At 40.2% G+C, this 72,089-nt stretch overlaps 2 protein-coding genes and 1 non-coding gene across 3 annotated transcripts; 1 reads left to right on the plus strand and 2 right to left on the minus strand.

Moving 5' to 3' along the window:
• Nucleotides 1-43,017: 43,017 nt before the first annotated feature.
• Nucleotides 43,018-43,449, minus strand: LOC110876319. The gene has a single exon (XM_022124494.1). It carries the CDS (start codon nucleotides 43,447-43,449, stop codon nucleotides 43,018-43,020), a length of 432 nt encoding a protein of 143 aa, XP_021980186.1.
• An 18-nt stretch (nucleotides 43,450-43,467) lies between these two features.
• LOC110876320 lies at nucleotides 43,468-45,030 on the minus strand. Its single transcript, XM_022124495.1, has one exon. The coding sequence runs from the start codon at nucleotides 45,028-45,030 to the stop codon at nucleotides 43,468-43,470; it is 1,563 nt and encodes a 520-aa protein (XP_021980187.1).
• Nucleotides 44,531-44,637, plus strand: LOC118480749. Its single transcript, XR_004863726.1, has one exon. It is a non-coding gene; the product is annotated as a small nucleolar RNA R71 (small nucleolar RNA).
• Nucleotides 45,031-72,089: the final 27,059 nt, after the last annotated feature.

Genomic DNA, 72,089 nt, shown 5'->3' on the forward strand with positions numbered 1-72,089 from the left:
TCCCAACAGAGGTTCAAAACTCTGTTGCAAAGGAATCTGAGAAAAGGAAGAAAAGAGAAAAGATTAAAAACCTGTTTTGTGATTTTTGTGAAAAGAAGAATCATCTAACAAAAGACTGTTTTCATCTTAAAGCACATGATCTAAACAAAACAAATGTTATTGTTTCTGCTGAAAGCTGCACCATTTGTGGTAAAAATAACCACACAACTAAGGAATGTGTGTATCTCAAAAAATTTAATGAAAAGAAGAAAGAGTACACTGCAAAAACATTCTTAAGTTCATCAGCATCATCTGTTAAGTTCACCAAGAAACAACCACTGTTCGTCCCAGTCCAAACAGCTGTCACAAAACAGCTGAACCAAACATCTGTTCAAAGAGATGTTCAGGTGACTGATGCAACCCCTGCCAATCAATTCAAAAGAGGTAAGGGACAACCATCATACCATAGGATCCCACATGTTTATGAGACTTACAAAAAGCCCTCTAAACCCAAAGTGAACAGGTATCCTTTTGGTTATCAACAGATGATTGGTCAAGACCCCCAACAGTGGTTAGAGAAAAAAATTCTCAAAAATGTTCAAAACCCTGAGCTAACCACTGTCCATGCATCTGTCATCAACCCAGACACTGTTGAGACCCCATCCAAAGCCTTATTGGCTTTGGAAACCTTAATGAACTAATCCTTTTACTTCATGTGCAGGGAGCTTCTGCATGCTTAGATAGTCTTTGGTATGTAGACAGTGGAGGCTCCAGGCACATGACAGGATGTAAAGCCCTACTCAAAGATTTCAAAATCCATGGAGGGGGTGATATATCCTTTGGGAATAATAGTAAAGGGAAAGTTCTGGGGTCTGGTACAGTTCAGTATGGAAATGTAAAATTTGAAAATATCAATCTGATAGACAATCTGAAATTCAACCTCCTGAGTGTCTCACAAATGAGTGACAAGGGGTATGGGACATTCTTCACAAAGGAGTGTTGTAAGATTGTTGGACCAGAGATGGTTGAAAAGATTGAAGCAATAATAAAATCAAGAAAAACAAAACTTGTTGCTTAGACAAGTGGCAATGTTTATGTTGTTGATATGTCAAGAGTGTAGGACCGTTATTGACAGTCGTGTGAGTCAATCAGAGCTAGATACTACCAAAAATGCAGCGGAAATACAAAATCGGCATGAATCAAAGCAGAAATGGAGTAGAAACAAAAGTAGATCACTTTAAAATAGTTTTCTCATTAATCTTTCACAAAATACACGAGCAGCAGTTCGGCTACACTGGAGACATGAACGTACAAAATGGGAAAACAACTACACTATATATAGGGGGAGATTTCGCTCATAGTGACCACATGTCCTTTGGAGCGAAATCAGGAGCAAGTGATTTCGCTCCAAGTGACATATTGTCACTATAAGCGAAATCAAGACATAACAAACCCAATTTTACATATTAACCTCCTATACATTCATAATTAAAACTTCTAGACCCTATACATTGATCAACTAAGACTAAGACGCAGGCTTTAGACATTCGTGCACCAACAAACTCCCCCTTGGATACAGCCGCAGTCTTCAGTCTTGGTCTTCGGGTCTTCACAAGGACTTGAACTTTTCTTCATGCTGCTTAGGCTTCCTCCTAAGCGCGTTCCTTATCTTGTCATTCTCTTTCTTTCTCACCTTCTCTTCTTCAGCTTGAATATTCATCCACGTTCCTTTCTTTTCTTCAAGCTTTTGACGTTCACGAACAGCTTTCCTTTTCATCTTCTCATCGAGCGACCACCAAGATGACTTCCATATACTTTCAGAGTTGATACCTTTCTGAAAGCTAAGGGTCGCAACTCGCTGAAATTTCATGGCCTGCTCTTTGTCTTCTGGCTGATAGTGAATTTTGTTTATGAAAAGATATTCGATATCCTTCGCAGAGCAGTTCACAAGCCACATAGGATCATATACATGAATCTCTCTTAATTCTCCTCCTGCTCTGTAAGTAATGACAGCCTCAGTCGAAATGCAACTATACACCCAGCCCAAAAATCCTTTGTAGAAATCCTGCTCCATTGGCGGCACTGGGATAGTCTTCATTGTCTTCAGCTTTTTGATGTTAAGGATCGTTTCTACAACTCCTGTTTCAGGATCTACCCTTTGCACTCTTTTAGGGTAATGCGGCTTCCAGTGACGAAACTCTTTCAGCGATTCATACTTGATATACCCCCACATTGGAATATCATTCTGCCGCACAGGATAATCTAAAGATCTGACTTTAGATAGCTCTTCCACGTCCCACCAGGGTAATGACATCACGTCATATAAGTACTCAAAATACCGTACCCCGCATTCTCTCCTGATTGTGTAAGCATTCACTTGAGGTAAGAAACCCCAGCTGATGATGTCACCGAGAGACACACTTCGATCACGTTGATAGTACTTCAAAGGCCGTTTGAACTTCCTCTCGTGACTGTCTTTGAACCATTTCTTTCGTTCGTCCTTTGCCATATCTTTAGGAGTGCCATCAAAGTTTTTATCTTTCAAGATCTCAGAAACTTTTCTTCTCAACTCATCACGATTTTCTTCTGTAAAGAACTCCATCAGTGTAGGCAACTGTGAAGTATCTTCATTAACACTTTCATCATCCGTCCAATCTTCAACTTCGACTCTGTCATACATATCAGCATCTTCAACATACTTATACTCATAATCAGGCTGCTGATTGATGTCGAAAGCATTCAATTCTTCTTCAAAATCAAATTTGAAGTCAGGACCATGACTTCAAATCAAATCATCAAATCATCAACTGTTTTCTCAGTGGAAGCTTCAGATACTTTCAAGCCCGTACCACCCTGAGCATCATCATCATCATCGTTGTCAGAACCATGACTGCTCGCTGAATAGACTTTCTCATCTTCATCATCTTCCTCGTCATCCTCCTCATCATCATCCTCTTTATCACTATCACCAATTAACTCATCAAGAGGAGTATCTTCCTCAAACAAACCAGAAATAGCAGAGATAGGCTCGGGATTTTCAACAACCATAGAAGGAACAATCGATCTTTCTGTCACTGCAGAACTTCCTTCAACGCCTTTACCTTTATTTTTCATTTGGTCGTCAATCTCTGCTTGACGTTGTGCCCTGAGTTCCTCAACTTGCAACTTTTCAAACTTTTGCTCTACAGACGTTCCGAGCATACTTTCAATGACTTTATTCAATATATAGAATTCATGATCTCTGAATGCTTTAGCCGCTTCTAACTCTTTGTTTTTCAACTTGAAGTATTCATTTTGTTCATCTGTTCGAGCTTTTTCTTCTTCAAGCTCAGCAACTCTTACCTTCAAAATATCTATCTCAGATTGATCACTGTCAATCTTCTTCAACAACTCTTTGTTATCACCTTCCAACCTTTTCACACGCATTTCAAGAATTCGTTCACGATCAGAAACTCTCTTGTTTTCAGCGACTAACTTCTTGTTTTCAACTAACACTTCATCCATCTTTTTCTCCAACTTCATCACTTGTTCATTGTTAGCAAAACCGAAATCTCCGATGTCTTCAAGACTATCATGAGGAGTATAAAGACCTTTGCCAGAAGAACCAGGTTGCATTTGAGTGGATGGAGGTGTTTGAAAGATTTCTTGCGAGGTAAGAAGGGTTTGTTGTGGTGGTGGTGAAAGATGTAATGGTGAAAGATGTATAGGTGACGTTTGTCTAGGTGGTGTTGGTTATTTTGGTGGAGATGGTTGTTGTGGTGGTGTAGGTTGTCGTGGAGGTGATTGGATTGGTGATTGAGGTGGTGTTGGTTCATGTGGTGGTGTTGGTGGTTTCTTGGTTTCTTTGGAAGGCTTTTTCTTCAAGACGATCTTTGGCATTTTAATCTTTGGTGTAACTTTACGAATCTTGGAGATACGACTTTCTTTCGAGCTCCAGCTTTCTTTCGACCACCTGCAGGAGATTGTGACTCAGAGACATGTTCTGGAGAAGGAACATAAGCTTCATCGTCATCCTTTTCCTGTCTCTTTCTCTTTCTCAACAATTTCTCTTGTTTTGTAGCTTCCTGAACTCTTCTTAAACGTTCAGTCTCGTCAATCTCATCATCTGAAGAGCTTGATGAACTTGTAGTGCTCTTATCCACATCATCACCCTCAATGTCATCAATAACCTTCTCTTTTCCAGCTTCGACATTAACAACTTGATCAACTTCAGCAGTCACTGTTGGCCCAGTTTCCAAGACATCAACATTAAACATCATATATTCACCAGCATTATACGGATCATCTTCCGTAGCAACAACTGTCTCATCTTCTTCAGGTTCATCAATCAATAACGTTTTCGCAGCTTTCTTTTGCTTTTTCTTCGGATTTGATGACGACCCTTCACCTTCTTGAACTTTAGGAGTAGCTCTTCTGCGTCTTTTCCCTATTTCTTTCACATACCACTCATTCTTGGTGTTTTTGAAATCTTTAAGAATTTTCAGCTCTTCAACATAGCTGCCTCTTTCATTTCAGCTTTGTTTCTCCAGTTCTGATGATCAACTGGATCTGGATCAACGTAATTTGCATCTTTTATAAAACCGAAGAATTCTGCACCAACTTTAGGTTCTGGGTGATTTGGGTGATATCTCGCCAGCTGTTTGAGCGAATCATTGCTCAGGTGTGATTGTATCAACAAGTCATTCTTTATGTTTCTGTCAATCTCAGGATAAGCGTGATCAATCAACATCTGCACGAACCTCGGATACATCCAACTTTTGCTGTCAGTTTTAATATTCTCAGCCATATAGTGAAAAACGATATGTGAGAAATTGTATTTCTTATTCAGCACAAGCGCAGTAACCATATTCATTTGATAGTCACGCATCGTATCGTAACTTCCTTTTGTATGGCTTAATGACATCAACATACAATGAATCAGGAACTTATAGGGTTTCTGAAATTTCGACTTCAAATAATTCCCAGCATTCAAAGCTCCCTGATAACCCATTCTTAGCATGCAACCTTTCACCATACGTTCCGGAAATCTCGTTCGCGTCTCTACTTCGTCCGGAAAATTAACAACTTCACGGATAAGCGCTTCAGTGACTAGAATCTTTTCCTTCTTCCCATGCACCTCAACAATTGACGAAATTACTTTGTTCTCATCGTCGTAGCTTGCATTCTTCCAGAAACGTTCTATGTGAGATCTGTACAGTGGTCGTTGATTAGTAAGTGCTTTCTGGATTGGAATACGACCTATAAACTCCAATATACCACTAAACTTTGCCAACTCTGTGTTTTTCTGAATATCCAAATCATAACAACTGTTGTGAAGAGGATCAAAGACAACACTAGAACCCTGCACATTAAAATCACATACACTTAATCAGAACACTTAGAACAAATTTTATTACAACAGTTTCAATTGAAAAACCCTAAGTGTATAATGAGCGAAATCATAATGATACATTAAGAGCGAAATCATTTAACACTTTAGGGTGGAATCACTTAACATTTTGAGGTGAAATTAAATTTGCATGTATGAGCGGAATCAAGTTATCTGATCTTAACAGCGAAATCACCAAGAACAATAAGGGCGAAACCACTGAAGTGCATAATAAGCGGAATCATAAAGAACCCTAAGAGCGAAATCACCAAGAATATGACAGTTAGGGGTGAAATCATCAATTAACCACTCAAAACTTGTCAAATCACAAAATTGAAACCATTATCTTGTTCGCCTGATGATTCCGAGACTAATGATATGTTTTAATTTCAATTTTGTCCATAAACAAACCCTAGATCTAAGTTTCTAACACCCATACATCGACAAACTTCAATTATCATCAAATCTGGTTCAATCAACACCCAAATACAAGATCTACACTATGAGACGATGACACATGTTTGATTTATTGTACAGATTTAACATTTAATACCCTAAAACTAAGTTTCTATCAATAACGATCGCCGACAGTTCATAAAATGGTTAATACAGATCAAATTAAGCCTCATACTACCTAGCCCATGATTAGGTACTAAGAAAATGATAAGATCTGATGAAAAATGGGCAGCAATTCGGCTGTAAACAGAGGTTTTTAGGGTTTCGCTTATGGTCGCCGGTGAGAGAAAACAGTTGAATGAAATCAGGAAAGTGTAACAATGAGCGGAATCACCCTACTTATATAGTAGGTCTGATTTCGCTCCTGAAGACCAAAGGTCCTTTGAGCGAAATCTCATGGAGCTATAAGCGAAATCAAGCAGTGAAGCATCTAATAAGCGAAATCACTTTTTATGTGTCACATAAGCGAAATCAGGGTGTTGTTTTAAAAAAATTTAACTTTTTAACACTTTTCTGATTAAACACCGACACACTCAGTTAACCAAGTCCAAGTCAATGACCTTGGTCAACTGCTTGGCCTACCAAGTCCAAGTTAATGACCTTGGTTGACCGAATTATGAAGTACACAGTCATTTCATACTGAAAATAGTTCAAATTAATGAACTTTTTGAACGTTTTGAACTTTCAAACACTTCTCAATTGTCAAACACTGTACCAATCACTGTTTAGCATCTCCTGCTTACCCAACCCTCATCAAACACAGACATGATCTGCATGTAGGATCGATTGCTGACCCGAACGAGTCGTTCAGAGATTGTCTCTTGCAATTCAGATGCGGAATAATAAGAAAAGCAAGTAGATATAGCTAGTACTTCTTCCTAACTGCTTGTTTTACTGATTTGAAACGATTTACAGCTCGATCTTCACACCGGCAAAGCTTCGGCGTGGAATACCAGGAATCACTACTGAGGATCGCTCAAGCACACCTATGTATAGTGTCTTGGGTCCGCTCATGTGGACATGTGACACATGAGCGGTCCAGACTTGTACACAAAAGCGGCCCACATATGACACATAAGCGATCCAAACACCTAATAACCCTATGAGCGATCCTAGACTATAAAACCTATACAAACTCTTGTTTTCTCGTATTTCGTGCCCTATGCTATACAATACAATGTAAGATCTGATCCTAGACCCTTAGACGGAATCAACAGATGTAGTGCACCAACAGACTCCCCCTCAGATGTTGATGGAGTCGCCAACACACCTTGACTTCAAAGTTGTGTTTTCACATCTTTAGTCTAGATCAGTCTCTGGGCTTTTTTTTAATCTTCAGACTCCCCCTCTCGACTTACTGGCATTCATTTATTCTTCAGTAATATCTTCAGGATCTTTGTCTGGCTTTAAAACACTCTAATTCACTTGATCAGATCTCTTGATTCCTTAAGTTCATCAGCATCAACAATTGACATGATCTTTAGAATCATACTCTGATCTTCACAAGCTTTCAGAATCTATCAATCTGACTATAACATAAATCTTCAGAATTGATTTCCAGGATCGAAACTTGACTACCTGCACAATCTCAACCCAGAAATAATTTTCTTTCACTAACATTTCAAATCACTATATACTAACACATAACTCTCCTCAAAACAACTTATGATGAACCACTTGAAGAAGATTAGAATTAATGAAAACAATTAGATTTACACAAACACTCCCCCTCAAATTCTGCTCATCATGTTTAGCACTCGGAATTTTGAAAATCAGTTTTCCAACATCAGTTGTCGAAAATCTTTTTGACTTTTTCAAAACTTTATGCTAAAACATACACAAAAAAAAATCTTTTTGGATTTTTGAGGGCAATTATCTGACATCACTAGAAAATACAAACATATAGAAATGTAATATTTACAGACAATATTTTTGTGAGTTCGTGCAAGAGGATCATATCAGTTTATGAAACAAATCACCAACACCGTTAAGCTTGATTTCATTTTAAGTTTTAAACAATTTACCTAGATTGTCAGTATGTTTGTCCTCTTAAATTCTCACACAGATTTCAATCGATTCGAGATACGATATTAATGTTTTAGAGACTTAAACTTAATTGTGTATCACTCCACTTGAATATACTCCCGTATCCAGATCCCAAATATTCAGTCTTACAGGTGAATATACCACAGCTGATATCTGTAAAGGGGTTAAATGCGAAACCGTGAGAGCTCAGGTCAGAACTTTCGTTCAGCAGAGAGATGACGGCTCGACTTTTGGTGGGTCCCCTTTAGAGGATCTTTTGCATTTCAACAGCAGTGACTATCAATTTTATTGTTTCATCAGCATGCTGAGGGCGAAGCTTATGTTTCAAAGCTTTAGCAGAAAGTATTATCCGGGGACTAGGTCAGTACTTCCATACAGCAGAAGTCCCGGGATAATACCCCATATATCACTGAGCATAAAGACCTAGTATCTCAGAATATGGGACCTTTCAAACAAGATTTCGGGGGTTACCCATATATTCAAGAATAGTTACCCACGAATTAAGCAAGTTTGAATTAGGTTTATATCTCGTTTCAATTTACTAAATGTGCGAAAATCTACTGACACATCCGCAGTAAGATTGTTTAACGCTTTTTAACTTTACATTTCTTTAGCGTGCTGTGATAGTCCACTGATGTACTATCATTTCCTCTTTTTCGCAACAAAACTCATTTTCGAATTTTATCATGTTTTTGGCTTTTTACAAATTTTCAAATGTTTTTGGATTTTCTGAAATTTCCCTACTCCCCCTAAAATGCAAACACAATTTAAAGAAAATTTGAAAAATTCTAGACTCTTGACCCACTAGAAACATAAAAAGAAACTGTACAGAAACTTGACAACTGACACTGAATCACATCAAATCGCCATTCACTAGGCATAAACAATCTGAACTCCCCCTATCACAAACCATTTTCTCATTTAGATTTCAAAACACTTAAGTTTGTTTTAATCGAAATGACTTTTTCGGAAAATGAATTTGTGTTGATAACAACCACTTGTAGGTTTATCAATTTTAAGAACGGGGATGTGGTTCATCATCTTGTCTATCTTTTGCCATGAATAGTAAATCAAGTACAATTTAATGTCCCTGATTTACCATTTGCATTTAATAACCTTCTGTACCACTTGAAAATGTAATTACTTCAAAGTATCCAAACATCTCAAAATTTAACCACAAATACCACTTGTGGGATCAAGATTACCACTTGTAGATACCCAAAAACTACCAATTGTAGGAATGTTACGTCTACATCACCATTTTACCAATCAAAATGCCGATTCCTGCTTCGCAATTAACCACCTGGAAGCTCCGGCGTAGTCCTTTCACCTGCAAAACATTCAAACATTAATCACAATCATTCAAACAAATACGTCAAAAACTAGAATGATGCCGATTCCTGATCCACGATATAAACTTGGGATCTCCGGCGTAGTCCTTTGACTATTCTGGGAAACAAACTTCCCTCCAAGTCTTCTCAGACTTGAGGTCTTTCAACTATTCAGCTGTAGGGATGTATGTCGCCTTTTTAGTTGTGTAAAAATCTTTTACCCCTTTAGCTCTCCCACTCAACATTTTCCCAAATATTTTCTTAACATTTCCATTGAATGTTTTCTCGACATCAAATTCTTTTTCATCATCATAAAACTGGTTTGAAATTTCAATTTTACCAATTTTCTTTTTAACCTCTTCAAACTTCAGTGATGGAAGAACATCATCATTTACTGAAATTTTCTCCACAACTTGTGGCTCTTCTGGCTTTGTGGAACCAGATTCATCGCCGACTTTTTCTTCTACCTTTTTTGCAACCCACACTTGGTTGTCTTTTCCTTTCCTTTGATAAAAATGTTTCTTTGAACATTCCCCAACCTCATTTTTCGAATTTTCAAAAATTGTAGATTTTTCAACAACTTTTTCTTTCAACTTCTGAGGAACTCCCTATTTTGCTTTGATATCTTTCGGACAATCCGATGCAATGTGACTGGTTTTATTGCATTTAAAACAGGTTTGAGCATTTCTCGGATGAAATACTCCAGTTCCATTCCTTCTCCTCTCAGCAAGAAACTCTTTGTTAGACTGTCTCCAAAATGGTTTCTGCTGTTCATCTTCCGAGCTTCCACCTGATACAAATTCAGTGTTTGATTTAGAATTTTTCTCATTTTTCTGATTTTCTGGTGGAACAAAACCTAAACCTTTCTTTTTGTAGCTACGATTTTGGTTAAGTTTCTTTGAAAAACCAGAACCAGAATTGTACCCTTTTTTCTTGTTTAGACGTTGTTGAACTCTAGAAGTATATTTTTTAGGTTTATCAAAACTTTTCAAAACTTTTAATTCAGGAATATTAACCTCTATTAGTTTAAAAGTTTTGTTGATTAATTCTGTTTTGATACTCATTATCGGAAACTCTTTGTTGTAATATAATTTGTCAGAACCATTCAAAGTATACACAACTTCGAATGTTTCATCATTCAAATCTGCCTTTGATAACAAAAATTCTTTACTATAAGACCGTTTAACCGACGAATTTTGACTGTTGACTGACGACTTTGGCTTTTCAGACTCAGATTTCGACTCTGTCTCCTCATCAGTATCCAAAACCTGATCGACCACCTTTTTGATTAATTCAGACTCATGATCAGTATCGGATGAGGTAAACGTCACATCAATGTTTTCTGGTAAGACGTCAGTTGTGTCGGTTTTAAGCTTTATATTGACTGCTTTTGCAAGTTGCTCCTCATTTGGTTTCCTAGGTGAATACCCATCCCAAATTGGAGGCGGACACTTGTTATAGCTAACAGTTGTTTTCTTACCACGGTCTTTCTTTTCTTTCGGCTTCTCGTCTTGAAAAGCTTCCATACCTGCAACAGTCGGGTAAACACGATCAATGAGATAATCAGAGGTAGAATAACTCAACAATAACCTCCTAATTCTCTCGTTTTCAATCTTTTCAGTTTCCAACTCTTGCTTCCATTTGGCACTCTCTTCAATGTAAAAAATTATAGCTTTTTGCTTCGACATTAAAGTTGCATTCATCATTGTCAGCGCCTGTTCTCTTTCTGAGTTTGTTGTTTGGAGACCAGTTACTGTTTTGTTCAACACATCGTACGATTCCTTCACATAGTTGAGATTGAACAATAACTGCTCTTTCTTTTTCTCGTACTCAGCTATGATATCATCTTTTGCTGCACACTCTTTGCAGGCTTCCAAACACTTCTCACATGGCTTGACGACTTCAACAATTTTTTCAACTTCGACTGTTTTTACAACTTCAATCACTTTCTCTACTTCAATCACCTTTTCTACTTCTTTCTCTACCTTGATAACCTTCTCATCAACACTTTCAACATTCTGAACATCACCTTCAGATTCAGATTGTTGTTCTATTGCAGCTTGTTTTTCCTTCAGTTTCTTCATTCTTTCTGCAAAATAAAAATGAAAATTTTCAGGAGACAAATGAGATTTTGCAATATTTATGTGTTCCTCTTTCTCATCATCACTGTTGCTGTTATCAGGTGATTTATCAAAGTGTACAGATTTATCAGAATCACCATCTGATATATCAGAATCAGACGGTGTTTTGTCAAAAACAACTTCCTTTTCTAGAACATTTTCATTTTGCTCAAATTCATCTAAACTCTGTATGCTATCATCTGAGCTATCTGAAACATCTCCAGAGTGTTCTGAAATTTTATCAGTACTGTCTGAACTTTCATCAGATGACACAGACTTTTCATCTTCACTTTTCACATTCTCTCCGATAGATTTCATCCAAGTAGCAAACAAATTTGGTTCTCGGACAATTTTGGCAATAAAGGCTTTGAACTCTCCCTTCTTATCCACAAACATATCCCAACTGAAACCTTCAGGTAGTTTCTCATCATCTTGATCGATAATGCGTGCTTCTGTGGCTTCAGATGATATGTAATCACTCCAGCTGAAATCTACCAAACATGCTCTCTTAGGATCTTCAATCTTTCTCCCATGAGCAGTCTGAGGTTCTTGGGATTGTCCAACTTGCTGATAGATAGCTTTGCGATAATAATCATCTTTCCCGAATGGATTCTTTGCTCCGCTAGCTTCTCTTCCTTTGCACTCCCGCTTGAAATGGCCTTTCTCCCTGCATCGAAAACAAGTAACTTTAGATTTACCAAAACCTAAAGTAGATACATGAGCATCTAGAAAGTCATTTCTCCCGGTAATGGTTTTGAATTTCTCAGCTCGACGAAGAACACTTGCAAGACACCATTTGATATCCATAAGTTCCATTTCCTCAGCGTATATTTGATCGTAATCCTCTTTAGTGAGCATAGGATTTCTGATACGACCAGCCACTAGACCTTCATAGGATAACAGAACTGAACCCAGAAGTGCCATATGATCTTTAGCAGTGTCTTCGGAGAAGCATTGACCTTCTGGAAGGTTGAGAGCCATATTGCATTGAATCACATATCCGTTTCCAGTTTTTGTACTTTGAGATTGAAAACTTGTGTTAGTCTCTTTCGGATTCACACTTGGAAACGATGAAACCCGCTGCTACTCTTGTTCGAGCCCTGATCAGCTTTCTCAGATGAATCACCAGCACTGAAAGCGGTTTGAATTTTCGGACTTCTATCAGACTCAGTCGCTGGAATACTACCACGATAATACATCTTCACATCCTGTTGACCACTCGGACTATTCATCCTCGCGATCTTTTGCTGTTCAAGATCTTGACTTTCTATTTTCTCAATGAACTGTGAGATCGTCAACCCATCATACACACCAGTATTCTTTAAGATCATCAAATACGTTCCCCACTCTTTCTGAGGTAACGCATCTGCCAACTTATCCACCCATTCCTCTCGACCTTTTTCAACTCCTAACATCGATAACGATCTCACCAGGTGACAATATCTTTCAATCAATTTCTTAGTATCCTCTCCTGGCAAACTACTAAACAGATCGAACTCTTTCTTTAATAAAGCTTTCTTGCTTTTAATCATGTTTTCGCTTCCCTCAAACTTAACTTTTAATGCATCCCAAATCGACTTAGCAGTTTTATCGTGCTGCAACAAAATGAATATATCTTCTTTAATAGCCTGCTGCAATAAACTGATCATCATTTTCTCGGCTCTATACATTGCTCGTTCTTGTTCAGTAAACTCGGATATCTCTTTAATAACTTGCAACTCTGTTCTAGGCAACGTGTACTTCTTCAATATGCACTCCCATGATCTAAGATGATTTGCTTGAACCCAATTTTCAAACCTATCTTTCCACCCATAATACTCCTCAATGTTCATCAATCTAGGGGGCTTTTGAGTCGTTCCCGTTTCATTTTCTAAGTTCATTGCTTGAGCAATTGCGGCTGGAGTAGTCGATGTTGCAAAGGCGTTGTAAAACTCAGAATTCATGTTGACTTAACACAATTTTCAAGACTATTGACAGAAAAGCGATTCTAATACAGTTCCCTGGAGCGATCCAAGCTTGATCCAAATAAGCGATCCAGTAGTTGTTTTTGGAGCGGTTCACAAATAGTGTCCGTTCGAGCGGACCAAACTGATTAATCAAAAGAGCGATCCAGACAAATGACCAAATGAGCGATCCACACAATGTTCTTTGGAGCGAACCAGAAGATTAACTTTCGAGCGGTCCAAGATTGAACTAAGAGCGATCCAGAAGTAATCACTCGAGCGGTCCAGAAAGTATTCTAAGAGCGGTCCAAACTAACAATTTTGAGCGGTTCAGCATCTATCTTACGAGCGATCCAAAATCTGTCTTTCAAGCGGTCCAAGAATGTTCTAAAGGCGGTCCAGAAATGTGAACTACGAGCGGTTCACGATGACGTCATTTGAGCGATCCACATTCCGAACATGATTTGGTCCATAAAACCTTCGAATTTTGTCTTCAAACTTTCCAGGGTTTGTCTAAGTACTATTGCGCACAGTATGTGAGTTTTTGAACGAATTTCAACCGTGAAATCTCTTGGAAATGAGAAAAGAAGGTGTAGAAGTGAGAAGAAACAATGAAATCTGGCTATAATCTGCAGAAAACCTCCTCCCAAGCTCTGATACCACTTGTAGGATCGATTGCTGACCCGAACGAGTCGTTCAGAGGTTGTCTCTTGCAATTCAGATGCGGAATAATAAGAAAAGCAAGTAGATATAGCTAGTACTTCTTCCTAACTGCTTGTTTTACTGATTTGAAACGATTTACAGCTCGATCTTCACACCGGCAAAGCTTCGGCGTGGAATACCAGGAATCACTACTGAGGATCGCTCAAGCACACCTATATATAGTGTCTTGGGTCCGCTCATGTGGACATGTGACACATGAGCGGTCCAGACTTGTACACAAAAGCGGCCCACATATGACACATAAGCGATCCAAACACCTAATAACCCTATGAGCGATCCTAGACTATAAAACCTATACAAACTCTTGTTTTCTCGTATTTCGTGCCCTATGCTATACAATACAATGTAAGATCTGATCCTAGACCCTTAGACGGAATCAACAGATGTAGTGCACCAACACTGCACTAAGCTTTGATCGTCCGATTCCCAACGTCGGTTGTCTAAAATAAGATAAGATATTAAAATCTTTTTGAATTTTTAACTGAATAAACTGAAAACTGTACACACAATCTTTTTGTGAGCGTGTTAGGGGATCATATCAGCTGCCGACTAGACACAAGCACCGTTAAGCTTTAATTTCATATCAAGCATTAAACAATTCGCGTAGATTGCCGATATACTGATCCTCTTAAATTCTCACAAAACTTTCAATCTGCCAGGGATATAGAATTAGTGTTTTAGGACTTAAACATCTACATGTGTCCCACCTCAGTATATACTCCCGTATCCAGATCCCATTATTCAGTCTTACAGGTGAGTATACCTAGATGATATCTGTAATGGGGTGTAATGCGAGGGCCGTGAGAGCTCAGGTCGATACTTCCGTATACGCAGAGAGATGACGGCTTCGACTTTAAGGTGGGTCCCCTTTAGAGGATCTTTTGATTACAACAGCACATGAGTAACATTTTTCAATGTGTCATCATTTTTTATGCTGAGGGGAGGCTTTACAAGTAAAGCAGTGCGTAAAGCATTATCTTGGGACTAGGTCAGTATTTCCATACAGCAGAAGTCCCGGGATAATACCCTAGATATCACTAAGTATAAAGACCTAGTATCTCAGAATACGGGACCTTTCAAACAGGATTTCAGGGGTTACCTATATATCCTGGAGGTGTTCCCCACGTAGACGCAAGTGAATTTTATGTTTATATCCCAAACTGATCTACTAATTTTGTAAAAACCTACCGGCACATCTTTAGCGAGACTGCTTAATTGCATTTTATACATTTCAATTCTTTAGCGTACTGTGTCCGTCTAGCTGATGTACTATCATTTCCCCTATTCTACACAAACTCTTTTTGAAATTTTTCTAATGTTTTTGGATTTTTGAATTTTATCATGTTTTTATATTTTTCTGCGAATTTCTCCCCCTAAAACTAAAACATATTTTTGTGTTTTTGTTTTTATCAAAAAGCAGAAAATAAACTGTACAAACAAAATTGACAACACGACAAAGTTCACGTCAGATCGCTACCCAACTCGGCTTCACATTCAATAACCCTCCCAGATTGCAGATTTTTCATCCCGTTTAACCTCAAAAGATAATAAAATCTCTTTTTATCAAAAGGTTTTGTGTAAAAATCGGCTTTCTGATCATCGGTGTGCATGTGTTCAATCCGAATCAACTTTTTCTCGTGACAATCATAGATAAAGTGGTGACGGATTTCAATATGCTTTGTTTTCGAATGGTGAACCGGATTTTTAGTAATGTTAATAGCTGCTTCATTGTCCACATAGATAGGAGTATCTAAGAACTGCAAACCGAAGTCTCGCATCTGCTGTTGGATCCAAAGGATCTGTGAGCAACAGTTGGAGGCTGAAACTTATTCAGCATCGCAAGTAGAGAGCGCTACTGTGGTTTGTTTCTTACACTGCCAGGTGACGAGTCGAGTTCCGAAGAACTGACACCCAGCAGTGGTGGACTTTGCGTTTTGCTTGCAGCTCCCAAAGTCAGAATCAGCCAAACCAGATAAAGTAAAGTCACTCGATCGAGGATACCACAGGCCGATGCTTGGGCAGCCTTTCAAATACCGTAAGATACGTTTCACAATGGTGAGGTGTGACTGTTTTGGATTTGACTGACATCTGGCGAAGAGGCATGTAGGGTACATGATGTCTGGACGGGAAGCCGTGAGATACATCAATGATCCAATGATAGATTGGTACAATGTCTCGTCCATCTTCACACCATTCTCGTCGGGACATATCCCATGATTCTGTGCGAGGGGGGTTGATGCAGGACTACAATCTGTCATGTCGAACTTGTCAAGCACGTCCTTCATGTGAAAACTCGTAATTCGAACCTACTTTGTGTAACGTTACGTGATTATGTGAACTTTATTTGATTAACATGTTATACGTGCCTTGTGTAAATTGTGTAATGTACGAATGTTATGTTATGTGTATAAGCTTGTATGAACCGATCGCACAATATGCAACACAATCGCACAAGCCCATGATAGGCCGTATTGCTTATATTCGGACTATAGGGCAGCCCAAGTTTGGGTTCGGCCCACCCCCTTTAGCCGATTAACACATGGGGTGTTTGCACCTATCTCACATTGTTACCAAAACACACAAACCCTAGCTACCTCTTTCTCTCCTCTCAAACTTGACAGCAAGCATACCCTCCTCATCGAAGATTTCTTGTATTCGGATCACTCTCTCTCTGTTTGATTCTAACCGGTTAGTACTTTAATTATTATTTGTATGAATGTTGTAATTCATATGTTTCTTTGTGATGATTTACGGATGAGATATGATCGATTTGTGTTATGAATAGATGATAGGCGGCTCACATGTATGATGTTGTGATTGATTGTAATGAAAGTTAGTGTTTGTTATTCGACTCATATGTGGAGTATGATTAGATCATGATAAGGATTAATAATCGAATAATGTTAAAGATGATTGTTAACCGAATGCTTGCTAATCGGCTGTAATGTGTTCTTGTGCGGATGATTTGTAAAATTGTTATGATAGTAAATGCATGCTAGCAATCAAGGATATGAATCATGATAATATGTTTAAGTGTTATGAGTATTGTTCATTATTTGGTTATGATTAGGGTTCTTATAAATCAGTTGATAATTTTCCTGTTTGATCGATGGTAGGCTAATCGGATGGTTGGAAAATTGTTGATTGATTTATTGTAAATTTGGAAACAATTAAATAGATGTAACTGATTGCATGAATCACGAAAGTTAGTTAACTAGTCGCACAAGACCTCTTGGTCGCACAAGAAGTCTAGTCGCACAAGTCATCTGGTCGCACAAGATGACCTGACCGCACAAGAGGTTCCCAGTCGCACAAGGCTGTTGGATCACACAAGTTGTATGTTGATTTAACTGTTGGGCCATGCATATAATGCTGGACTGGACCAGCTCCAATCGCACAATCCGCAATACACATGAGCCGCACAAGACCCAAGCATTTTAGTGCCGGGCCTCGGAGCCCAAATTGGGTCGCACAAGAATTGTCCAGTCGCACAAGACGAACTGGACCACACAAGATTATTTAAATCGTTTTGTTGTTGGGCCGGGTATATCTGTTTGGGCCGGGCTAGTTCTAATCGCACAAGAGATCCATGTTTAAACCAATTGGGCTGTTATTATGTTGGGCCGACTATCTTCTGGGCTTAGAAATTTAAGTCGCACAAGTTGAATGTATTGCTTGACTGTTAAAATGTTGCCATGATCATTAAGTGCTCGTAACATGTAAAGCTATGTGTAATCATACGTGCAATACTTGAGTCAAAACCTGACTTGTATGGTAACCCTGTTAGGACGTGGTTGACCATTCTTAGTTCAAGAAACCTTTTGTGTATCTGCTGAGCAAACCAAGGTGAGTTCACACAGCCAAGGCATGGGATTCCCGGGTTGGGAATGGGTTGGAAGATTTGAAATGGATAATTACTCGTACTTACGCTATTGCTAGACTATATACCATCGTCCTCAGGTTAGTCAGGACACTTACGTAAAACCTACGTAAATTAGTATCTACCACTGTCTCCCGGGTCGGGAGGACACTTACGTAAAACCTACGTAAACTCATACCTACTACTGTCTTCCGGGTCGGAAGGACACTTACGTAAAACCTACGTAAACCCCACGCGTACCACTGTCCTCGGGGAAGGGCACTCACGTAAAACCTACATGACCTTGTACGTAATCCTGTTCTCGGGTTAAGAAGAACACATGGTTGCAAATAGTCTAGTAAGTGTAAACATGGGAAGCCCCCAATAGTAAGTGATAACATGGGAAGCCCCCATTAGTAAGGATAAACGTGGGAAGCCCCCACTGGAAATAAATATAAACGTGGGAAACCCCCACTAGTAATACATATAATCAGGGGAAACCCCCCCTCTAGTAATACATACATACATGGGAAGCCCCCACTAAATGAACATACGATTCGTTATTACGAACTTACTTTCTGTGAACTCGCTCAACTAGTTGTTGACTCTCTTCTGCATGCCTTGCAGGACCTTAGGTACATATGGAGCTTGCACAGGGAGGAGCAGGTCGTTGTGGAGCATGGATCGTGCATGCCATGTTAAACTTTATAACACTTGAACTTATTACATACATTGGGTTTTCATATTATGCTTCCGCTACTAAAATTACGTTTGGTTTGAACATCAATTGTATTGAGTTGGGTTTTTATGAACTACTTTAGCTATTATATGCTATGTTCGATATGATTGGTGGCTTGATCCTGGTCATGTCACGCCTCCAAGCGGTGGTACTCCGCGTGTGGATTTTGGGGGTGTGACAGATTGGTATCAGAGCCATTGGTTATAGAGAACTTGGTTTCAATATGGGGAAAACATTTTTATTAAAACCAGACTATAACCAGAACAACGCTCTCAACGATCCACAACGACGCTTCGCTCCACGTGCAAGTCTCACCATCCTAGGTAATATGGTTTATGTTTATTACCTACATGCTAGAATTACATAGAACTTTGCTCGTAGTATGCTTAGATACACATGACACTATTGCATGAGAATACCTATGTGCTTACACTCTTTTGTCATCACACTACTCGCGAACCATTCTCACTTATGCTACTTTTACTACTCGATCATGTCTGGACGTGTTAACATGACTCAAGCCCAGTTGACGGCTCTCATCGCGGCCCTCTAGGCATGTATGCGAAGATTAGGGAAAGTTCCCAAGTATTCTAGACTATGTATATTTGTATCGCGGCCACCCTGGCATGTGTGCGAAGTTTTAGTATATAGTTCGCGGCCTTTCCAAGGCATGTGTGCGAAGATCAGTCATAATATCGCGGCCAACCCCTGGCGTGTGTGCGAAGATCAGTTCAATTGGTATACTAGTCTAGGTCGTATCTCATCATCACCCTTCCTCACCCTGAGGACCATATCATTAAATTCTATCATCTGAGTAAGTATGAATAAATAATCCGAAACCCATTCCCACCCTGGGAACCCCATGCCTTGGCTGTGCGAACTCACCTTGGTTTTGCTCGGTATGATTAATTCCTTGTTTACAATTGGTCAATCAAATCCTATTAGGATCACCAGTGATAATCAGTTTCACATTCATGTAAATCACAATCTTATGTGCAAATTGTACAGGTCGTAACAAGTATAACAAGTATAGTTTGTACTATCACACAAGTTGTAGCAAGTATTCATACCAACATCTATTCTCATCGTAAGTTAGGGTACAAGTTATCACTTAGTCGCATAATAAACATTCGAATCATATACATAAATATATATTTCTCATACATTCTAATTAACATTCATTCATGGATAACAACAATCATTCTATCAAATAATATGCACAAATCCTTAATTCAGCAATTTGCGGCCTAAACAACATATGAATCAATCACATCACATACTTAGATGGCTCGGCTAGTGTTATTTCAGATTAATCGATTTCATAACATCCAGACACATTAAGAATCATAATCGATCAGTGAATTCTAGAATACTAGATTAAGAATTTTGTACATTTGCTACCCTATGCTACCCTATTATATCGACAGTTTGCCACTACCTCCCCTACACAAATCATGATCGATCCACATGTTTCCACTTACTATCCTCATCGATAGTCCCAACCCTTCACGTGGTGTTCATGTTGTCATCAGCAAACCCTAGTGTCCATGCACTATAGTTATTATTATAATCATGCAATATACACCCCTATTTAATGAAGACAACATTTAAAGCAAACTCTACACCATCAAATAATTATTAATCAGATTTGACCATACAAAACCATGCAGCCAATACCAATCGGTCAGACTCCAACATCAAGCAATTACATGTTCACTCATAATTCCCTACATCAATTGTTAAACAAGAATCAAAATCACAAACGTCATCAGATAACACTAACCGAGTTTAGAGTAGACCCGAGATGTCTTGGTCGAGAGACTTCGAGAGGTAGGAGGGACAGCCGTCGATGGTGAGAGAAGGAAAGGAGGGCTTAGGGTTTGATGTGTTTTTACGTTTGCCCGATTATGAGGGGGATGCACATCAAGTTTATGAGTGTATGCGCATAAGGATATCACATCGGACTCACTGGTGGGCTCCTTTTGGGCTGTGAACCAAGGCGTAATCGATAGAGGTTTGGGCCGACGTCAATTCCATCCGGCCAAGAAGTACATAAACACGAACTCACAATCATTTACTAATACCTTAACACATTGGTCACTTCATGCAAGGTTCACATAGACTACATACATAACAACGCGCATAGGTAACAAGTACATAAACAACTCATAAACGTGCGGCTAAGAATCAACACATCCTCTAGACAAGCATTGATCATATAGGTTATATCAATGCACAACGAAAGGCTCTAGAATGCGAGTTGTTACATCATCCCCAAGTTGAAAGAAATTTCGTCCCGAAATTTAGCACGTAGTTACTGAGAAAGCTAGTTTTGTTGAGCGTTTTCGCGGGGTGTCACATCATCCCCTACTTGAAAGAATTTTCGTCCCGAAAATTGTTCTAAAACAATGGCTTGAAGTGAGTTCCGACGAACTCGATCTATAGATACCTTACAACGCTTGGGGGGGGGGGGTAATCTTGTGATAGGTGGAAATCATGGAATGGTTGTTAGCGTTTCGTTATATCAGTTGCCAATTAAAGAAACAGGGAATTAATGAGGTTCGTACGAAGAATCGAGCGAAAATAGGGGTCCATTAATAACCGAAGGATTCGACCAGCTAATCTATTGTCTAGAAGTAATTTCCAGTATTGGTGCATGGCGGCATGGCACAATAGGGAAGTTCGTTACATCACGGTCGCGCGAGTGTATCATTTGTCCAAAACAGAGTTTGGTGGGTAAGGTTGCGGGTTGCAAAACGACGAACGCATGTAACTGTGGCTGCTTCGTTTCTAGTGACAATGACAGGCGAAGGTGATAGGGTTCGTCAACCGGGATGCGTAGGTGTAGTTCTCCTAAACCCAAGTTCGTTTGAGCCAGGTCTGGTCTTCATGAATGTTGACGTGCAAACCGAATGTACGGAGGGTCAGATGGCGACGTCATGTCGAGACAGTCGTATGGATAAATAGAACGCATAAAACAGTTGTCGTATTGGGGTGAGGAGAAAACAGGAAAAGAATTTGATCACTACTTGTCAAGTTTAAAGTAAACAGTTGAGTGTCAAAGCAAGCACACTAGGGCTAATAAGGGCAATCATGCTACTACGTTAACTAAGCATACCATAAACAACGCACCATGCAAATGTAACTAACAAGTAGGTAACATAAACATAGACCATACCATCTAAAGTGTTGAGTCTTGCACGCGGGGCGAAGCGTCGTTGTGGATCGTTGAGAGCACTGTTCTGGTTATAGTCTGGTTTTAATAAAAACGTTTTTCCCATATTAAAACCAAGTTCTCTATAACCAATGGCTCTGATACCAATCTGTCACACCCCCAAAATCCACCCGCGGAGTACCACCGCTTGGAGGCGTGACATGACCAGGATCAAGCCACCAATCATATTGAACATGTAAATAAGTAGTAATCGATATTCAACAATACGAAAGGTGTTTTCAAAACCAACATAATCAAGTGTAGCGGAAGCATAAATGTAAAAACCCAAACATAAGTATTAAGTGTGTAATGTCATAAACGTTTAACCAGCTTTCACGATCCATGCCCACAACGACCTGCTCCTCCTTGTGCAAGCTCCATAAGTACCTAAGGTCCTGCAAGGCATGCAGCAGAGAATCAACAACTAGTTGAGCGAGTTCACAGTTAATAGTTCAGTAATCGTAATAGTATAGTAAGCCTTGTGTTCGTTCATTAAGTCATGTGTCGTATTAGTTCGTATCGCGGCCCTCTAGGCATGTATGCGAAGATTAGGGAAAGTTCCCAAGTATTCTAGACTATGTATATTTGTATCGCGGCCACCCTGGCATGTGTGCGAAGTTTTAGTATATAGTTCGCGGCCTTTCCAAGGCATGTGTGCGAAGATCAGTCATAATATCGCGGCCAACCCCTGGCGTGTGTGCGAAGATCAGTTCAATTGGTATACTAGTCTAGGTCGTATCTCATCATTACCCTTCCTCACCCTGAGGACCATATCATTAAATTCTATCATCTGAGTAAGTACGAATAAATAATCCAAAACCCATTCCCACCCTGGGAACCCCATGCCTTGGCTGTGTGAACTCACCTTGGTTTTGCTCGGTATGATTAATTCCTTGTTTACAATTGGTCAATCAAATCCTATTAGGATCACCAGTCATAATCAGTTTCACATTCATGTAAATCACAATCTTATGTGCAAATTGTACAGGTCGTAACAAGTATAACAAGTATAGTTTGTACTATCACACAGGTTGTAGCAAGTATTCATACCAACATCTATTCTCATCGTAAGTTAGGGTACAAGTTATCACTTAGTCGCATAATGAACATTCGAATCATATACATAAATATATATTTCTCATACATTCTAATTAACATTCATTCATGGATAACAACAATCATTCTATCAAATAATATGCACAAATCCTTAATTCAGCAATTTGCGGCCTAAACAACATATGAATCAATCACATCACATACTTAGATGGCTCGGCTAGTGTTATTTCAGATTAATCGATTTCATAACATCCAGACACATTAAGAATCATAATCGATCAGTGAATTCTAGAATACTAGATTAAGAATTTTGTACATTTGCTACCCTATGCTACCCTATTATATCGACAGTTTGCCACTACCTCCCCTACACAAATCATGATCGATCCACATGTTTCCACTTACTATCCTCATCGATAGTCCCAACCCTTCACGTGGTGTTCATGTTGTCATCAGCAAACCCTAGTGTCCATGCACTATAGTTATTATTATAATCATGCAATATACACCCCTATTTAATGAAGACAACATTTAAAGCAAACTCTACACCATCAAATAATTATTAATCAGATTTGACCATACAAAACCATGCAGCCAATACCAATCGGTCAGAATCCAACATCAAGCAATTACATGTTCACTCATAATTCCCTACATCAATTGTTAAACAAGAATCAAAATCACAAACGTCATCAGATAGCACTAACCGAGTTTAGAGTAGACCCGAGATGTCTTGGTCGAGAGACTTCGAGAGGTAGGAGGGACAACCGTCGATGGTGAGAGAAGGAAAGGAGGGCTTAGGGTTTGATGTGTTTTTACGTTTGCCCGATTATGAGGGGGATGCACATCAAGTTTATGAGTGTATGCGCATAAGGGTATCACATCGGACTCACTGGTGGGCTCCTTTTGGGCTGTGAACCAAGGCGTAATCGATAGAGGTTTGGGCCGACGTCAATTCCATCCGGCCAAGAAGTACATAAACACGAACTCACAATCATTTACTAATACCTTAACACATTGGTCACTTCATGCAAGGTTCACATAGACTACATACATAACAACGCGCATAGGTAACAAGTACATAAACAACTCATAAACGTGCGGCTAAGAATCAACACATGCTCTAGACAAGCATTGATCATATAGGTTATATCAACGCACAACGAAAGGCTCTAGAATGCGAGTTGTCACATATGGTGGACCCTCCAATCAAGCGCATTGAGTTGTACCTCAAGGGCCTAGCATCAGAAATTCCGAGCCATGTGACATCGGCTAACCTCGACAATATCCAAGACATTCAGCGTCTTGCTCATCGCCTCACGGAACAGGCAGTGGAACAGAACAGGCTGCCTAAACGTATCAGCGCAACTACTACCGCTACCACTTCTGCTACTCCCGCTACTCCTAGTGACAACAAGCGGAAATGGGATGGGGATTCCAGCAAGGGTTCCGCTACCGTTCAGTCTCAAGCACAGCAGCAGCGCAAGAATAGTGATTACCAGAGCCCGGGTCAGCCAACTTCTGGTGGTCAGGGGCAGGGTGGATATCGGGGAATTCACCCACTGTGAAACAAATGCAACAGACACCACAGTGGTTAGTGCAACGAGGGACGTTGCCAGAGGTGTCTCAAGATGGGCCATGAAGCTAAGGATTCAGGAGCCCACGGCCTGCAAATCAGAATCGCCAGCAGCAGCAGCAAGCAAAAATCCTATGCAAAGAAAAGATTGTTCGTATTCCTCGTTCTGGCCAAGAACCTCTCGAAATTCAAGGCGACAAGAGTGGTGTAGTGGTTGGCATCATCTCCTTTCTAAAGGCTCAGAAGCGTTTGCGTAAGGGCCACACTGCCATTCTGGCACTTGTTACCGATGCATCAGCAAAAGAAAAGAAATTGGAAGACACTCCAGTTGTACGCGACTTTCCTCAGGTGTTCCCTGAAGACTTACCAGGTCTACCGCCTCATCGCCAGGTCGAATTCCAGATTGAGCTAGCACCAGGAGCAGCACCCATAGCTCGAGCACCGTATCGTTTAGCTCCAAATGAACTGGAAGAACTGTCAAAGCAGCTGCAAGAGCTCTTGGAAAAGGGCTTTATTCGTCCTAGCACTTCGCCTTGGGGAGCTCCAGTGTTATTCGTGAAAAAGAAGGACGGTTCCTTCAGGATGTGCATAGACTACCGGGAACTCAACAAGGTGGCGGTGAAGAACTGTTATCCCCTTCCGTGTATAGACGACTTATTCGACCAGTTGCAAGGGTCGTGCTACTACTCCAAGATAGACTTGAGGTCAGGTTACCATCAGCTGAGAGTCCGGGATGAGGACGTCTCCAAGACAGCATTCAGAACTCGTTACGGCCACTACGAGTTTCTTGTCATGCCGTTCGGGTTAACGAACACGCCTGCCGTATTTATGGATCTTATGAACAGGGTGTGCAAACCCTACTTAGACAAATTTTTGATAGTTTTTATTGACGACATCCTGATCTACTCCAAGAGTCAGGAGGAACACGAGCAGCATCTACGACTTATTTTGGAACTCCTCCGAAAGGAACAGCTGTACGCCAAGTTTTCAAAATGTGACTTCTGGCTTCGTGAAGTCCACTTTCTAGGCCACGTAGTAAACAAGGATGGAATCCATGTCGATCCATCCAAGGTTGATTCGATCAGGAACTGGCCTGCACCGCGTACACCAACGGAAATACGCCAATTCTTGGGTTTGGCGGGATACTACAGACGGTTTATCAAGGACTTTTCAAAGATCGCACAGCCGCTTACGCTGCTGACACAAAAGGGTGTCACCTACCGTTGGGGAAATACTCAGGAAACCGCTTTTCAGCACTTAAAGGATAGACTTTGCAGTGCACCTATTCTCTCATTGCCAGAGGGCACGGACGATTTTGTGATCTATTGTGATGCATCGATACAGGGGCTTGGTTGTGTATTGATGCAACAGGATAAGGTTATTGCTTACGCTTCGCGCCAACTCAAGGTTCACTAACGGAACTAGACGACGCACGATTTAGAGCTGGGAGCTGTTGTTTTCATGCTTAAGATATGGCGACACTACCTGTACGGTACCAAGTGCACTATCTACACCGATCACAGGAGTCTCGAGCATATCTTCAAGCAGAAGGAATTGAACATGCGTCAACGTCGATGGGGTGAACTTCTTAACGATTACGAATGCGCCATCAAGTACCATCCAGGCAAAGCCAATGTTGTGGCTGACGCTCTTAGTCGAAAAGACACTCTACCTAGGCGCGTGCGAGCACTACAGCTTACTATTCAGTCTGGTCTTCCTGTACAGATACGAGATGCTCAGGTAGAAACATTGAAACCAGAAAACGTCAGGGCTGAAGCCCTACGCGGCTCAAGGCAACGATTAGAACAGAAGGAAGACGGTGCCTACTATGTAACTGGGCGTATTTGGGTCCCACTGTATGGCAACTTACGCGAGCTTGTAATGGACGAAGCTCACAAGTCTCGTTACTCGGTACATCCAGGGTCGGATAAAATGTACCACGATCTCAGGACTACGTATTGGTGGCCTAGCATGAAGGCCCACATAGCGACTTACGTTAACAAGTGCTTGACCTGTGCAAGAGTCAAGGCAGAATATCAGAAACTATCAGGCTTACTTCAGCAACCCAAGATACCACAGTGGAAATGGGAGGAAATTTCCATGGATTTCGTTACTAGCCTGCCTAGATCCCAGCGTGGGAATGATACTATTTGGGTGATCGTGGATCGACTCACTAAGTCTGCTCACTTCTTGGCTATTAAAGAAACGGACAAGTTCTCCACATTAGCAGACATCTACTTGAAGGAAGTGGTCTCGAGGCACGGGGTGCCAATCTCCATCATTTCGGATCGTGATGCACGATTTACTTCAGAACTGTGGCAAGCAATGCACAAAGCTTTTGGCTCTCAGTTAGACATGAGCACAGCTTATCACCCTCAGACGGATGGGCAGTCTGAGCGCACGATCCAAACCCTAGAAGACATGCTTCGGACATGTGTCATCGATTTCGGCAACAGCTGGGAAAAGCATCTCCTTTTAGTGGAGTTCTCGTACAATAACAGTTACCACACCAGCATTCAAGCCGCTCCATTCGAGGCATTGTACGGGTGTAAATGCCGGTCACCTCTCTGTTGGGCAGAGGTGGGGGATAGTCAGATCACGGGTCCAGAACTTATAGTGGACACCACGGAAAAGGTTGCACAGATACGGCAACGCATGGCGGCGGCTCGTGACCGTCAGAAAAGTTACGCCGATAAGCGTAGGAAACCTTTGGAATTTTAGGTCGGGGATCGGGTTTTACTTAAAGTCTCACCCTGGAAGGGTGTGGTACGATTTGGCAAACGAGGCAAACTCAATCCGCGGTATGTCGGACCATTCGAGATCATAGAAAGAATAGGCAAGGTAGCCTACATACTGAACCTACCAGCTGAACTCGGGGCAGTTCACAACGTTTTCCACGTGTCGAATCTGAAGAAATGCTTGTCAGATGAGACCCTCATAATTCCTTTGATAGAGCTCACTATCGACGAACAGTTGCACTTCGTCGAGGAACCAGTTGAAATCACGGACCGGGATGTTAAGGTCCTCAAGCACAAGAGAATCCCTCTTGTTCGAGTTCGTTGGAACTCCCGTCGTGGCCCAGAGTTCACCTGGGAACGCGAAGATCAGATAAAAGAAAAGTACCCCCAATTGTTCGCGAACTGTACAACCACTACTGAGGCTGAAGCTACCACGGAATTTCGGGATGAAATTCCAGATCAACGGGGGGAGGATGTGACACCCCAGGGAAAACCATACAACTAAACTAGCTTCCTCAGTGAGTACGTACCAAATTTCGGGACGAAATTTCTTTTAAGTTGGGGATAATGTGACAACTCGTAATTCGAACCTACTTTGTGTAACGTTACGTGATTATGTGAACTTTATTTGATTAACATGTTATACGTGCCTTGTGTAAATTGTGTAATGTACGAATGTTATGTTATGTGTATAAGCTTCTATGAACCGATCGCACAATATGCAACACAATCGCACAAGCCCATGATAGGCCGTATTGCTTATATTCGGACTATAGGGCAGCCCAAGTTTGGGTTCGGCCCATCCCCTTTAGCCGATTAACACATGGGGTGTTTGCACCTATCTCACATTGTTACCAAAACACACAAACCCTAGCTACCTCTTTCTCTCCTCTCAAACTTGACGGCAAGCATACCCTCCTCATCGAAGATTTCTTGTATTCGGATCACTCTCTCTCTGTTTGATTCTAACCGGTTAGTACTTTAATTATTAATTGTATGAATGTTGTAATTCATATGTTTCTTTGTGATGATTTACGGATGAGATATGATCGATTTGTGTTATGAATAGATGATAGGCGGCTCACATGTATGATGTTGTGATTGATTGTAATGAAAGTTAGTGTTTGTTATTCGACTCATATGCGAAGTATGATTAGATCATGAAAAGGATTAATAATCGAATAATGTTAAAGATGATTATTAACCGAATGCTTGCTAATCGGCTGTAATGTGTTCTTGTGCGGATGATTTGTAAAATTGTTATGATAGTAAATGCATGCTAGCAATCAAGGATATGAATCATGATAATATGTTTAAGTGTTATGAGTATTGTTCATGATTTGGTTATGATTAGGGTTCTTATGAATCAGTTGATAATTTTCCTGTTTGATCGATGGTAGGCTAATCGGATGGTTGGAAAACTGTTGATTGATTTATTGTAAATTTGGAAACAATTGAATAGATGTAACTGATTGCATGAATCACGAAAGTTAGTTAACTAGTCGCACAAGACCTCTTGGTCGCACAAGAAGTCTAGTCTCACAAGTCATCTGGTCGCACAAGATGACCTGACCGCACAAGAGGTTCCCAGTCGCACAAGGCTGTTGGATCACAAAAGTTGTATGTTGATTTAACTGTTGGGCCATGCATATAATGCTGGACTGGGCTAGCTCCAATCGCACAATCCGCAATACACATGAGCCGCACAAGACCCAAGCATTTTAGTGCCGGGCCTCGGAGCCCAAATTGGGTCGCACAAGAATTGTCCAGTCGCACAAGACGAACTGGACCGCACAAGATTATTTAAATCGTTTTGTTGTTGGGCCGGGTATATCTGTTTGGGCCGGGCTAGTTCTAATCGCACAAGAGATCCATGTTTAAACCAATTGGGCTGTTATTATGTTGGGCCGACTATCTTCTGGGCTTAGACATTTAAGTCGCACAAGTTGAATGTATTGCTTGACTGTTAAAATGTTGCCATGATCATTAAGTGCTCGTAACATGTAAAGCTATGTGTAATCATACGTGCAATACTTGAGTCAAAACCTGACTTGTATGGTAACCCTGTTAGGACGTGGTTGACCATTCTTAGTTCAAGAAACCTTTTGTGTATCTGCCGAGCAAACCAAGGTGAGTTCACACAGCCAAGGCATGGGATTCCCGGGTTGGGAATGGGTTGGAAGATCTGAAATGGATAATTACTCCTATTGCTAGACTATATACCATCGTCCTCAGGTTAGTCAGGACACTTACGTAAAACCTACGTAAATTAGTATCTACCACTGTCTCCCGGGTCGGGAGGACACTTACGTAAAACCTACGTAAACTCATACCTACTACTGTCTTCCGGGTCGGAAGGACACTTACATAAAACCTACGTAAACCCCACGCGTACCACTGTCCTCGGGGAAGGGCACTCACGTAAAACCTACGTGACCTTGTACGTAATCCTGTTCTCGGGTTAAGAAGAACACATGGTTGCAAATAGTCTAGTAAGTGTAAACATGGGAAGCCCCCAATAAGTGATAACATGGGAAGCCCCCATTAGTAAGGATAAACGTGGGAAGCCCCCACTGGAAATAAATATAATCGTGGGAAACCCCCACTAGTAATACATATAATCAGGGGAAACCCCCCCTCTAGTAATACATACATACATGGGAAGCCCCCACTAAATGAACATACGATTCGTTATTACGAACTTACTTTCTGTGAACTCGCTCAACTAGTTGTCGACTCTCTGCTGCATGCCTTGCAGGACCTTAGGTACATATGGAGCTTGCATAGGGAGGAGCAGGTCGTTGTGGAGCATGGATCGTGGATGCCATGTTAAACTTTATAACACTTGAACTTATTACATACATTGGGTTTTCATATTATGCTTCCGCTACTAAAATTACGTTTGGTTTGAACATCAATTGTATTGAGTTGGGTGTTTATGAACTACTTTAACTATTATATGCTATGTTTGATATGATTGGTGGCTTGATCCTGGTCATGTCACGCCTCCATGCGGTGGTACTCCACGTGTGGATTTTGGGGGTGTGACACTTCACATACTTCGTTTTGTAAATGAAGATTCCATCGGGCATCTGCTCCACCTGCAGCCCGAGGAAGAACTTCATCTCCCCCATCGAACTCATCTCAAACTTTTTCTTCATCACCTTCTCAAATTCTTTACACAGGTCGTCGTTGGTGGAACCGAAAATTATATCATTAACATATATCTGCACGATCAACAAGTGTCCTGCCTCTTCCTTGGTGAACAAAGTGCTGTCTATTGTCCCTCTTGTGAACCCGTTGTCCAACAAGTATTGGGAAAGCGTCTTGTACCAGGCTCTCGGGGCCTGGTGAAGTCCGTAAAGCGCTTTGTCCAATAGATACACCTTGTTTTTGTGCAGTGGATCTGTGAACCCCGGCGGTTTCCCCGCATACACTTCTTCTCTGATTTGTCCATAAAGGAAGGCAGATTTGACGTCCAGCTGGTACACTTTAAAGTTTTTCCATGACGCGAAGGCTAGAATGATCCGAATTGCCTCGAGTCTGGCAACCGGTGCATAGACTTCATCGTAGTCGATGCCTTCTTGTTGAGTAAAGCCTTGTACCACTAGCCGCGCTTTATTTCTCACCACGACACCTCTGTCATCACGTTTGCACTTAAAAACCCACTTTGTTTTGATTAACTTCTATTTCTGTGGCAGATCGACGAGTCTCCAGACACCCAGCTTCTCAAATTGTTGCAGCTCCTCCTGCATTGCATTCACCCAGCTATCCTCAGTTAATGCCACTTTATATGTTCTGGGCTCTATCTGCGAAATGAAACATTTTAATGAGAATTCTTTTTGCATATCAGCAATAGAAGAATAGAAACAGGTAAGAGCTTGGTCTATTTGATGTCGGGTTTTGACACCACTTTGCAGGTCACCAATAATCTGCTCTGACGGATGGTAAGACAACATCCGAGGCATAGCATTGTCAGGCACATTCACTTCCGATTCCTAGCTCGATATGTCAAGATCAACGGTTTGATCCTCAGCTTCCATTGGATCCTCGTCAAAAGTCGGAGCGGGTTCTGCTTCTGAGTCGTCAGATTCATCAAAAGATGGAGCTGGTTCCTCTGGTGGTTCGTGAGTTGTTCCACTCGGTCCTGCTTCATCGTCGTGAGTACCCACGGTGGGTTGAGGAACTACTGGGGTATAGGCACTTGTTCCGGTGGCATATTTTGCTGATACTGGTACAAAAGTGCTAGTTCCACATCACTCGGCTCGACCGGCAGTTGAAACGACCTCCAGAGCTTATCGTAGTCGAAAAGGAATCTTTGTCCAGGAAGTTGTGGCGATGGAGTGTGCTTCTGACAATCCACGTGTTGGACTTGAATCACCTTCCCCAGGCATGGTACGAACACCCTCTTCAGTGGGCTTGCGTAACCTACAAAGAAACCCTCATTAGATTTAGCGCCAAATTTACCGTTTTCATCAATAAACGTGCAAGGAGACCCAAACGGCTCCAAAAACTCAAGATTTGGCTTATAACGGTGCAGCAGCTCAAAGCAAGTCTTTTTATACTTCTTGACCATGAGAACTCTATTCAATGTGTAACAGGCTGCTGATACTGCTTCACTCTAGAAAAAGATTGGTAGCTTGGAATCGGCTAACATCGTACGAGCTGTCTCAGTCAGGGTCCGATTCTTTCGTTCAGCTACGCCGTTTTGCTGTGGAGTGTACGACGCACTGAATTCATGAAGAATTCCCTTCTCATTGCAGAACTCGTACGTCTTGTTGTTCTCAAATTTCGTTCCGTTGTCGCTCCGAATCCTCCGGATTGGCAGTTTATACACCGTTTCCATCTTCTTGAAAAGCACCATCAATGACTCAAAGGTTTGATCTTTTCTTTCTTAGCACACGACCCACGAGAATCGCGTAAAGTCATCAGTAACTACTAAGCAATACAAGTCTCCGCTGATGCTCTTTACGTTGACAGGCCCGAAGAGATCCATGTGCAATCTCTCAAGAGGTAACCTGATAGTGTTGAGGATCTTCAATGGGTGTGACTTGCAAGTCTGCTTTCCCTTCTTACACGCTACACAATCATCATTTAAGTGAAAATATTTCAAATTCACACCATCAACCAAATCATTTTCATTCACACCATCAACCAAATCATTATGTACTAAAAAGTTCATTTTGTGCACATGAATGTGGCCCATCTTTCGATGCCACATTATCGAATCTTTTTCTGTCGCTTTAGTTTTAGACACAAAACACTGTTTCTGATGAGATGTTGGCGTTGCGACGCTCATATCAAGTATATAAAGATCATTCTCCCGCGGAGCGCGCAACAGCACCATCTCATCAGGGATTTTAAACCCTGGTTTCAAAACAACACATTCAGTTTTTGTAAAAGGTACACTAAATGCTTTATCACATATTTGTGAAATACTGAGTAAATTGTTTGTTAACTCTACTATGTAGTTCACTTTGTCGAACGAAATCACTCCATGTGACAGCGTTCCTTGACCAACGATCCTTCCACCTTGATTCCCGGCAAATCCAACATAGCTTCCGTTTATGGATTTGACATCATAGAGCAGAGCAAGCGTCCCAGTCATATGCCTTGAAGCGCCACTATCCATAATCCACTTCGATAGAATAGACTTGGGCAGCCCCTACAAACATCAAATCAAATTTATTCAAACAATGAAGCCCAGGATTTCTTAACTTCTGACACACTTCCGAACACAACATCACACTTTTCATCTGTTTTTGGAAAATTAAACGTGACATTTGGAACCTCTTCTTTCACAATTGTTTTAACTTTGTTAGTTATCGGTGGAAATTCAACAAGAAATTTATCAATTTCATTTTCAAACTCAACAACGTCATCTTTAAAAATGTTTGAATCAATTTTCAAAGCATTCTCCATCTTTTTAACCTCAACAGATGGTTTTGATTTCGCGACCCAAGATTGGTTTTCGAAAATTTTTGTTTTAGGGTAAACATTTGAAGTCTTGCGAGTCTTAGAGGATTCGCCAACCTCGAAAGTCGATTTCGGCTTATCCTCCGACTTCAACGATTCACCTCTTTTCAAAATACGGATCGGAGAAACCATCGGCTTTTTGCCCTTTGTGTCAGTTGGAGATTTAGGTCGAGGTTTTTGAACATTTGACTTTTGAACAGTTGGTTTAGAAACAGTTTGTTTTTGAACACTTGGTTTTTGAACAATTTGTTTTTGAACCGGTTTTACAACAACAGGTTTTTCAATCACTTTCTGACACTGTTTCGCCATGTGTCCAATTTCACTGCAGCGGGAACACACCCTTTTGTCATATTAGACAAAAGTAGATTTGACTGACTCTTTTTTCAACTTCTTCGCTGCGTTGAAATCGTCCACAACTTTTTGACTGAAAATATAATCTTTCTCATCGTCAACACTAGGACCAGCGACAAAAATATCATTCATCTTCTCTTTCGGCTTAAACACCTGCTTAGCCGTTTTCTTTTCAAGCCCGATTCCTTTGTTTTTAAAGTTGTTTTTCTTGTTATGACCTTTACCATCCCCATCTTTCTTTCCTGAACTTGTTGGACGTGATGTAACAAACGACTTTTTAGGTTTTGAAAAGAATTCATTGTTATTAACCTCGTTTATGTTCATTTCAACCAATTTAAACACTTTTTCGACATTTTCGATCTTCACATTCTGAAGAGGATACTTGAAATCGGAATAAAGTTTGTCTGTTCCAACCATAGTGTATACCACCATGATCGGATCGTCATTCGCACTCTTCTCCGATTTCGGTATGTATTGATCTAAGAAATTCCCTTCATCTTCAGAATCACTAACAACCTTCTCAGATTGAGCCTTTTCAGATTTCTCACTCTCCTCATCCAACACCTGATCGACAACTGTTTTGATAACCTGAGATTCGTTGTCGGTATCGGATGGGGAGAATGTGACATCTATGGTCTCAGGCAAATCATCCTCTATCGATCTAAATTTGAGATTTAAAGCAGCTTCCACCCCATCTGGATATTTCTGTGTGTAATGATTCCACATTGGGGGTGGAACGTTCTTAAAGACTGGTGTAGCATGTGGCTGTTGGGGGACAATTTGTTCAAGAACGTACGATGAAGCCACATAACTCATTAACTTTTTATCAATCCGATCGTTTTCAATTTTAGCCAATTCGAGTTCCTTTTTAAGCAATGCGATCGTGTCTAAATGAAAATTGACTTCTTTTTGTTTATCAAATAATGTTGCTTTAGCCAATTTTGTAGCTTTATCATTTTCAACACTTTCCTTTTGGATCATCTTGATTGACCTGGTGAGAGTATCGTACGCCTCTTTAATTTGGCCAAGGTCAAACTTAATCATATCAGCGTGGTGTTTCAATTCCTAATACTTGGTGTCTTTTTCAAGACACTCCGTGCATGGTTCTAAACACTGTTTGCACGGTGTTTCAGGTATTGAAACAACCTTTTCAACAACCTGCTCTACACAATCAGTTTTACCGACATTGTTTGACTCAGACTCAGACAGTTTGACTGATTTGATCTCCTGAACTCCAGATTCCTTTCGTTTAACAGACACACTACTGACAGACTTTGACTTCTCGAGATCTGAGTCTACCTCTTTGAGTTTTCCCATAAGTGCTTTGTCAGCTATGTCTTTCAAAGCTTCTCCAGTTAGCTCTTTCGATACGTCGATCAACTCTTCAACGTCTTCCGTCTTTTCTTCAAATCTTGGGCATGATCCGGTCCTTGGTTCTTCAAAGTAACCTGCAAAAGATTCAGAAATTTTAGGAGGTAATACAGATTTCATTAAACTTCCCAATACCTCCTGCTCAGACTGGTAGTAATACATTCCAGCAGCTATTTCTTCCATATCAACCGCATTATCAGCAGAAACCTCTTCAACAACCACAGAAACATCTTCAGTAACTGTTTCTGGTTCAGACACCGTCTCAGAAATCTCAACAACTTCTGCCATCATGGCATGTTCATCGCTACCGGGGATATACTTATCCCAGCTGAAACTTGTAGCTACCTTCTCGTCGTCTTGATTCACGATCAGTACCTTTTCTGGTTTATTCTCAATCTGTGGCCTCTGAACAGTTGGCTGTTGGTTTGGTCGGTGATAGATCGCTTGCCTGTAGTAGTCGTTGGTGAACGGGTTTTGATGATTGTTTACTTCACGGTTAGGACATTCTCGTTTGAAGTGACCGTGTTCTTTACATTTAAAGCATGTAACTTTCGACTTATCAAACCCTAACTTTTGATCGGGGCCTGATAGACTGTTTCGGCCTGTAATTTCCATGAAACGTTGAGCCCTACGCTCCAAACTCGCCATGCACCATTTGGTGTCGATCAATTCAAGCTCTTCGGGATCGATTTGGTCGTAATCCTCCTTCGTCATGTCAGGATTACCGATCCTCCCTGCTACTAAACCCTCATAAGCCTCAAGAACGGAAGCAAGCAGTGCTATGTGCTGTTTTGCGGCTGTTTCCGTGATCTTGTTTCCATTATTTATGTTTACCGCAATATTGCACTGAACCCCAGAAACGTACGCCTGATGATTTGATCCTGTAGAACTTTGAGGTGAAGGTTGTTCCTGAGCTTTGACATTTGGTTCAAAGTTCGCGAATGGTGAAGAATTGCCGGATTGCGGAGTGTTTGAAGAAACACTTGAGGTGTTATCAGCAATGAACCCTGTCTGTATTTTTGGGCTTGATTGGTTGAAACTGGAGGGTTGCCTTTGTAATACAACGATACATCCTGCTGCATACTCGCTGAGTTCATTTTCTTGATTTTCAGCAATTCCAGCTCATGGGCTTCGATCTTCTCAATGAATGAGCTGAGTTTGAGATTCACAAAATCATAATTATTCTTCAGCATCATTAGATAAGTACCCCACTCATCATAAGGAAGTGCTTCACACAGTTTATCAATCCATTCTTCATTCGTCTTGGTAATCTCCAACCACTTCATTTCAACCACAAGATGACAGTATCTTTCGATTAACTGCTTTGTCGTCTCGCCTTTAATTCCAGTAAAAATGTCAAATTCCTTCTTGATTAAGGCTTTCTAGCTCTTAATCATTGATACACTGCCTTGAAATTTCAGCTTCAATGCTTGCCACATAGACTGAGAATTGTCTTCATGTTGCAGTAAAACGAGAATATCTTCTTTGATGGCCTGTTGCAGAATGCTCACCATCTTCTTTTCAGCCTTGAAGTCAATCTGTTCAGTTTCCGTCAAACTCCCGATGCCCTTTTCCAATCCCATACCGTTAACTGGTGGTTCATATTTCGCCTCTATTTTCATCCAACATTCGAAGTGATTGGCTTGCACCCAGTTTTTGAAACGGCTTGACCATGCTGCGTATTCATCTAAACTCATGAGCTTCGGAGGCTTTTGCATTGTCCCTAATTCATTCTCCATGTTAACGTTCTGAACTATACTCGCCGGACTTTGCGTAACCGACATGCCGCTCCCTGCAAACAAGTTATAAAAATCTTGATGTTCAATTTTTAGTGACAAATTCAAAAATATTTAACTTTTTCACAAACAAGTTGTTTTTATCGAAAAACTTTTAACACAGACTGAGTTTCCAACACTCGATCACGTACGAAACGGACTAAACGCTCAAACTATGATTTTTACACAAACACAGACCTTATAAGCGAAATCAACTCTAAGTATGGTTTGGAGCGAAATCAATATATGCTCTTACGAGCGAAATCAAGAAATGACCTAATAAGCGAAATTAAAGTGTAGCTTTGAGCGAAATCAACACTCTGAGACCTTAAGAGCGAAATCAATGGATCACTTGGAGCGAAACCTCAAGCACAAAAGCGAAACCCCTGATTTCGCTTTTACAGTATGAGCAAAATTAGAACTTTATGTGTTACAAACCTGATTTCGCTTAAACGTACGAGCGAAATCACTTCGAGTACTTTCGAGCGAAACCTGTTCACGAGCCATTTTAGGTCACTTTTAAGCTGTTTTTAGGTCTGAACTTCTCAAGGGTTTGTTATTAGACAGTTTTACACTATGTGTCCAAATTTCAGTCCATTTTGTCCGTCTGAAAGTCCAGAAACTCAAAATGTGCTACAAAAAGACTTTGATTTGGGTAAACTAGCTCACAACTGGCTCTGATACCAATTGTAGGACCGTTATTGACAGTCGTGTGAGTCAATCAGAGCTAGATACTACCGAAAATGCAACGGAAATACAAAATTGGCATGAAGCAAAGCAGAAATGGAGTAGAAACAGAAGTAGATCACTTTAGAACAGTTTTCTCATTAATCTTTCACAAAATACACGAGCAGCAGTTCGACTACACTGGAGACATGAACGTACAAAATGAGAAAACAACTACACTATATATAGGGGGAGATTTCGCTCATAGTGACCACATGTCCTTTGGAGCGAAATCAGGAGCAAGTGATTTCGCTCCAAGTGACATATTGTCACTATAAGCGAAATCATGACATAACAAACCCAATTTTACATATTAACCCCCTATACATTCATAATTAACACTTCTAGACCCTATACATTGATCAACTAAGACTAAGACGCAGGCTTTAGACATTCGTGCACCAACAAAGAGAGTATCCCAGAGCTGATGCCTGTCTGTTCTCAGCTGCCTCTAACAAAGAGTCAGAGCTATGGCAGAAAAGACTGGGACACACAAATCTCAAGACAATCAATGAAATTTAAAAAAATGGCTTAGTGAGAGGCTTACCACAAAAAGGAAAACAGCATAAAAGCTCTTTCAAGCCCATTGAAGAGTCCAAAACAACCCAGTGTTTGCAAATGCTGCACATGTATTTGTTTGGTCCAGTGCAAGTCATGAGTCTCAAAAAGAAGAGATATTGCTTGGTTATTGTTGATGACTTCTCTAGGTTTACATGGACCTTCTTTTTACACTCAAAAGATGAGACTGCAGGCATTTTGCAAGACTTTGTGACACAGGTTGAAAAGCAATTTGACCTTCCAGTAAAAGTCTTCAGGAGTGACAATGGCACAGAATTCAAAAATAAGGAGTTGGATGCCTTCTGTGTAAAGAAAGGGATTGTAAGGCAGTACAACATCCCTAGAACACCAGAGCAAAATGGGGTTGTTGAAAGGAAGAATAGAACATTGATTGAGGCTGCCAGAACCATGCCTGCAGATTCAGGTTTGCCATTAACTTTTTGGGCAGAGGCAGTAAACACTGCTTGCTATGTCCAATACAGAGTTTTGATCAACCCTAGGCACAAAAAGACTGCTTATGAAATTCTATATAAAATAAAGCCATTAATCTCATATTTCAAAGTTTTTGGTTGCCCATGTTTCATTCTAAACTTAAAAGATTCTATCTCAAAGTTTGCAGCCAAAATTGATATGGGATAACACCTGGGATACTCAACCACTGCTAAGGCCTACAAAATGTTCAATACACGGACCAAAGCAGTGGAAGAGACTTTGAATGTAAAGTTCAATGAACTTTCATCAATGAAAATCCCTGCAAATCCTGCAGAATTGTTTGATCTTCAAAAATTCACTTTTGAAAATACTGCTGTCAAGACTAACAGTGCAGGTCCATCAGAAGATTCATCATCAGACTATCCCTATGAGATCATTGATGTGTGAAAATGTGTATATTAAATTCGAACAAGTTTTAAAAAATGGAATCACAACCTAAACCACACACAATCGGCAAGTGCACCGGTCGCAGTGTAGTGTAGATGGCAAGACCGGATATCAATCCGTGGACACTATATGCAAACTCTAGATATTGAACCTCTATCGAATAAGTAGTCAAATTTTTAGATTTGTTTTGAGTGATTTTGAATAATTAATTAACAACTAAAATAAGCAAGAAAACGTAGGAAACAAAACGAGCAAACGAAGCAAACACGCGAGCAAATTGTGATCAAATATATATGAGATAAAGGCTACCTAGGTGTCGAATCCCTAGAATCATGCAATGCTAACGTGACAATGATAACGGTTAAATATCTATTTCCCTCGATTGACCCCCCGCTAGAGATGTCCCAAACAAGAAAGCAAGACTAAATGTGAAGTGCTAGAACGAACAGGCTCGAGCTATCGATACCAAATCCTACGAAAATAGAATCCTTTTGACCTCAGAGACAATAATGTTGAGAGAGAATCCCACAATCGCAAAGCAAACCCAACTTTGATAATTGAAATCCTAGGAAACCTTAATCACGATGCAATAAACGAGCCCGAGCTATCGGTCACCCAATCTACCCACCAATAATTAGCTAATAACCTAGCTCACCCTAATCGTCTTTCGAGTCACAAGATGAGGATGCAAGTTTTAATATAGTGATTTTAATTATTAGTCAACTTGGTCAATTTCTCAACACAATATTCAACCCGAAAATCCTAAGATCAACGAATTAAATTAAATCCTAAGTCTAGGGGGAATTTCTTCGTGCCTAAACCGCTGAATTTATTGACTAATAAAATAACCAAAACATACCAACATGCAATATCAAGATCAATATCAAAGAAAAGTTATGTAAATCACATCAAATAACCGAAAACATGTCACAAACGCATTACAATCCTCTAGTTCATCAAAACCTAGGTAGTTATGAAAGATATTAGCCAAGAATCATCATCAAGAAAAATAAACAAGTCTGAACCGAGTAGCAAAACATATTCATAGGTCTAAATAAAACCAAAAATAATAAATTACAAACCCAACTCAAATCTTGAATGATGGCTTTGAAGCTTGAACAAATCTTTTCTTTCCTGTTCCTTTGATCGCAGCCTCCAACATTGTGCTTTTTCTGTTCCGTCGAACTCCCCTTCAATTGTCATAGGGTTGTAGTATTTGAACCAAAATCCACTCCACGATTCATGGGCTTTTAGCGAATCATAAAACAATTGGTGGGCCAGCCCATCACGCCCAGAACAAGAAATATGAATTAGATTGCCGGTGGCATGAATGGAATTGCAAGCTATCCTCCTCAAATAATATATGCCACCATCCACCAAATTAATTTGTCTTCACACTTTTTTTTCTTTTCAACAAACATCCCTAGTCCATTTAATTATTACCCTATTCTTTTCCCACTTGGAAGTTCCTGTACGTAAAAAGCCATTGAAACAAATAAGTGCATTTAATGAATCAATTACTAACAAGAATTGATTCAATTCCTTGTCATTTATTTCTCTTTCTTTAATTACACTCATAACCATAACCACTTAAACAAATTAACCAAGGATCATCATATTTTATCATTTTAGTTTGTTTCATTTACTTTCATCAGACTTTTATATATGAACCAATTATAAATATATTTTATTAAAAATGACTCTTAAGCTACTCAAAAATGTAGGAATATTGATATGAAAATATATATAATTTGACCACATCAAATATCTCCACACTTTAACTTTTGCTTATCCCTAAGCAAAATCCCAAGCAACATATCCAACTTAAACACTTAACAATAACGCAAGTCTCAAACAAATTATAACGCGAACTACGAAATTATTAAACACAGCGGTTTCGCAAGACTTACAACGTTCAAAAGGTTGATGAATCATAATATTTAAATGAAAACGGGCCTACCTAATCAAGCTTTTCTCACCTTCAAGCAACCAATCATGCACTGTCAACATCCCTCACAATGTCACTCCTCTCTCGGCTAATATATATGTAATTTTGAGTAAACTCTCAAAACCGAACTATGAAGCATACTATCATAAGCTTGTACGTCAATCAGATTTCCACCTAATTGTTAGAACTCAACACGGATCAAGAGGGCTTTATTGGGTAGGTAAGGGCTAAAGGTAGGGTTTTTCTTTTTTATTTTCTTTTTTTTTTTTTGGAATAAGTGGCTAAACACATAAACACACGATAAACCGGATAAGCACGAAACAAATACTAACATGTTGGTCATTTTGACCTACAACTTTATTCTCTTTTTTTTCTCTTTTTCTCATCTTTTGCTTTTTTTTTTCTTTTTTTTTCATTTTTTTTATTTCATCATTTTTTCTTTTTCTTTCTTCACAAATATAATAATCACGTAACACGATCCGGTTATCAAATCATAAACGGGTAACAAACGAATGGCTAGGCTCAAAGTGGTATCTAAGGGTAGTGGTGAAACGGGTCAAACACAAAGGCTACACAAACAAGGTGATCCTAATGCCTCTATCATATCCATGCCAAATCCTAACCGAAGGTCTCAAACTGTATCGAAACGCACAAGTTCTAAAGTAATGCAACAAAGTCGGTAAACACACATGAAACGAAAATAGTGAACATATAAATATGAACATGTAAAGGCTCAAATCTCACTATCATGTGGAAAATAAGGGCTACCGATATCGACAATGCACAACTAATTAACTCTCCGGCTCCATCCACTATCCTAGGCATCCCAAACCCTTTTACTTCCCAAAACCGATTCAGTCAACCTACTATCCCGCAACTTAAAGAAACAAGTGCTCTCCGACTCGCAGATTCGACAATTAAACCGTTTTTGACCGACGTGTTGAAAAGGTTCTCGTTTTCTATGCGCTAAAGACTGGGAATCACAAAGCCAACTCTTTTTTTTTCTTTTTCAAATTTTTTTATTTTTTTATTTTTTATTTTTTGACTCAATTCTACCTAAAAAGACGTAGTCTCCCATCCCCACACTTAAAATTTACATTGTCCCCAATGTAGGATGAAAGACAACTAAAAAGAATAAGAAATAAAACCAAAAATAATATAAAAAAATAAAAAAATAATGAATCGGAGAGGACTTAGCTGGTTTGGATAAAAATCAGTGCCAGCTGCGCGTGTCATCAATCCGAACCCGTACACGATCGTATAGCATTTCCTTCGCGATCGGCTTTGACTCTAACTGACAAGCTCGGTAAATGCCTGGTATTTGAAAAAGCAGCTCCAAACTCACCCGAATGGAGATTGAGTACGGGTGGTACATATTCAAACCCGCATCAACAAAAACAAGCAAAACCAAAGCAGTACCGACTCGACAATAAAAACATGAATCATAAACTAACTTAGACTCATGGTACAAAATAACGACTCAATATACAAATAAACACGTATCACAAACTACCAAATAAATAAAATTACAAAACTTTACAAAACCTCCCCACACTTGAATTCAATCTGGAGGTTTCTCCTTTATCCAGCCTCGGTCTAACCCGTTCAATTCCACTCTTTTTCCAGTTTTCAATAAAAAATCATTTGTGAAATTGAAAAACAATCTAGAAAACTCAAACGGGTCAACCCACCAATATTTAAACTTACCTGGACCAAACTTGATTCGTGGCATGTAATGAGGAGAATGGTGTTGTGCAAACTTTAGTGGTTCCTCCTTTTTATACCATCTCTGCACCCTTACAACATGTTGATCCAAGCTTCTTTGCGCCTTCTCCCGTGTTCTTGTTGGTGTGAGTGGGAATCCAACATCTGCTTCCTTCACGGGCCAGCTATCAAACTCGTCAGCCATTTTCTCTTCTTCTTTGATGACCTCAAACACCTCGAATCTAGAGGAAGGCTCGGTAGCCTGCGGCAGAGGGTCCTGCTCAACATCCAACTTAGTGACCCCACTCCCCTGATCATCCACACTCACAACCTGCATATCAGACGTATCTCTTCCGCAAATCTCGATGAGGAGGCTACCCACATGTGACATAAGAGTATCGATAAAGTATAGAGTGTCATCATGCTGCTGGGTATGCCTCATGGAATGCTGAATGTCGAATGTGACTTCATCCTCATCAACTCGAAGAGTCAACTTGCCGTCGTACACGTCAATGAGTGCGCGTGCAGTGGCAAGGAATGGACGTCCTAAAATAAGTGGGACCTCAGGGTCCTCGTCCATGTCAAGGGATGACGAAGTCAACTGGAAATACGAATTTGTCGACCTTCACCAACATGTTCTCCACAATCCCTCTTGGGAACTTCACTGATCGATCAGCCAACTGAAGACTCATGCGCGCAGGAGACGGCTCGCCTAGATTGAGCTTAGCAAAGATGGAATATGGCATAAGATTTATGCTAGCCCCTAGGTCTGCCAGCGCATTGCTGACGGTGAGATTTCCGATCAGACACGGAATCGTAAAGCTACTAGGATCAGACACCTTTTTCGGTAGCTTGTTCTGCAAGACGGCAGAACACTCCTCGCTCAACGTGACAGTAGAAAGGTCCTCCAGTTTCTTCTTATTCGTGAGCAAGTCCTTGAGAAACTTCGCGTACTTCGGCATCTTTGACAGAGCCTCTACGAATGGAATATTCACGTGCAGCTTCTTCAACATCTCGAGGAACTTTCCGTACTACTCTGCATCCTTACCCTTTATCAACCGACCTGGGTAAGGGGGTGTCGGTTTATACACCCTCATCGGCTCCTTCTCTGCCTCCTTCTTCTCTCCTGAAGACCCGCTGGACTGTGCTGTACTTGCTGGGCGCAGCCTAGGGTGCACTTTGCCAGCTGGTGTCTCCATCTCAATCTCCTCGTCGACCTTCGGGTCCTCATTGACTACCGGCTCGACCTCTACAGCTCCTCGACCACTCCTCGTAGTAACGGCTTTCGCGGTGGCATTTGGATTACCCTCAGTGCTACTAGGGAGACCACCAGGAGGTCTCTGACTCAACTTCTCTGACATCGCACCTACAGTCCTCTCAAGATTCTGGAAAGCCATGCTCTGATTCTTCATGAAAGTCTCATGCTCCAAGAACCGCGACTGGTTCTCCTGATGTCGTGCCTCCTCTCTGGTCATGAACTGAGTCAGTAACTGTGTCTGCTTAACCAGGGTCTCTTGATTCTGCTTCATTGTCTCCTGGTTCTGCCTCAGCATCTCCTCCAACGTGGGGTTTTTATTCGTATACGAACTCGATCCTGCTCCTGCGTCCTGAAACAAGTTCTGACGCTCCTGAAACCCCGGTGGGTTGTTGTTCTTCCAACTGAAATTCGGGTGGTTCCTCCAATTCGAATTGTAATGCTCCCCGAAATTTCCTTGATTTCGATTACCCACAAACTCTACCTGCTCTGGTGTCTCAGTAGGAGCAATAGGACACGCGGTCGTGTCATGCCTACCAGTGCATATCTCGCATAGCTGCTCCTTCTGTACCTTCATATCACCCACCTGCTGTTTCAAAGCATCAATCTGTGCTTGCATCCTGGTGACCTCATCGACCTTGTGCACTCCTCTATGTGTAGTGGATGAATCTCTAGACTCAGGAAACTCGTAGCTACTCATCGCTATATCCTCGAACATATCCATGCACTCCTCAGGTGTCTTGGCAGTCATTAGATTGCCACCAGCAGTGGTGTTCAGCATATTCCTCGTAGCGGGTGTCACTCCATAATGGAACTTCTCAACTAACGCCCAATCCTCGAATCCGTGATGAGGACACTTGAGTAACAACTCCTTGAATCGCTCCCATGTCTCATAGAAAGACTCTCCCTCCTTTTGGCGAAACTCTTGAATCATGCTCCTCAGACGAGCAGTTTTTGAAGGGGGAAAGTACTTGCATAAGAATTTTTCTTTCATACCGGCCCAGGTAGTGATGGATCCCGCAGGAAGGGATTCCAACCAAGCATGAGCACGATCAGCAAGTGAGAATGGGAATAGACGCAGCTTGCAGGCATCCTCGGTGACACCTTGCTCCTGAAACGTATCGCAGATAGCTGAAAAGCGAGAAATATGGACATTCGGGTCCTCATAAGGTAATCCATGGAACTGGATGGTGTTCGTAACCATCATGATGATCTGGGGTGGAATCTGCCAGCGATTAACTCCGATAGCGGGTCGGGTAATGCTGGATCGAGCATTGGCCGCATTCGGCCTGGTGTAGTCTGCGACGACTCTCCTAACTGGGGCCTCGTTGTCACCCATAGTAAAAGCAGAAGATGGAATGTGTACCTGAGACTACTAATCTAAATACTAAAGGAAATCTAACCCTAAAGGCACAGATTGCAAGCAAAAGGCACCTAAAGGCAATGGAAATCTACGAAAGCAAGTAAACAACTAAATAGACGACTCAGGTCGTTCTCTAAAGTGCCAGTGTCCCCGGCAACGGCGCCAAAAACTTGATGTGTGAAAATGTGTATATTAAATTCGAACAAGTTTTAAAAAATGGAATCACAACCTAAACCACACACAATCGGCAAGTGCACCGGTCGCAATGTAGTGTAGATGGCAAGACCGGATATCAATCCGTGGACACTATATGCAAACTCTAGATATTGAACCTCTATCGAATAAGTAGTCAAATTTTTAGATTTGTTTTGAGTGATTTTGAATAATTAATTAACAACTAAAATAAGCAAGAAAACGTAGGAAACAAAACGAGCAAACGAAGCAAACACGCGAGCAAATTGTGATCAAATATATATGAGATAAAGGCTACCTAGGTGTCGAATCCCTAGAATCATGCAATGCTAACGTGACAATGATAACGGTTAAATATCTATTTCCCTCGATTGACCCCCCGCTAGAGATGTCCCAAACAAGAAAGCAAGACTAAATGTGAAGTGCTAGAACGAACAGGCTCGAGCTATCGATACCAAATCCTACGAAAATAGAATCCTTTTGACCTCAGAGACAATAATGTTGAGAGAGAATCCCACAATCGCAAAGCAAACCCAACTTTGATAATTGAAATCCTAGGAAACCTTAATCACGATGCAATAAACGAGCCCGAGCTATCGGTCACCCAATCTACCCACCAATAATTAGCTAATAACCTAGCTCACCCTAATCGTCTTTCGAGTCACAAGATGAGGATGCAAGTTTTAATACAGTGATTTTAATTATTAGTCAACTTGGTCAATTTCTCAACACAATATTCAACCCGAAAATCCTAAGATCAACGAATTAAATTAAATCCTAAGTCTAGGGGGAATTTCTTCGTGCCTAAACCGCTGAATTTATTGACTAATAAAATAACCAAAACATGCCAACATGCAATATCAAGATCAATATCAAAGAAAAGTTATGTAATCACATCAAATAACTGAAAACATGTCACAAACGCATTACAATCCTCTAGTTCATCAAAACCTAGGTAGTTATGAAAGATATTAGCCAAGAATCATCATCCAGAAAAATAAACAAGTCTGAACCGCGTAGCAAAACATATTCATAGGTCTAAATAAAACCAAAAATAATAAATTACAAACCTAACTCAAATCTTGAATGATGGCTTTGAAGCTTGAACAAATCTTTTCTTTCCTGTTCCTTTGATCGCAGCCTCCAACGTTGTGCTTTTTCTGTTCCGTCGAACTCCCCTTCAATTGTCGTAGGGTTGTAGTATTTGAACCAAAATCCACTCCACGATTCATGGGCTTTTAGCGAATCATAAAACAATTGGTGGGCCAGCCCATCACGCCCAAAACAAGAAATATGAATTAGATTGCCGGTGGCATGAATGGAATTGCAAGCTATCCTCCTCAAATAATATATGCCACCATCCACCAAATTAATTTGTCTTCACACTTTTTTTTCTTTTCAACAAACATCCCCAGTCCATTTAATTATTACCCTATTCTTTTCCCACTTGGAAGTTCCTGTACGTAAAAAGCCATTGAAACAAATAAGTGCATTTAATGAATCAATTACTAACAAGAATTGATTCAATTCCTTGTCATTTATTTCCCTTTCTTTAATTACACTCATAACCACTTAAACAAATTAACCAAGGATCATCATATTTTATCATTTTAGTTTGTTTCATTTACTATCATCAGACTTTTATATATGAACGAATTATAAATATATTTTATTAAAAATGACTCTTAAGCTACTAAAAAATGTAGGAATATTGATATGAAAATATATATAATTTAGACCACATCAATCATCATTCCTCAAAAGTCTGCTTCAATAGGGAGAGCATCAGTTGTTCAAAACAGTTGTCAAAGCTCAACCACTGCTACCTCAACAGTTGTTGACCAAAGTAGCCCATTAACTACTGCTTCCACCTCATCAAACACTGCTGAAAAAAGTCCTCAAACAGTGGATCAAAGTCAGCAGGTGTTCATACCTTTAACCCCTATGCCACCACCTTTTGAAGCCACTGTTGGGTCATCAAAGTCACCAACAGTGGTTAGCTCAGATGACACACATCTGCGGCCCTCACCACTCAATGCCATTGTTCCATACCAAGGAGAGCTCATCTTCTTGAAATCTCATCCACCAGATCAAATCATTGGCAACATCAATGAAGGGGTGCTCACAAGAAGGCAATCCCAAAATATTTGTCTTTTTGCAGGTTTTCTATCACTCCATCAACCAGTCAAGTACCAAGAGGCACTGAAAGACAACAGCTGGGTAGAAGCCATGCAAGAGGCGCTCCAACAGTTTAGAAGACAACAAGTATGGGAGCTTGTTCCATTGCCAGAGGGTGTGAGTCCTATTGGCACAAAATGGGTCTTCAAAAATAAAACTGATGGAAGGGGTATTGTTGTCAAGAATAAAGCCAGGCTCGTGGTTCAAGGTTTCAGACAAGAAGAGGGCATTGACTATGATGAAACATTTGCCCCTGTAGCAAGACTTGAAGCTATCAGACTCTTTCTGGCCTTTGCTGTCAACCACAACATCAAGGTGTATCAAATGGATATCAAATGTGCATTCCTCTATGGTAAGATTCAAGAGGAGGTTTATGTTTGTCAACCTCCAGGTTTTGAGGATCCATTTAATCCAGATCATGTCTACAAGCTAAATAAAGCTTTGTATGACTTGAAACAAGCACCAAGGGCCTGGTATGAAACTCTGTCCACCTTTTTACTTTCCATTGGTTTCACCAGAGGCAGGATTGATAAAACATTGTTTTTAAAATGGAGAGGGAAGGATTTGATGATTGTCCAAATTTATGTGGATGACATCATTTTTGGAAGCACATGTAATAAAATGTGTGAAGAGTTCAGGTAACTCATGACAGCTGAGTTTGAAATGAGTGCAATGGGTGAACTCCAGTGCTTTCTTGGTCTCTAAGTAAGGCAGCTGCAAAATGGTACTTTTATCCATCACGGCAAATATGCCAAAGAGCTTTTAAAGAAATTTGACATGAATGATTGTAAGCCATGTAGTACACCCATTGCAACCAATAAATTGGTCATGTCTGAAGAAAAGGATGATTTGGTTGATCAGACCTTATATAGAAGCATGATTGGGTCTTTATTGTACCTAACTCCATCTATACCAGATATCATGTTTGCAACATGTGTTTGTGCAAGATCCCAATCAGCCCCTTGAAAGTCAAACCTTATAGCTGTAAAAAGGATATTCAGATACCTAAAAGGTGCTCCCACACTTGGTATCTGGTATCCAGCTGATGGTAAAATTGAGCTTTCAGGTTTCTCAGATAGTGACTTTGCTGGATGTGATAAAACAAGGAAGTCAACTTCAAGAGGGTGCCAATTCCTAGGCAATTGCTTAGTGTCTTGGCAAAGCAAAAAGCAAGCAGCTGTTTCCACATCCACTGCTGAGGCAGAATATATAGCTGCTGCAAGCTGTACAGCCCAACTGCTCTGGCTTCAAAATCAGTTACTGGATTTTGGTATCACTGCCTTGAAGACACCACTTATGTTGGACAGCCAGGCAGCAGAAAATATCATCAAAAATCCAGTTTCTCACTCAACCACCAAACACATCGACATCAAACATCACTTTGTGAGGGATTGCTATGAAAAAGGTTTAATTTCTCTGCATCATGTTCTAACTAAGGATCAGCTGGCAGATGTGCTAACCAAAGCATTAGACACATCCACCTTTGAAAGCTTGATCTCTAGGATTGGTATGCTAAACATGGAATAACAGGCAAAATCCTGTTTTTCTGTGAATAAAAGCATTAAAATGTTTTCAGAAAATCAAAAATCCATCCTTAAAAATAGCTAAAAATGAATTTTCCATTAAAATCCTAAAAGTCTGCCATAACCACTGATGGGTTCAAAAGTCTGCTCTACTTCAAACGTCTGTCCACTGCTGAAAGTCATCCCCTGTTCTCATTTTCCTCTGATAAGCACTGATGTTCCAAATCAGTGTTGTATCCACTGCTGTGCTATCCACGGATAGTTAAAAGCATCCACTGTTCTCCATTATCGTTAAAACTACTGTCTTCACCAGTTGTTTTCACAAAAAGTACTGTTCAAAAGTACTGTCCTTCATTTCACCAGGGGATGGCATGCGGATAGTACATAGTGGTCAGACCTTTTGTAACCGCTGCCACATCAGCATTCATTTTTCCTCCATAAAACCCCCCTTTCAAACCCCAAACAGGGTTTCACTGTCGAATTGAATTCTTAAAAGTTCTCTTCTCAAAGGAGTTTCCATCACATTTCATCAAATTTCTTCACAAACAATCTCATTTTCGATCCTCATCTTCAAAATGACAAAATCGAAATCATCCGCAAAATCGTCTAAAGGGGCCTCTCAAAAGGCTACCTCCACAGAAATCCCACACAAACTGTCTCATAATCTTCTGGGTCTTCTCAGAAAACCCGGCACCATCGATACATTTAACTCTATCCTCAATATGCTCAACGCATCAAAGTACAAGACTTTGTTAACCGTTGATGCACCCATTTACCTGCAAACTCAGAGAGAGTTATGGAAAAATTGTACCCTTGAAACACAAGGAGAAGATGTCATAGCCATTAACTCTACTCTGCAGAAGAAAGCAGTCCGAATCACAGCGCAATCCATATCAGAGGTCTTTCAGCTCGATGATCAGGAAGGTAAAATTTCTTTCCCTAAAAACGAGTTAAAAATTGACTTCATTGAGCGAGGGTATGCAGACACGATGATGAAGAGGGATACCTTACAAAAAGGTTTCTTCCCTTCTGCAACACGATTTTTATTCCATACCCTCCTCATGTGTGTTTCAAATAAAACCACTTCTTTTAATGAAATACCATTGAGGATTCAAAATCTGGGATATGCTATACTTCAAGAAGAAAATTTCAATTATTTCCCAAGTAATCTTCAATGATCTGGTTAAAAATGTTGAAACAAAATCATTTCTACTGTTTCCAAGATTTTTAAGTTATTATTTTGAGAAAATATTCAGTAAAGATGATATTGCGGTAATAAACCAAGGTGACTCTTTTCAGATAAACAGCTTAACTGCTGAAACATTTACAAGAATGTCAACACCTTGCAAAACACAAGCAGAGGTGCCTGAGCAGACTTTAGCAGCAAACACTGCTCCTCAGGTATCTGCTGCTGAGCCCACTGCTCAAGGTGATCAAGGTAGCCAACCCACTGCCTTGAAACCCACACCTAAAATCACCAAAAAGCCACAGAAAAAGAAAAATCAAAAACCCCCCAAACCCACCAAAAAGGCAACTCTGGAGGATGAGATACCAGAGCAACTGCCTGTGACAGCACAAAAGTCACAACAAACCACTGCTGCTTCTTCCTCACAGCAGTTGGTAAAAATATCTCAACCCATACCTGAAACTCCTCCTGTCTCTTCACAAAAAGAACAGGTTGTACAAATAGGGTCACCACATCATGATGCTCTGGAAGCACTCGTTTCCATCATCCACAGCCCAATACCCGGGGCAATTTCGCTTTCTAAACCTACCCTCACATCCCCAATTCCTCCAAACACCAAACTACTGTTGGATGCAATTGATTTGAACCTAGCACAAACCAGTCCTTCTCACTCACCTGTTCATGAGAATATACCTCAACAAGAGACTGGGCTTGATGTATCAATCTTTGCTAACCTACCAACACAACCTGAGGAGGTTACACCACTTGAGTTACAAGTAACTCTTGGTGGTAATCCAAGTGAAGCAGCCACTACAAGTGTTGAACCTACAGGTTTACACTTGGACAGTGGTTACATCAATAAGACTTCCTTAGAGGCAATTCCTTCCATAACACCTCTGTTATCTGCTAGTGAGTTTGTATTAACCACTGGTTCCATCAAAAGATTATCAAGTGTTGAAGGAAGAAGACCCCAGTACCAAGAAAAAGGGGCATTAGTTGTTGATGTTTAGAGTACACTCCCTACCTCAACCTCTGATAAAACCGCTGCTAGTGGGAAATCAGATGATCCCATTAAATTGGGTGATGGTTTAAAGTACCAGGAATTGACGGAAAGAGTTGAAAAGCTGGATACATCTGTTGTAGAAATCAAAGACATGCTGCAACAGTTGTTAACAGTTCAAATGGTACCATCCACTGATGTTCCACCTCAAGCACCTGCTCCACCACCAGCAGACGTTACAAATGAGCTCTGGAATCTTTTTCAACCATTTCTCCACCAACAACAACAGATGGCTGAGCAGCAGCATGAAAAACATGTTCAAGAGCTCAGAGAAGCAATGGAGTCTAGTTTCAAAACCACACAGGCAGACATCAAGGCTCTAAAAACACATCTGTTGGCAACCACTGGCACTGCTCCTCCAACAGTTCTTTATATTGATGAAATCCCCTCAGATAATGCCAAAAAGGGGGAGAAAATTAAGGAATGGATAATGAAAGGGATTGATAATGGGGTGTAACTTGATCCAGAAAAGGATGCAATGCTCAGAAACATTCCTTTGCCAGATGGTAGCAAAAAGCTTGATGTTACCCAGAATGCACTTGATGATGGTGTCATAAGTGTAAAAAGGGATAGAGCGGCAAAGGACTTATCAAGGTGGAATGAAGAGAAGAGAGCTTTCATGAAGCTGAATGAGCAGGGTTGTTCTGGTGAAAAGGATGATCAAAATCCTGTTCCAAAAAGAAATCTTACTAGAAAAGTAAGGAAACCCAAATCCACACCATCCAGTCTTCCTAAGCATACTTCAAAACCACCATCCAAAAGCCACCAACATCAAACCTCCACCCAAACAGTTGCTAAAACTTCTGTTGTTCCAACCTCTGCTGGTACTTAAGTTGTTACAACAACTGCTCTCACTACAACACACACCACTTCAACACACACCACTACCACTGCCCTATCACCATCATTTCCTGCCATAAAGCAGAAGACAGAAGATGTCAAAACATCTGTTGTAATGGCAACAGTGGTTGAAACACCAGTTGTTTCAACAACTGTTAGTCAGTCACAAACCACTGCCACTCAAATCACCTCCACTGTTCCACCCAAAACATCATCCGCCTCTCCAAAAATAAAAAGGAGAAGGAGTATCATATCAGATGATGATTCTCCATCATCACCATCAACAGCTTCAAAATCCCAAGCACTTTTCACAATTCCAAAACTCATTCTTCTCTCTTCAACTCAAATTCAAAAGCCATTACCTCTTGCAGGTGTTGTGTTTCCTTTAGAACTCATAGCAGTTATAGATGAAATCAAATCTTTCTACTATGAGGATAACCCTGCCAAAAGGAGCTTGCCTTCAATTAAAGGATATCCTAGGCCAAACAACATTGAAGAATATTTAGAAATTAAAGCCAAGCAAGCAGAGGATATCGCTAACAAAAATAAACAAGGGAAATCTGATAGGGAATTTCAGCAAAACTATCAGTTTCTTCTCACACAGGTCAGATCAATGGAGGAATTTGCCAAAAATGTTAGTCAACAAATTTCAGAAAGGGCAGATGAGACCCTGAGAAAAGACTACATTGAAAATATCATGACCTACAAGAAATACAAGGGGGAGAAACACATGTACAAAAACTAGACCATTCCTGAGCTTGAAAAAGAAGTAGCCAGGATTCATGAAATGATCAAAGATAATGTCCAGCAGACTCCTCCTGAAAAATTCAAACAGTTTGAAGCTCAAAAGGCATTAGAGTTGAAGAGAATGAAAGAGGAGCTTATCACAGCTGATTATGGGTCAAGGAACTCTGTGTCAAAGTGGGGAGAAGCTAGGGTCAGGGCCACATACAAAAGGCTGGAGGAGCTTAGGAAGAAAGATCCAACAGCTCCACAAAAACATGACTACTCCAAAGCAGAGCTTTCAAAAAGACCACCAAGCCTGCAAGCCAAAAGAACCACTGCTCCTGCTGGTGCTGCCATCTACAAAAGATGGAGTCAAAACCAGTTGGGTGCTGAAATAGTTCAAGATCTAATTGCTGGAAATGACCTTGTAAAAGAGGGAATTATGCTAATGATGAAAGAAGAATCTGAACTGGAACAATCTGCAAGTACTGCTCAGCCAGTCATGAATAGGCCAGCATCTCCAAATACCTCATCAAATAAACAACTCCCAAGAAACCCACCAGGCTCAAAAGTACTAAAGTGGAAAACTGATAAACAGACCCACGTACTGACAGTGTTCAAGTCTAGTGGCAAAGTGAAGAAACTAACAAGGGAACAAGCTCTGGGCCTGAGTCTTGAAGATTTGTAGGATCTCCTTGATCTTCCACTTAGTAGGGATGATGATGATACAGATGCCTTAACCTTTGAGTTACAACTCAAAAGGCAAATAAGGGAACTGCTGATGAGGCACTAAAGATCTACAATAATGAAGAGTTTTGGCATTATCTGTTCCAGGGGGAGATTGTTGGGATTGAACCCTACCAAAGGAACAAATAATGAAAGCCAAAACTGGAAGAGAGCAGTGGATCCAGACTAAGCAGATGTTTGGTTGCAAGTCTCTCTCCTTGAAAGTGGTTTCAACATCTGCTGACCTCCTATCTGCTGATCATGCAAACTGCTGACCTACAACTGCTGTTCAAGTCAAAGTCTGTTGAAGAACTAAAGCTCTGCTGCTCAATCTACTGCCTTGTTTCAAGCACTGCTGATCATGACAAGTACTGCTGGGTTCACAGCAGTGGAAGAATGCAGCAGCAGTTTATGCTTACTTTATGTATTGAATTGTAACATCAGTGGTTAGCATAGCAGTGTTTGTATAGGTCAGTTGTTAAGAGTTTGTTAGGAGGTTAGATGTCACTTTCATGGTGACATCAGCTTAGATGCTCAGCAGTTTGCTAGTGCCTATAAATAGAACAGTACTCTGTACTGTTCTGTTCAGCTCTTTCACCATCATTCTTCCTGCACGAACAAACACTGAGCTCGGGTTGAGGGGGAGTTTGCAAATCATACATGCATTGTAATAAAAGTTTGAAATAAATTTAATCATTTGATTCTGTGTTGAAAATGTATGATTGAAAGCATTTCTTCTGTTTGATTGTGAAAAGTTTGCTTCCATTTAATTTCCGCAGCACTACTCTTTCATTGTTCATCTAAATTCAAACACAAATTACAATCAATCCAAACTCAGATCCTAACAAACCTTCAACTGTTAAGTGTTAGGGGTAGATTTTCTAAACCCAAGGATCACGGATCCTCAAATATTGCCAGGATCATGGATCCTCGATTCTGTTTGAATTAAGGATCCTCAGAAGATGTTGCAGGACCGGGATCCAGGATCCTTATTGTTATCCTTACACTAACGGTTGCTCTCGTTATGTTTGAGCTTGTTTTGCAGGAGCATAGACATTGGACCAAGTCTTGCCGATATTCTTGGGGAATATGCTCTCAATATTCCACAAGTGCATAGCTTATTGACCGTTATGGAAGTCGTGGGTAGCTAGCACCATTTGCGGGTTGTTAGTTATTTAGATTATTTCTATTTTTGTAGGACCGTTTTCAGACCCGAACGAGTCGATCAGAAGAGTAATTCACAATTCAAGAGGCGGAAACTAATGAATCAGTGTTATTTCAGCCGTATTCACTTTAAACTGTTGATTTTATTGATATACAAAACTTTTACATGCACGACAACACTTCGGCAGCACTTCGTGGCAAACCGGAAGACTAAGATAATCATTTCGCTCCAAACATCCCTATATATAAGCACCATATTCCGCTTGAACATAACATGTTCAGTTCAAGCGGAATCACAATGAAACACTTCAAGCAAAATCATGCATTACAGTTTCGAGAGAATCAGAATGATATGTGGTTTCGCTTTAAATGACAAGATGTCATTTCAAGCGGAATCACTTGCAATTACCAATTTCTTGGATTTCGTGCCCTATTCTAACCTATTCTATACAAGACTCGATACAAGACGTAGGTGACAGACGGATGCACCAACAAACTCCCACTCGGATGTTGACGGAGTCTTCAGTGTCGAGTGTTCGGTTGTCAAACCTTCAGTCTTTATCAGTCTTCGTGCTTTTTCGAAGTATTTTCCATTGTAAGCATCCTTACTCAATCTCTATCACCAACAAACTCCTCTCCCTCGAATGTTGAATCTTTAAAATTCATTAGCATTAGCAATCTTAGAATCAGAACCTGGCACTTTGTCCTTCAGACTCCCCCTCTCAATTTGCTGGGATCGTAGTCTGGAAATCACCATCTGCTCAGATATCTGAATCTGGCTTTGATCTATCTTCATACCTGCAAAATCTCTACCACCCACATAAGTTTCTCAAAGATTAAATCTTTAAAATTTATAAACCTTTTGCAAGAAACATTCAATAATGATTTATCTTTGAAAACCATTTTTCAAATACAATCATCTTCATACACTCTTTATCCAAACCTGTTCTTCATGTCTAACACTTGGAATTTCGAAGATCAGCTTTTCTACATCAGATGTCAAAAATCTTTTTGAATTTTTCAAAAATTTATACTAAAACACACTAAGAATCTTTTTGGATTTTTGAATTTTAAATGCAGTAAAGAAAAATTTACAGACAATATTTTTTTGAGTTCGTGCAAGAGGATCATATCAGTCTTTGAGACAAATCACTAACACCGTTAAGCTTGATTTCATTTTAAGTTCTAAACAATTCACCTAGATTGTCAGTATACCAATCCACGTAAATTTTCACACAAATTTCAACTATTCCGAGATACGAAATTAATGTCTTAAGAACTTAAACTTATTCGCGTGTCCCACCACTTGAATATACTCCCGTATCCAGATCCCAATATTCAGTCTTACAGGTGAGTATACCACAGATGATATCAGTAAAGGGGTTAGATGCGAAACCGTGAGAGCTCAGGTCAGAACTTCCGTTCAGCAGAGAGATGACGGTTCGACTTTTGGTGTGTCCCCTTTAGAGGATCTTTTCTTCAACAGCAATGATTATCAATATTATTGTTTCATCATTTTTGCTGAGGGTTGTGCTATGTTTCAAGCATTTGCAGTAAGTATTATACGGGGACTAGGTCAGAATTTCCATTCAGCAGAAGTCCCGGGATAATACCCCAGATATCACTGAGTATAAAGACCTAGTATCTCAGAAAGAGGGACCTTTCAAACAAGATTTGGGGGGTTACCCATATATCCAAGAAATGTTCCCCACGAGATAAGCAAGTTTGATTTTAGGTTTATATCTCGTCACAATCTACTAAATGTGTAAAAACCTACTGACACATCCGCAGTGAGATTGTTTATCACATTTTTAACTTTACATTTCTTTAGCGTGTTGTGATAGTCCACTGATGTACTATCATTTCCTCTTTTATGCAACAGAAACTCATTTTTCATTTTATCATGTTTTTGAATTTTTCAAATTTTCTAATGTTTTTGGATTTTCTGAAATTTTTACTCCCCCTAAAATGCAAACATATTAAAAGAAATTTGAAAACAAACTGTACAAGAACATGACAAACTGATATGAATCGCCTCAATTCTCCATCCACTTGGCATAAACAATCAGAACTCCCCCTCACAACAAACTATTTTCCCATTATGATTTCAAAACACTTAAGTTTGTTTTAATCAAAATGGTCTTTCCGGAAAATAAGTTTGTTTATCAACCACTTGCAGGTTTGGGGTCACTTCATCACTTTGTTTACCAAAACTTTTGAATAGATAGTTAAATCAAGTTCAACATAATGACCTTGATTAATCACTTGTAAGATCAACTATCATACATTTTCAACAATGCTTTTCAACCAATTACCACTTGTTGGTTGAATTCTCAAGGTGCCGATTCCTACTCCACACTTACCAACCTGGGAGTTCCGGCAATTCACACTTCTCAAATTTTAACTTTTTAAAAAATTTCAACAATGATGCAGATTCATGCTCCGCGATTACCAACTTGGGAGCTCCGGCAAGTCAAGTTTCTATTCAATAAAGAAGATATTCACCCAAGCCTGACCAGCCTTGGGTGTAACCTTTTCAGTCTCACTTGGGGTTCAATCTTTCCTCTTCGATTGATAAAACTCCTTTACCCCTTTAGCCTTCCCCTCAATCATTTTTCCAAAAATATTTTTCACTGCAGGGTTAAAGGCTTTTTCAACATCCAATTCTTTTTTTTAGAAAAGAATTGATTTGAAATTTCAACTTTTCCTATTTTAGATTTCCAATTTTTAGCATTCAGTGGTGGAAAATTCACATCATCCACTGGCGGAACTTTCTTTTCTTCTTTTTCAACAACATGCGGCTCCTCTGATTTTATGGAGTCAGATTCATCACCAGAACTGTCTTTTGATTTCTTAACATCCCATATTTGATTGTTAAGTTTCTCCTTTTTTTTTGAAAACATTTTTCGAACACTCACCAACTTCATAAATTGAATTTTCAAAAACTTTAAGTTTTTTCGTTGGTGGTTCGACTTTCTCAACAATCTTTTCTTTTAGTTTCTCAAAAACTTCCTGTTTTGGTTTGAATGTTTTCGGACAGTTCCTAGCAATATGACCAGCAGTTTTGCACTGAAACCAGGTTCTTGTTTCTGTCTTTTTCTGAACAACATTCTTCTTCAATTCCTCTTGCTTCTTGGCAAGGAATTCTTGATTTGTCTGCTTCCTGAAAGCTTGCTCTTTCTCATCTTCTGAAGATTTTCCTGAAACAAACACAGTTTTTGGTTGATAAACTTTTTCATTTTTATGATTTTTCGGTTGATTAAAGCCAAGACCTTTCTTTTTGACATTACCATTATGGTTTGATTTCTTTTGGAAACTATAACCACAATTGTAACCCATTTTCTTGTTAATTCTTTGTTGATCTCTTGAAGTGTATTGTTTAGGTTTTCTAGAAAGATTTAAATCTTTTATTTCAGAAATATTAATTTCTGTGATTTTGAAAACCTTTTTAATCATTTCAAGTTTAACACTTCTTATTGGAAAAATCTCATCAGAATATAATTTGTCAGAATCTTTCAAAGTATATGCTACTTTGACCGGTTCGTCATTCAAAATAGATTTTGATAGCAAAAATTCTTTATCATAAACCCGTTTTTCCTTTTTGATTGTTGTCTTTGATGTGTTAGACTCAAACTTTGACTCGGACTTTGACTCCATTTTTGATTCCTCAATGTCATCTCTATCCAACACCTGATCGACCACACTTTTTATCAACTTAAGACTCATGATCAGTGTCAGACGATGTGAACGTGACATCAATATTTTCTGGCAAGTTATCTGACGGCCCAGACTCCCATTGTAAGTTAATTACCTTTTTGACTCTTTCGGAATTTGGATTTCAAGGCGAATATCCATTTTCGACCGGGGGCGGACATCTATTGTAGACAACACTTGGTTTCTTACCAGAAATTTCTACTTCATCCTCTTCTTTTCTTCCAAAGTCTTTTCTTCTTCAAAAGTCTTCAGTCTCTCCACAATCGGAAAAATCCTGTCAACAACAAAAGTAGAATATGAGTAACTTTTTAATAAATTGTTGACTCTTTCAGTTTCAATTCTTTGTGTTGCCAACTTCAATTCCAGCTCAGCACACTTTTCTGTGTAGTAGTTGACGTCATCAAGTTGTCTCATGTAAGCTCCTTTGAGTGTATTCATTGCTACAGCTTGTTCACAATTCGACTCGGTGTACTTGTTAATCTCTCTGTTCAAAGTATCATATGATTCTTTCAACCTTTTTATATTGTGCAGCAATTCATTGTTTTGCTTGATCAAAGAATCACAATTCATACACTTCTCCGAAACTTTGACTGTTTCAGTATCAGCTTTGATTTCAAACTCTGGAACTTCTTTGACTGTTCTTCTTACTAGAACAACTTCTTTTCTTTTCTTTTTCTCAGCTTCAGCTTTCATTCTTTCTTCTTCTTCTTCCTCTTCTTCAATTCTTCTCCATTTTTCTTCTTCAGCTTCCCTAAGTTTTCTATATTTTTCAGCCCAACATATATCAGAAGCATTTGCAACAAAAGCTTTAGCGTTTAGCATCTCTTTGGCCATGAATTCTTGATCTGGGAAAAAATTGTCCCAACTGAATCCTTCAGGCAATTTTTCATCATCTTGATCTGCCAAGCATACTTTACTGTCTGTTGGAATATATTTATCCCAGCTAAAACTACCATCCTTGCCCTGATTAACCAGACATGCTCTCTTTGAATCTTCAATCTCTTTTCTACCATGTGCAGTTTGTGCCTGATGCGGCGCCTGTTGTTGTTGATATGGCTGTTGTGTGACTTGATGATAAATCGCCTTTTTGTAGTAGTCGTTGTTTCCGAAAGGATTTTGAGCTCCACTCGCTTCTCGGTTTGTGCACTCTCTTTTGAAATGCCCCTTTTCCCTGCAACGAAAACAAGTAACTTTAGACTTATCAAAACCTAAAGTTGAAACATGTGCCTCGCGAAAATCATCTCTGCCTGTGATCTGTTTAAACTTTCCTGCCCGTCTCAACACACTAGCCATGCACCATTTAATATCCATTAATTCCATTTCCTCAGCATCAGTTTGATCGTAATCCTCTTTCGTGAGCATTGGATTCCCGATCCTCCCTGCAACTAAGCCTCGCACTGTCACCAATAAAGACATGTGACTTTTAGCAACTTCCTCAGTATAATTCTGATCATTTTCAAGCTTTAAGGCAATGTTGCATTGAAGAACTTTGCCACTCTTTGTTGTAGAAAACTGTGGGTCATATGTTGGAAATGAAGAGAATCCTGTTGTGCTGCTTGATCCCTGAGATGAACTTTCAGAAGAACCTTTTGCATTATAAGCAGTTTCAACCTTTGGAGAAAAATTTGTCTTTTCACTAACACCACTCTTGAAATACAATCCGATGTCTTGTTCTCCATCATAGTTCTTCATCCTGGCAATCTTTCTCTGCTCCATCTCTTGAGCTTCAAGATGTTTGATAAACTCTCCCAGTGTTAGTTTTTTATATTCTTTTCTGTTGTTTCTCAACATCATCAGATACGTTCCCCAAATATCATGTGGTAACGCATCCGCAAGTTTCTCAATCAGCTTATCTGTATCCTTTTTGATTCCTAATTTCGTCATATTTCTCACCAAGTTACAGTATCATTCAATAACTTTCTTGGTGTTTTCTGATTTCAAACCATGAAATAGATCAAATTCTTTCTTCATCAGTGACATCTTGTTTTTGAGCATATCATCACTTCCCAGAAATTTTGCTTCCAATTCATTCCAGATCGAAAATGCACTTCCATCATGTTGAAGCAAAATCAATATGTCGTCTTTAATTGCTTGCTGTAACAGACTCACCATCAATTTCTCATCTCTATACTTCTTTTTCTCTTCAGCACTCATTTCTCTGATTGTCATTATTTGATTACCATTCTTTGTTGGTCTTTCATATTGAACTTCAGTATGCTCCCATGCATCCAAATGATAAGCTTCAACCCAATTTCCAAAAAGTTCGGACCAACCATTGTAATCATCAATATCCAAGAGCTTAGGTGGTTTCTGTGATGTCCCCGTTTCATTCTCAAGCAATGCACTCTGAGTAATGTTCATTGGACCAGCAAAGGCATTATAAAACTCGTTGTCCATAATTCATTTTTTTTTCAAAAATTCACAATCTACCAAGTTACACTTTCAAGCGAGATACCAAGAACAATTTGTTTCAAGCGAAACCTTCTTTTGAAGCGGAATCTACAATAACAGTCTTTCAAGTGGAATAGTGGAAGCGGAATCACAAAGTAAGTTCAAGCGGAATCTCCTGTGATGATTTGAAGCGGAATAACCAGCTGAAGCTGAATCAGGTTATTCTTCAAGCGAAACCTCTGTTCGAGCGGAATCAACCCCTAACTTTTCAAGCGGAATCTCGGTTTTGAGCAATTTTCAAGCGAAATAAGGATCAAACCCAAGTGAAATCACTATGATGTCATCATTTCGAGCAACATTTCAAGCGGAATTAAGTAAAAATCAAATTTTAACTCGATTTTAATTGTGAAACTTTCAAGGATTTATCAAAACATGATTACGAGTATTCTGTGAAAAATTGAGCCAATTTTACCGTGAAAAATTTTCAATTTTGAAGAAGAAGGTGTAGAAAAGCAGAAAATATAGCTGAAATGGCAAGAACTCTTCCTCCTGAGCTCTGATACCACTTGTAGGAACGTTTTCAGATCCGAACGAGTCGATCAGAAGAGTAATTCACCAATTCAAGAGGCGGAAACTAATGAATCAGTCTTATTTCAGCCGTATTCACTTTAAACTGTTGATTTTATTGATATATAAACCTTTTACAAGCACGACAACACTTCAGCAGCACTTCGTGGCAAACCAGAAGACTAAGATAATGATTTCGCTCCAAACATCCCTATATATAGGCACCATATTCCGCTTGAACATAACATGTTCAGTTCAAGCAGAATCACAATGAAACACTTCAAGCAAAATCATGCATTACAGTTTCGAGCGGAATCAGAATGATATGTGGTTTTGCTTGAAATGACAAGATGTCATTTCAAGCGGAATCACTTGCAATTACCAATTTCTTGGTCCGTGCCCTATTCTAACCTATTCTATACAAGACTCGATACAAGACGTAGGTGACAGACGAATGCACCAACAATTTTTAAAGGGGATAACAAGCTGGAGTTAGAGCACATTAGCAAATACACACACTCGAAACAGCTCTCAGCAGTTCATTGGCGATTTCATACACATTGCACACTAGTGATCCTTGTAACAAGCTTGTTATCATCCCGAGTTGTAAAGATCATTTGTTTAATTGTAGTTGGTGATTGGTATTTTTGATCACCCGAGGTTTTTTATACCGGAGATCATCTCTTGATCAAGGGCTTTTTCCTCGTACAAATCCTTGTGTCACTTGTTCATTTTATTTGCAAGTTATTCTTACTTTTGTTCATTGATTCAAGCATCACTCCTCACAACAGAAGATTTGGTTGTATTATCCTAGCTTGATTTTTAACCAAAACAGTTTGGCCCCACCGTGGGGCAATTGGTGCTTCATTTCTAAGAAATTTTGTTCATTTCGGTTCATTACCATCAACCATATGGCTTCTTCAGCAAAGAGCACTTCAAGTTCATTACCGGCAGTCACTTCTTCACAAGGCGTTCCACCTTTGCCTCCACCACCTTTTGGATCCCAGAAGAATGCTGAAAATGCTGCGAAGAGACAGAGCCCCATTTTCTCAAAACCACCATCTTCTACTGTTTCTTCTAAACCTACTAACAGTGATCTTTTTACTTTGATTTTGCAGATGAGGGATCACATACAACAGTAGGACAAAACCAATGAAAGGATCCTCAAGGAGATTGGTGACATCAAGAAACAGAAGAGATCAGTGGAGGATCACTCTCCATTAATGCCTAGATAAGATCAGTGGAGGATCACTCTCCATTAATGCCTAGATCGCTGAATTTCGACACTCCGGTCATAACTTCCCAGCATTCTGCAGCTCCGAATGTCCAATACCAGGGTGGATCAACAGGAATGCATTTTGGACCATCGGCAACGACTCAGGCTCCAGGATCCTACTTTCAACCTTCAGGATCCTCTTTTCTGCCTCAAGGATCCTTCTTCCAGCATCAGGGATCCTTCACCAGTTCAGGAGGGTACATGGGGACGCAGCCAGTTCAAGGATCCTCTTCTCAGGTTCAATGATCCTCTCAGGTTCAAGGATCTTCTCAGGTTCAAGGATCCTCTCAGGTTCAAGGATCTCCTCAGGTTCAAGGATCCTCCTTTTAGCCCTAAGGATCCTCGTCTCAGGTTTTTGGATCAATGGATTATCCTCCAAGACCCCCATCCACAGCACATCAAGGATCCAACATCTTCTAGGATCAAGGATCCTTAGGGAATCAACAGCCTAGAAGTTCAGATGTTCATCTAGGAGACTTCATACCAATGCAGACCATTGCTTCTTCTGGTCCCTCAATTTTACCAGAATCTCGTCAACATGGATTCACATCTGGAATTCCAAACCTAAATCCTCCAGGAGGTAACACTTTGAATAATTCTTATACTACTAACCATGGCTTTTTGCATGATACAAGTATCAACCAAGCTATGGCTAGGGAATTACAGAAATTGAAGGATATGATATCCAGTGTACCAGGAGTGGTTAAACCCATTCCTGAAATCCCAGATGGAAGCCACAAGATATCCCGTTTTGCACCACCTCTTTGTGATGCAGAAATCCCAAAAAGGTTCCAGATACCAACCATGAAGCTATATGATGGTTCAACAGATCCAGAAGAGCATGTGGCTCAATACAGAGAAAGGATGGAGATCAATCCAATTCTTGAGAGGTTAAAAGAAGCATGTCTATGCAAGGGTTTCGGATCCACACTCACAGGATCAGCTCTTAAATGGCTGCTAAGTCTTCCCCCTTACTCTATTACTTCATTTGCTAATCTAGTTAACCTGTTTAATAGTCAATTCTCATGTAGTAGAAAATTTGAACGATTAACTAGTGATCTATATAGGGTAACACAAGGTCAAAATAAATCACTTAGAGATTATATCACTAAGTTTAGTAAAGAATCCTTAGATATTCCTAATTTGGATATTGCTACGGCTGTAGAAGCCTTCAAAATAGGTTTGCTTAGGGATTCATTGTTCTATGATGATCTTGTCATGACCCCTTGCAGGAATCTTGATGAAGTGAGAACCAGGGCCCTTAGATTCATCCGATTAGAGGATGATAAAAGGATCCAAGAAAGGCTAGTAGGATCCTCGAAGCAGGAGAAGCAAGGATCCTACTTCAGGAACAACAAGTCCAAGTCTTATAACTAGTCTGATAACCAGAATGTGCATGCAGTAGAATAGGAAGAGGATGATGAGGATTATCCTCCAATTTCTGAATATTGTTTTTCTGTTGATAACAATGAACTAATCCTTGCAATGCAGAACCTAGGTGAAAAAGCAAGATGGCCCAGAAAAAGTGATAAACCAACTACAACAAAAGACAAATCCAAGTGGTGTGCATATCACGAAGATTTTGGTCATCTCATTGAAGAATGTATTGCATTGAGGAGAGAGATTTGTTACTTGTTGAGCAAAGGGCACTTGAAGGAACTGTTGGGAAGAAAAAAGTCAAGGATCCAGGATCTTGAAAAAGTTCCAGAAAGAGCTCCTGCTCCTCCTGCCGATGCACAAATTATTAACTTTATATCCGGAGGATCAGACATATGTGGTACTTTCTTTTCAACAGCCAAAAGACATGCCAAGGAAACCAAGATGGATAATGGGGATAGACCCATCCGAACCTCTATAATTACACAAGAAAAAGTTATAACTTTTGATGAGGATGATCGATTTGATGTCTAGGATCCTCATCATGACGGTCTTGTAATTACCCTCTTTATATCTAACCATTTTGTTCGTAGGATCTTGATAGATGGTGGAAGCTCTGTAAACATCATTCAGCTTGATGTCCTCAAGAAGACGAACATCCCTGAATCGGATATTGTGCCAAGATCCTCAGTTCTTGTGGGATTCAGTGGAGAAACCAAGAACACATTGAGGGACATTAAACTTCCCATCTACATAGAGGGTCTTCATTCTTATCAAAAATTTTGTGTTATAGATTGCTTATCCTGTTGCAATGTTATCCTTGGCAGGCCATGGATACATGACATGAAGGCAGTCTCATCTAGATATCACCAATGTGTAAAGCTTCCTAGTCCATGGGGGGTGGTGAAGATTGAGAGTGATCAACAAGAAGCGAAGAATTGCTACACCTCATCAAAGAAGCCAGCCTCAAGACCAAGGGAGCAATAGCAATTAAAGCATCCTCCAAGAGATGTCTTGGAGGCAAGGGAGCAGGATGTGAAAGATATCCTTATGGATCCTCAGGATCCTGAATCCAAGATCTTCATAGGATCAGGGATCCTCAACAACATTAAACAGGATCTAATATCCTTTCTAAGGAAAAGAAAAACTACCTTTGCCTGGAAGCATGAAGACATGACAAGTATCTCTAAAGATATAATTACTCATAAACTTGGCATTGACAGGTCATTCAAACCCATACATCAAAAGAGGAGGAAGTTTGCACCTGAGAGGAATGCCATTATCCAGGAGGAGGTAGATAAACAGCTTCGAGCAGGTATGATTAGAGAGGTCAAGTATCCAAGGTGGTTAGCCAATGTGGTTGTTGTTCAAAAGAAAAATGGAAAGTGGAGGGTATGTGTCGATTTCACCGATTTAAACAAGGCATGTCCCAAGGATCCTTTCCCATTACCCACATTGACTCCATGGTGGATGCTACAGCGGGTCATGAGTTGTTAACTTTTATGGATGCTTCATCTGGATTTCAACAAATTCAGATGGAACCATCTGATCAAGAGGATACAACCTTTATGACCCCAACTGGTATATATTGTTATATTGCTATGCCATTTGGACTAAGAAATGCAGGTGCTACTTATCAAAGGCTAGACAATATGATGTTTAAGAGACAAATTGGACACACTATGGAAGTCTATATAGATGACATGGTGGTTAAGTCCAAGAAAGCTGAGGATCACCTTAGAGACTTGGAGGAAGCATTCGATATCCTTGATAAATTTAGTATGAAACTAAATCCTTCCAAGTGTCTATTTGGTGTTAAAGCAGGTAAATTCCTAGGCTATATGGTAACAAAAAGAGGCATTGAGGCAAGTCCAGAGCAAATCAAGGCAATGGTGAATATCAAATCTCCTGCCAATGCCAAGGATGTGCAAAGGTTGACAGGGAGGATTGCAGCCTTGAATTGGTTCATATCAAAATCATCAGAAAAGTGCAAGGAATTCTATGACATTTTGAGAAAGAACAAGAAATTCGAGTGGACTGAAAGGCATGAAAATGCTCTCAAAGCCCTTAAGGATTACCTATCCTCAGCTCCTGCCTTAATGAAACCAGAAAAAGGGGATATATTATCCTTATATTTGGCAGTCTCTTCCAAAGCAGTAAGTGCAGTCCTTGTTAAGGATCACGAAGGTACATAACATCATGTCTATTATGTAAGTAAGAGTTTGCTTAATGCTGAATCCAGGTATTCACATTTAGATAAACTTATCCTTGCTTTGATTATGGCATCTACTAAATTAAGACATTATTTTGAAACTCATGCCATTATTGTTAAGACTACTTTTCCAATTAAGAGTGTTCTCAGGAAACCTGAAATGTCAGGAAGGATGGCTAAATGGGCAGTGAAGCTCAGTGCTTATGATATAAGATATGAGCCTAGAACTGCCATTAAATCCCAAGCCTTAGCTGACTTTGTGGCAGATTTCAGTAGTGACTTGCAAAGGGAAGTTGAGTTAGAAGTCCAACAACTTGAAGAAACTAAGGATCCTTGGATACTCTTCACTGATGGAGCCTCTAATGTCAAAGGAACTGGACTTGGAATACTATTAAAATCGCCACAGGGGGACATAATACCCCACTCTATAGCTTGTGAGTTTCAAACTACTAATAATGAGGCTGAATATGAAGCCTTGATAGCTGGTTTGCAAATTGCCAAGCATATGAGGATCACGTATCTTGAGGTACATGTAGATTCATTGTTAATTACTAATCACTTTAATGGATCCTATGTTGTTAAAGGTGAAAAGCTAATCAAATACCTAGAGATAGTCAAGGAATTGGCACTCTCTTTTGTTTCTTTTAGTTTGACACAGGTACCCAGAGAAGAAAATGCTGAAGCTGATGCATTGGCCAACTTAGGATCATCCTTGAAAATCCCAGAGGATATCAAAATCCCTATTATTCATATCCTAACTCCTGCTATTGAGGATCATGTAGCTATGGAGATAGGAGAGGATTCTGCAATCATCCCTAGTAATGATACACAATCTCATTCAGGATCATGGATCCTTCCAATCATGAGATATATACAACATGGAGAGATCCCTACAGGAGAAAACCCCAGGGCTTTCAAAGCCAAGGTATCTCAATTTCAATATTGAATAACATGTTATATAAACGATCTCTTGTAGGACGATATCTAAGATGCATTGAGGATCCTAAAATCCAAGAAGTCCTAAAGGATTTTCATGAAGGAGATTGTGGAAACCACACTGGGGGCAGGACACTGTTTTTTCAAGGATCCTGAGGACAGGATACTATTGGCCCACAATGAAGAAGGATGTTGTGGATTATGCCAAGAAATGTGATGCTTGTCAGAGACATAGTAATATCCTTCATCAACCAGCAGAGCTTCTGCATCCTATATCCTCTTCTTGGCCATTCATGAGATGGGGAATGGATATAGTTAGCAAATTTCCCAAGGCACCTGGTGGAAAAGCGTTTATGCTTGCTGTTAGTGGAGGATTCTCCAAAGATCAGTGATCCTCAATTACTGTCGGGCTTAGGGATCCTCAATTCTGTTTGAATTAGTGATCCTCAGAGGGTATTGTAGGATCAGGATCCAGGATCATCATAGTGATCCTTACACTAACGATTGTCTGCTTTAAATATGAAGTTGTTTTGCAGGTGTACGTGCTTGGACTTGGTCTTGGCAATATTCCTGAAGCATATTCCCTATTTATTCTGCACGTGCTTGACTAATATGGACGTTATGGAGGTCGTGGAAGACTTGCATGAAATGCGGATAGTTAGTTAGCTTAGATATTTTCTAAATTTATAAGGGGATAGCGAGCTAGATTAGAACACTTGGCTAATTTTGGCTAAACACACACACTCGTAACTGCTCTCATCAGCTCTCGACTGTTTGCTCGGTGATTACACACTTTTTTGCACATTACACTCTAGTGATCCTTGTAACAAGCTCGCTATCATCCAAAGTTGTAATACATTTTCTGTTTAATCTGAGTTGGTGATCGGTAGTTTCCATCACCCGAGGTTTTTTATGCTGGAGATCAACTCTTGATCAAGGGCTTTTTCCTCGTATAAATCATTGTGTCACTTGTTCATTACGTTTCTGAGTGATCCTTAATATTGTTCATTGATTCAAGCATCACACCTCACATCAAAAGATTTGGTTGCATTATCTTAGCTTGATTTTTGACCAAAACAGTTTGGCGCCCACCGTGGGGCAATTGGTGCTTCAATTCTGAAAGTTTTGTTCATTTCGTTCATTTCGGTTCATCACCTTCAACCGCATGGCTTCTCAAGGAAAAAGCACTTCAAGTGCAATGCCGGCAATCGATTCATCCCAGGGCGTTCCACCTTTGCCTCCACCACCTTCTGGATCCCAGAAGAATGCTGAAAAGAGACCGACTCCTATTTTCTCAAAACCTCCAACTTCTTCTGCGTCTTATACTCCTACTACTAGTGACACTCCGGTCATAACCTCCCAGCATTCTGCAGCTCCAGATGTCCAATACTTGGGTGGAACAAGAGGAATGCACTACAGATCCTCAGCAACGTCTCAGGCCCTAGGATCCTATTTTCAACCAGCAGGATCCTTCTCTCAGCATCAAGGATCCTTCGCTAGCTCAGGAGGATGCATGGGGACGCAGCAGGTTCAAGGGTCCTCTCAGGTTCAAGGATCCTCTCAGGTTCAAGGATCCTCCTTTCAACCTCAAGGATCCTCTCAGGTTTTCGGATCCATGGATTATCCTCCAAGACCCCCATTCACAGTGCATCAAGGATCCAATGTTTCTCAGGATCAAGGATCCTTAAGAAGCTTACAGCTTCGAAGTTCAGATGTCCATCAAGGACACTTCATCCCAATGCAAACCATTGCTTCTTCTGGTCCTTCAATTATACAAGAATCTCGACAATATGGATTCACATCTGGGATTCCGAACTTGAATCCACCAGGAGGTAACACTTTCAATAATTCTTATACCACTAACCTTGGTCTTATACAGGATACAGGTATCAACCAAGCTATGACTAGGGAGTTACAAAAGCTTGAGGATATGATATCCAGTGTTCCAGGGGTGGTTAAGCCAATTCCCGAAATTGCAGATGGGAGCCATAAGATATCTAATTTCGCATCACCTATTTGTGATGCTGAGATACCCAAAAGGTTCCAGATACCAACCATGAAGTTATATGATGGCTCAACAAATCCTGAAGAACACGTGGCTCAATACAGAGAAAGGATGGAGATCAACCCCATCCCTGAGAGGTTAAAAGAAGCATGCTTATGCAAGGGTTTCGGATCCACACCTACAGGATCAGCTCTTAAATGGCTGCTAAGTCTTCCCCCTTATTCTATTACTTCATTCGCTAATCTAGTTAACCTGTTTAATAATCAATTTTCTTGTAGTAGAAAATTTGAACGCTTAACTAGTGATTTATATAGGGTAACACAAGGTCAAAATGAATCACTTAGAGATTATATCACTAAGTTTAGTAAAGAATCCTTAGATATTCCTAACTTGGATATAGCCACGGCTGTAGAGGCCTTTAAAATGGGTTTTGTTTTGGTCAAAAATCACACAAAGATAATGCAACCAAACTCTATGTAAACGGGGTATGATGCTTAGTTTATTGAAAGAGTAAAGGATCACTTTAGTATGTAATATGCAAAGACACAATGATTTATACGAGGAAAAAACCCTTGATCAATGTATGATCTCCGGCATAAAAAACCTCGGGTGATGGCAACTACCGATCACCAACTTCAATATATCAAAATATGGTTACAACTTCGGATGATAATGAGCTGAGTACAAGGATCACTATAGTTTCGAGTGTCTAAGCGTGTGAGAATTGTGTTGTGTGTTCTTCCGAATGGGGAAGAGTGTTTAGTCTATTTTAGGTAAAAAGACTAATAATCAGCTCATTACCCCTTTAGAAATAAAAGCAAATCTAGCCTAAATTGTCGCCCTTAAATCATGCCAAGTTTCCATATCCTTTGCAACGTCCATCTCCGATTAAGCACATGCTATAATTGTAAAGACGCGTCCTTTGATTGTGATGCTAAGAGCGGATCCTGCTAGATGTTCCTGCAAAACAACATTTAATTCAATGAAGGTAACTGTTAGCATGAGGATCCTGGGATGGTCCATGATCCTGATCCTGAAGTCCTGCTGAGGATCACTATCTGCTAAAGAAACAAGGATCACTGGTTAGGATCACATGTAAGGATCATGTATCACAAAAATCCAGCCCTAACAATTGCCCCCAAAATATAAGGAGTTTATTGTAAATTAACGAGTTATATTTTGCTTTGATCTTATCTGCAACGGGTGACTCGGATAACTAGCCATTATAACCGGACTAGCCGTTGCAACCTTTACGTCACTGAAGTGACATCCCTGCAAATCATGATTATAAATAGGAGATATGGTTAGGATCAATCTGCATTTAAATTCAAGATATACTCCCTTTATAATCTCTACCGAAGATCGATCAGGTATTCTCTTCTCTTCTCTTTCTCTGTTTTTCTGCTCCCCTATTTTTATTCTGCCATGAGTATGTTGCTCCGAAATTCCCCTCACAAGGATAAGAAGAGCAGTCCCCTGAAAAGCCAAGGGATCATTAAAGACTCTCCTACCGAGAGATGCTGCTTCACCGATGCTCATGTTGATAGGATCCGTCACTGTTTTCCGGCGGATGCTATCTTCAAGTCATTCACTTCCACCGCTTTAAGCGATTTTGTTTCCGACACCTGGGTGGCCTTTCCTGCAACTCCGTTTACCATAGGATATTCGTATCCTTTTCCAGCCTTCACCCAATCCTTCTTTTCCCTGACCGGCATGTCTTATATCCAAGCCATGCCGATGATCTGGAGGGTTCTGTATACCCTTGAGAGGATCATCGAGCAGGAGGGGATTGACTTAGGGATGTCGGAGCTGGCTGAGCTATATGATCTTACCACGTTTGGTTCCTGTCGATACTTGTTGAAACGGAAAGCTGGGGAGGATCACCCTGTTCTTAAGGTCACCAAGAATGATACAAATTGGAAGCGACGATTCTTCTTTGTTAGGAGGGATACCATCCCTAATGGGAAGGATCTGCCCAAGGAGTGGGCTACTCATGGTAGGATAGAGGATCCTGGAAGGATCACCATCAGACTTGTCTCTTATGATGAGGATCACTAATGTCTTTCTTTGTTATTTGTTTATTGTGCAGCTATCTCCATCTCTTATCTGGAGCTGACACCTGCGGCAAAAGAGAGGCTTTTGGCCTTCAAGAAGCTTGATCCGGAGACAAGAAGTTTTCAAGTTGCCATTCAAGATTCACAAGAAGTATCCTCCGCATCTGCCACAATGTCAAGTAAGTATCCTCATTAAAAAGTAGTTCTATGTAGGATTTTTTGAATTAGTTAAAGTACTTATCTTATTTTGATTGTGTAGGCGCTGGGAAATCTGTCAAGTCTGCCTCCAAGTTTGGTATTGATGATCTTGCAAACGTTAAATCTGCAAGGAAGAAGGCTCCTGCTGCCAGTCCCTCTACTTCAGCCCCTAAAGCTCCTATTAGGGGTAAGGGAAAGAAGAGAAAGGCTTCTGAGGATCTTCAAGGATTTCCCCTGCTCCGCCAGCAGTTTCTTGATTACGTTAATGAAGTAAGGATCATTGCCCCTATTGGCTATCCTACTTGAGTATTCTGTCTGTGTATTCTGTTTCTTTGAGGATCACCTGGTCCTGATCTTACCTTTTTCCTTTTTGCAGAAACTTGCTGAAGTAGAGACCTACCTTGGCCATGTCGAGGATCAGGAAAGCCAAATCGCCGACCTTCAACAAATGGGCGTGTTGAAGGATCTTAAGATAGCTGATCTTGAGAAGCAGCTCCGGGCTACAAAGGATGAGGCTGCTCAAATGTTGGTCAACATGGATGGTGAGAAGCAGGAGATCACCCAGGATGCCAAGGTCTCTGCCGCAATAGCTATGTATAAGATACAACTGCAGATGGCTGCGGAGGCTCAGGATCCTGCCTTTGATAAAAGCTCATGGGACGTGGAGGGTTGGAAGGCAAGATTGGCAGAGCTGGAGGATGAGGACGAAG

This window comes from Helianthus annuus, chromosome 7 (genome assembly GCF_002127325.2).
Source record: "Helianthus annuus cultivar XRQ/B chromosome 7, HanXRQr2.0-SUNRISE, whole genome shotgun sequence".
NCBI classification, from domain to species: Eukaryota; Viridiplantae; Streptophyta; class Magnoliopsida; order Asterales; family Asteraceae; genus Helianthus; species Helianthus annuus.

Coding starts and splice junctions, on each gene's coding strand:
- LOC110876319 (XM_022124494.1), bottom strand. CDS start 43,449: ATGTTGAAGAAGCTGCACGTGAATATTCCATTCGTAGAGGCTCTGTCA.
- LOC110876320 (XM_022124495.1), bottom strand. CDS start 45,030: ATGGGTGACAACGAGGCCCCAGTTAGGAGAGTCGTCGCAGACTACACC.